We start from the raw sequence: 60,948 nt of genomic DNA, 5'->3' as shown, positions 1-60,948 counted from the left end.
TGCAGGTGCCGGTGCGTTTTCTGGTGCCGATGCCGATGACATTGATTCCTTAGGAGACAGCAAGCCAAAACCCCTGAACATAACAGCAAAAACCAGTGATGACAAAACCAAGAAAGCAATACCAAATGAGTATTTAATTACTAAATTAAATAGGATTATCAATTGGTAAAATAATTTTTTACCTGAGCTTGTCCTTCGCCTAGTCAGTCCACGACCAGCTGGTCTCCTTCACACTCTCCTCGGCATTTCCTGCCGAATTTGACAAGGTCTGGGCGGCATCTTTAAACGCTGAAGAAACCTTGTTTATCTGTTCCGGGGAAAAGATGTCTTCTCCCACCACGGACTGGATAGATAGAACCAGGGCCAATGAGAATACAAGAAGCAAAGCAATCTTTACCATCTTTTCGTTCTTTTTATAAGTTCAAGCTTGAAAAAAAAAAAAAAAACCTAATGAAATTTTTTAAAAAACAAAGCAAATGTGAATGTGAGTGCTTAAGGATTTTAATCTGGGTGAAATATATAGTGTTTGGGAGGAAACATTTGCGGCGAATCCAGGGCCTGGTGACTGCTGGGGCACCCAAATGGCCAAACACGAGTAAGGAGATAGCTTTTCTCAACATTTTCAACGGTCGCGTCTTCCGCGGTTAATTAGTGATTTTCATTTTCTTTTCTTTGTTTAGTACATGATGGTCTCCGAGAGTCCGAGCCATTGTAACTCTGCATCTACACCCCATACAGGCTGCCTTATTCGTGCAAAGAAAATTCGATAATTTATTTGGACCAAATAACATTATATGTTAGCGAATTATTTGTTTTTGACTTGTAAAATATATTAAAACCAAATTAGTTGTCATTAACTATACTTTACTTGAAAAAAATAAAAATTATTTTATATTTAAAAAAGTAGATGGAATTGTTCTTACAATTTTAATTATGATATAGTTTTGGTGATATTTTAGGATATATTAGTTTCACACTTCTAATATATATACTTATTTCGCTCATATTTATTTGTCTTGATTTTTACCGAGTTTAAGAAAAAAATTTTAATTTAATATATTTAATATTAAAATTATTTTTTTAATAATTTTTAATGTTAAAAAGTTAAAAAATTCATAAAAAATAATTTTAAAATTTTAAAAAGTCAGAATTTTAAATGTTAAAAAAATAATAAAACATATTTTTGGGACATCCAAAAAAAAAAAGATAAACAAAAAAATGAAACAGAGAAAGTAACACATTTGAAATCCAAAAACCCAAATCTTTCAAAGGAAAGTGGTTCCAAACTCTTGATTGACTTTTATTATTTATAAATATGAAAAATTAGGTGAGCTTTAGAAATTAGGTTAGCTCTTATTTTGTCAAGTATGAGTTGAAATGTTTACATAAAATTAGAAAACGACATGTCTTTCAAAATCTTATGATGACATTGTTGATAATTAAGTTTTGTCTTTTTAAATTGGTGACACTTTTTAAAAATATTAAGTTTTGTTGACCATAAGCCCTAATATAGTTAACATCGTAAAAATATTATCTCATTCCAATATGTTACACTTTTTTTTTTAAAAATTATTACTTCTAAATGTCATTTTATATGTTTTATTAAAATGATAAATTTAAATGGTTCATCAAAGATAAAAATCATTTAATCATGCTAGAGTAAATGGGGATGTAGCTCAGATGGTAGAGCGCTCGCTTAGCATGCGAGAGGTACGGGGATCGATACCCCGCATCTCCATATTTTTAATCGACGACGCATTTTCCATTTTCGAATTCTTTATATTTCCCGCCTTTCCATCTGCCTTAAAACCACGCCGATTCGCTTCTCTATTTCGTTTCTTTGATTTTTAGTCTCTTTCATTCCCTCACAAAACCAATAGCTCCTTATTTCCCTTTTTCCCAGATCCCTCATTCTGTTAATTATAATCGAGATTTTCAGTTAATTTCTTGATTGGCTCCATCTCCTCAGATTCAGAGTGCAAATTTGGAAGGCTGGAATTCAAAAAAGGTCAGGTGTTAAGCTTCTTTTCCATTGCCGTTATTTGATTTGATAATGATAATGACAAAATTTTGTGTTTTATGTTTTAAATCCCATGCGATTACGAAACAAGAATCGAAATCTAATTTATGCTTGATGAACAACCGTTCCCCTGTTCTTAATGGTGAAAAAGAAAAGGAAAACTGATTGGTTCCTTCAATGTTTGTGATAAAGAAGCATGATTATTTCTTTATTTTTATTTTGTTTTTTTTAAATGGATCCTGTGCTGATCTCTTCAGTCTTAGCTACGTAATCTTTATCCAAAAATTTAAATATTATTTTCTACTTTTTTTTTTAATTTTTATTTTCCTCTTAATCGGGTGATTCGTTTATTGTATTTCTCTGGAAAAAATTAACAAAGAAGGTGAAGAGATCATTGATTTTAACAGACAAAACACAGAATATTTAGGTAATATTTAATGCATAAAATGATAATTATAATAAGATGAAAATTATTTTATATTATATTTGATTTGTCTATAAAAAAAAGGATAGTATTGCAAAAAAAGTTAATTATATTGTTGATATAAAATTATTCAATCTTTTCAAAATGAAAATGATTATATTTAATTCATGATATTGAATTTTTATGTTTTATTATATTTTTAAAAATTATATTAATAATTTAAATTTAATCAATAAATAAATTATATTATTTTAATTTTTACATATATCAAATAAAAGATAATATGATATTTTTTAATCTAATTTTTTTCGCAATATCATATTATTTTAATGTATTATAATCTTGTATATCAAATACATATTTAAATAGTAATATTTTTATTTGAAACTAGAAAATCCAGTACAATACTTACAAGCTTAGTAATTATAGAGTTCAATTTTTTGTTATATTAACAAAAGAACTCGATGTAGCATGCACACTTAAAAAGAGCCAAATTAAGATAGGGAGAATCACGATTCACATTCTCGACTTTTTTTTTTTTTTTAGGTTTTTACAGATCCTCTGGCAATGCAGCCGAAACTTGTTCTTCATTGGAGCTTCAGGTTCTTCAGAAAACCTGGGAAGGATTTGAAAGTACAAAGAGCATTAGAGTAATTAAAAATTGGATTATTATAAGAGGAAGAACATGTGCAAATGCCCATCTATGTTCGCTGAAGCATTGAACATTAGTTTCATGATCCAAGAAAAACCAGTGTCATAAGAGTCAAGTCTAGCGATTACTAATGATGGGTTATGGAGGAATTTGGAATTGAAAAAAAAGAGTTACGTCAGACATGATATGAGTGGCATCGATTTCATTATTTATTTTATGATATTGGGTTCAATGCTCTCGAATTAAATATAGGACCATGTGCATGTGTGCTAAAGAAAAGAGGATTAGATTTCATGTGGGCTTTTTGTTAGTAAGTTGAAATAGGGTATGGATAGAGTACTATAGAAAATAATATAAAGTAATAAAAAAATTTTTGTGGGGAGATAGGTATCGGTGTTTGGTTTGAACTCTAGCTAACAGAAAAGGAAAGGTGAGTGCATGACATGTTAGAGGAAACATGGATGATTACAACCGTTTTAAAACATGGATGATCACATTTTTTTTAATATGATTTTGAACAACATACCATGAATCCTAGCTAGGTACGAACACTGGATAACATTGTTTAAATGATTTCCAATGTAACCAAAAAAGGGAGAGGGTTACATAATTATTTGGGAAGGAAGGCAAAAGAAATCCCTTATATAGTTTCTATTATATGATGCATTTTGGAGCTTGAGGGTACGTCCATGTTTCATGTTAGGAGTGTCCTATAGAAACTAAGGTTTTTTTGACTGCTCATCAACATGGTGAATCATAACCTTTTGGAAGAGTTGAATACATGGAAGTTTTCTCAAGTTTTTCAGATTTCTATTGGCTTCGTGAAGACCTAGGTTCCATGCCCTGCCTCGTCCTTGTCATCAGTTGATGGCATTTGGCATTTAACAAGAAATCCTAAGAAAGAAGGCTCTTTGAAGATTGTGGTTTTGCTAGTTTATTGATAGAGAATAGTATGTTGAGCCAGAAAATAGAGTTGCATGAGTAATAGTTTTCAAGTGGAAATGACTCAAAGATGTAGAAATGAGAATTAAGTTTGCAAATGGGAGATAGCTACTAATACTCTACCTTTGCTCACCTTTGCTCACCAGCAATTCATCTTCTGTTACTCCCAGTGCTTTTGTAATTGGGTATAGGGATTTGACCAGATTCAATATGCATGAGATCCGTCACGAGGATCTCATAGTGCTGTCTTACTTCCTCGGCTGATTTGCCTCCCACAGCAGCGGCCACTTTGTGCCAGCGGTCTGGAGTGTCCTTGTCATATACAGCAAGTGCCTTTTCAAATAGCTTGTTTTGCTTTGGAGTCCAGTAGGATTTAGAATCACGTGAAGAAGTCGTAGAGCTTGATTCCATTACTACTTTGGGGCCGGATGAATGAAAACAAAGAGGAATATGATAAAGCTTGGATGAGTTGGATGTGAAGATGAACAAAAGTTGGAGAAGAGGAATGTTTGTCTTTGGATATGAGATTGCCAACAAAAGAGAAAGAAGCTAGGAAGGAAAAAGAGATTGCTGCCTCAGTCAAAGGAGAAGACTGAAGTCAAGGGCTGGTATGGGTAAGAAATTGCAATTCTCACTACTTATAAGGAGCAACGGCGGTGGAGTTGTGCAAGTTGGCCAATATATATATATATATTGGCTACAACAAGATGCGATTCGCTTGCCGAAGCAAGGCTTTGATGGACAAGAATCAGTGTCAGAAAACTAACTCTTTACAAAAGTCTTATTCTTGTCTTTTAAAATCTCATCAACACCAAGTTGATTTCTTTGAGAATTTATCAGATGGTGGGGATTAGATCCCAAAAAAAGTCTATCCATTAGCATAGATGCTCCAACAATCTGACCCTTAACCCTTCTTTCGAGACCCGCAAAATATACAGTAAGATATTCTGCCATTTTTTGAGTGGGAAGACAGGATTGTGATTTCTTCCCTCTCTTATTTGCCAACTTGGTAAAATATACTCCATTTACAAGGTACTCTTATTTATGTTTTATTCTTCTTTTCTCAAAATATTATCGAGAAAAATATTGCTAATAGCGGCGATCTGATGGTAAATGTCACCTGATACTAGCTGAGAATGGTAAGGATGAAAGGGGCTGTGATTCAATTTGACGGTCTGATCAGAAGCTCCTGTAGCAGGATCGTGAACTTCATAGATGGCAAAGGATGATTCGCTTCTCTCATTTTCGATTGTGTCTCGTATCTTTTAAACACTTGATTAACGTCTCTCCAATTGCTAAAGACAGCTGGGACCTCATGATTTTTGGACTTTGGGCAGTGTGGCTGGTCAAGTTGATTCTTGAATTTAGTGCATCATTGATGCGGGAACTTGGAATATGGAGATTTGGCTTCTGAACAACATTCCATAGCTTTTTCCCGCCCGGCAGTTTGCTGAATAGTCTTTGTCTTCCTACTGCTAAATTTCAACAGGTCTACCTCTTTTACAGGATCCTGTGTCAGTTTTTGAGTAGGAGTGGCAGCTTACTTCCTGCCATGTTGCTCTGCCTTCACTACCTTTCTCTCTTTCTTTTCAACGGAGTTCTATAATTAATTTAATTAGTCTAGCGTTGTTGTTTTCATTAAAAAAAAAATTAGAATTGAAAAATTGTATTTAAAAAGCATCATAAAAAATGTGATTAAAAATTATAAATGTTTGAAATAAGTATGAAAAAAAGAAGATTTGTATACAAAAATAAAATATTAAAAATATGGAGATAACTAGGATGTTATAATGCGATTTAAATTTGAAAAATTAAAATTTTAAATTAAAAAGTCACATTTTTTATTTTTTAATATTGCGGTTGAATTAAAAATATAAAAGAATTTATAATCATAATCAATCATTGAATAATCAAGAACTTAAAATTTAACTAAACAAATTTCACTTGAAATTGAATTAAATTCATGCACAATAAAATTTGAATTTAAAACCTTAAAATTTTTTAATCTTCTTTTTCATCATTAAGCTAAAGTTTCATTTGATGAATCAAAACTAATTTTTTAATAATAATAGACTGTTAAAATTGTATAGAGTTTTTAAGTTGGCTAATATCTTAAACGAGTTACAAGATAGTTCTTTGTTTCGTCGAAGAAAGACTTTTCTCGGTAATAAAAGACTTGCACGACTTACTACGACAATTCTTTGTTTCGTCAACTCTTGCCATATGAGTAAACGGTTCTTTGGGAAAATGTGGTCAGATATAGCCAGAACAATCAAATCAACTCATTGAAAGATCAATGAGTGATTCAATTTTGCTTATTTCCATTCGTTTTTTCTAGTTTTGGTGAATCAAGCAAGATGTGGAAGATTTAATTAAAACGTTATAATGGTTTCCATTACAGAATATAATGATAGCATTATTAATATCTGTTTAGGAAAACATAGAAATGAGTATTACTGGGGATCTCATCTAAAAGAACAATTTAATGGCTAACATAACTATTTTGAACCTTTTATCTTAAAATTTATTTTTTGGGGGTAAATATTTTCATTTTACATTGTTGGATGTCGGAAGGGGGGGGGGGGGATATTTAGAAAAGTTGCTTGGTTCTTAACTTTATATTGGCCATATGCAGTCAGAGGAGGGGCATGACATAACGGCGTAAATGCGCTAGAAATCCACAACAAGATACTCCATATCTTTTGATATTTACAATCCTTATCATCTCAAATTCTCAGGTCTCCTCAGGCGAAAGTTATGCCAGTGGGTTCCTTTCCAGTTTCCTTGTGGAAAACGTCGCCTTGTGGTCCTTTCTTATGATTGGAGCTGTTAAATTTGTGTGGGTTCATAAGATCAAATGGATTTGCCTTTGCCCCAAAGCATATTCCAAAGTCTAACTATTGGCTTTTCTGGTAGCTTTTTCGGATATTGAATGCCACAGCAAAGATCAAAACCTTTTAAGCCCCTGGAGGAGTCTACTCCACTGATATACCATCCACTCGTTTTGGTATTAAAGACGTGAGGACCACTCTTAGAGGGAATCTTTGAGTAAAGCAAGGAAAAGTATTTTTGAAAACTTATTTTTCATGTCGTTGGAAGAAAGTGGAAAAAGTGTGTCAGCTCATGGTATGTTATCATGAGCAGGCTTGATGTTCGTGCCGCAACCAATGGAGTTGAATTGTAAAATCTTGTAGCTTGAAGTGTACAGGCTTTTTGTCGTGTTGATATAGATTAAATTATTTGGCTACCAAATAAAGTTCTTCATCGAATGGCTTGGCCTTGGTTTTTATTCTGATAGAGAAGATATGGGCATAGGTCAGAGATTTGTGAGTAGTTGAACTTTTAGTGTTGTTCCTCAATGATGAATACGAGAAAGATTCTGAAGTGCCTTTCTTCTTTCTATGTTTTTCTGGTGTAACGGTAGATTTAGGAATTTTTTTTTTAGTGTCCACTTATATAATATGTCATAAACACTTCACCTTCAAACATGGATCTGCAGCTGCCTCCTTGGCCACCAAATCCTCCGTTTTGAAACAAAGAGGTTAAAATCCTTGCTTGGGAGCTTATAGTGGCAGTAGTCACCAAGGAACTACAAAGTATTTCTGTTGGCATTGATCCTCTAATGTTAAATTTTTCTATAACTTTGCTCATTGGCTCCTTCCATTGATGTCCGAGTAAACCAGCATTATAGATGGATTCAATTACAATACTCGAAAGGACTACGCCTGTGATATTTCTAGTGAGCAAACAGCAATTTCGGATTGTCTATTGGCAATCAGCACGTTATGCAACTGCTTATCGTGCGGTTTAAGACCAAATAATAATAAAATATCAATTGAAAATTACATGAATTGCAATTCTTCAAATTTCCTTTGTTTCAAAGTAGCAATAACGTGGATTGGTTAAGAATATATTAATTTGTTTTCATTCCAAGTCCACTATAGGGTCGTCGAGATGTTCTATAGTCTTTTTGTTTATTGGTTATTGTTTCAAATATCGTGTTTTGCATATCAGTCTACCACCTAGCCTAGTTGCATAAGTCGATTTGACACCCAGCTTGTTTCGTGGCCGTTTTCCTTGGCGGCTGGCGCACGCCTAAGAAACTAAACTAATACGAGTACTTGTCCAAAGGTTGTACATGCTGCTCTTACTACTGTTGACCGTGGACTTTGTTTTTCAGGAAAGTCAGGTTTACTTCTTCTGCAAATTTACTTTACCATGTAATAAGGTTTCAATTGGATCATAGATTCAGGGTGCTAATATCATAAATGGCAGAAGAAATTGGTTTTTTGTTCCAAAACAGGTAATATAAACAAAGCTTCCAAAGGGAAAGAAGATGGTGATATAGAGTTGGTGGAATCAACCTGCATTTATTTTTAACCTTCTTTCTTTACCATTTTGGAAGAAGTTAGCCCGCTGATGCGGGCATTTGGAGGGCTTTTAAACAGCCAAAAGGTACGTGCATAGCCCCCTCTCTCTCTTTCTTTGTGGTCCTTAAGCCTTGAAGCTTTCTTGTGGAAATGTGTTTGAGTGTGACCAATGAATACTTAAATTTAACTCTGGTTTTTCCTCCGGAAGACAGAGACAATTTTCCTCATAAATCCTCTCCTCGCTAATATATTATTGTATGTAAACGGTTCAACCGAAACGGCCATGTGGTATTGTTAGATTATTTTTTCATTGTGATTACTTTCCTTTAATAGGATCTTTTAACCTTATAGCTCTTCTCTTGGGCAACTAAAAATTAAGTTGGTATTTCAACTGTGTTATATAACAAGCGGAACTTCTTGAAGTTAGGAAGCTGACTATGCAACTTATGCGCTGTTCGTTCTGATATTTCTATATTGGGTCTTCTATAGTGATCGTGCTGAGTTTTTGCCAGAAGAGTAACTGGGTAAGTTTTCTTTTTAATTATATTTAAACTATAACGTTCAACTTGCAAAAAGTGCCGACCTACTGAAATATATAGAATTCAAACTGATATGAACATCCATATCATAGATACTGTTTGCTTGATTTTCAAGTTCCAGACATCTTGCTTTTGCAATGAATTTTAGCCCCTGCTTGTGGCTTTATTTTAGTTTCACCTAAGAGTCACAATCTTTACTTGGTTGCACATAGAGATCTGTTGAAATCATTACAATTATTGCTGCCCGAATTTTGTTGCTCTGATAATTAGACTTGTTTTGCTGATTTGTCACTGTCTTTTTATGAGGGAGCAAAAAATTACCTTAGTTTGCTTTCACGATTACAACTTTTGACTTCATAGGAATTTTTGTAATGTTTCTCGGAGGAGCCTTTTGTAGTCAGTATTTCAACTAGAAGGAACTTAAACAAGAAAGATTTATACACTTAAGGAACCATTCTGCATATGTAATGCTCCTATAGCTTGATTGATTCTTTTTATCTGTTTATTTGATTTGCTGCATAACCATCCTCTGGTCTTGATTCTTTCGACTTATATTTTACTTGATAGACTCTACAATGTTGGTGAAATAATTGGTGGAAATATTCATGTAACTGTAATTCAAATTTCTACTGATGTATTCTGCAAATATAACCATTTGAGGACTCAAATTGATTTGGTCAATGTGCAGAGTGAAGATACTTTTATAATATGGAACTTGGTGCTGCTGTGAGTGTTGAACTTCCATATTACAACACCATTAAGGTAAATGTCAACTGGTTTATCCATCTTTTGGACCATATTTCTTTGACATACTTTTCCAAGAAGAATCGGGGGTTTAATATAGTCTGAGTGATTTCATTGAAAATTCTAGAGCACATCTTAGTTGAATCTAAGAGCGAAACGTAGGTTACTTTGTAAGAAAAGGCATTGGGTTATTCATATCCAATTTGTTTGACCTTTATGAAAAACATCTAGTCTTCTTCACTTTAGCATAATTGAATCGCACTGAGATTTTCTTAACACCCTTCACAGCATTATTGGAACTCTATCTTGTTGTTTTATTGAATTTCTAGCTGAACGGAAGGTTTCATTTTGGCTTTAAGAAATTTTGGGCTGCCTTCAGAATTAGGTATACATAAATTTGACTTCTGTTTTTGTCAAAAAAAAAAAAAAACTTTGGTGGACATTGTTTCAATCCAGTGGTTACATTTTTTTTCCTTACGAGTCATCAATTTCAAAGTCTAGCCTTTTTTTTTTCCTATAATGGGTGGGAGGGAAACTATTGCTAGTTTAGTTGAATTTGTTTGCTTGACAATTGTTAGCGGATGCAGGTGCATCGCTTAATGTGCTTGGAGCTCAAGAAACTCGTTGATAGCATTTTGCACATGTTCTCAGCTCTCGAGTCTGCTCGGCCACGATGCACATCAGGAATGCAGGCTTTATGCTCATTACAATCAGCAATGGATAAAGCAAAGTTATTAATCCAGTACTGTTCTGAATCCAGCAAACTCTACTTGGTACTTTCTTTTTAACTTTTATTGTTCTGTTTATAAAAGAACTAAAAAAATCTGCTAAATCTAGAAACTGGTATCACCAGTCCAAGGCTGTTGTTTTATTATGAAATCAATACCCATGTTGCATTCATGCAGCATATCATCTTTGTTTTCTAATCACAAAATGTAATGTTAAGAGCACCATTGCATTCTTGATATATTCATCCGCCTCTTGAATCGTTTCATTCCCCATGGTCAGCATGAAATTAGTTTTGACATTTTGAATTCACATGCCAATGCCATCTTCGATACTGTCAAATTTATGCAGTAAGCCATTCACATAATTTTCAGGTTTCTGTTGACATTATTTGGGTAATAATTGTATTCATGAAATATTTAGGCAATTACAGCAAAAGAGATACTCTTAAGGTGTGAAAAAATTCGGAGAACTTTGGAGATTTGCATGAATCAAGTTCAAGATATGGTTCCACTCTTTTTGGCTTCAAAGGTTTGTAGTACTCCATAACTTTTTCTCGTTTTGAAATTTCCTGGCAGGAGAATTTTAGAGTGCTTGATTTACTACTATTATTCCATGTATTATTTGGTGCTATTGTTACTATAGTGGTAGAAAGATGTATAGTTTTGTTGGTTGAGTTTTTAAACATTATGTACTATCTTCAGTCTTTTTTACCTTTTCCTTTAAAATCTTTCCTTAATTGTAATTAAGGAGAAATTACTATTTACAGATACATGGAATTATAGATGAACTTAGGAGTGCAAGGTTTCCTCTAGAACCTTCTGAATATGAGGTTGGCGCAGTTATACGTGCACTGCTTGAACAAGACATATCTGCATTAGGCTCCAAAATGCAATCAGAAATTGAGGCTCTTCAACTTGCAGCTTTGAGGTTGAACATTACATCTCCTTTTGCTCTTTTGATAGAGCAAAGATCTATCAAGAAACTTCTTGGAAAAGTTAATGATACAAACCCAACTAAGAGAAAAATCTTGCATTATCTCTTACATCTTCTGAAAAAACATGGAAAGTTAATTTGGCAACTCCAATCTAAAAGCATCATTCCTATGGAGGAAGAGAACTTTTTTTCATCCATGGAGCTGGAGCAAGGAATAAAAAAAGAAGATGATACGTCAACTGATGACTTATTCATCCTTAAACTTCCTGAGCAATTCAAATGCCCTATCTCTATGAGACTGCTGTATGATCCTGTAATTATTGCTTCTGGAAAAACATTTGAACGAGTTTGGATAGAGAAGTGGTTTAATGAGGGCAATCAGATGTGCCCTGTGACTAATACAAGGTTGGAGCAATTGTCTGTCACTCCAAATTTAACAATGAAAAGCCTCATTTCAAAGTGGTTTTTGAGGCATGGAATCAACATTCCTGAAGTTGCACAACCAATTCCTTCACTGCTTTCCTTACAGAAACCTTCTTCCAGCTCCATTGTTAGCTTTGGCAGTTCTGTGCTTGGTTTGCAACTTAAAATAGGGAGTGTCTCACTTGGCTCAATGAGTACTGAATCTAGTTTAGTTTCATCAGATGGGAAATCTAATGATGAGATTACGAGTGGGCTGCCTCAGATTGTTGCAGATTCTCATGGTCAAATATATCATCACTCTTCTATGACTTCAAGTAGTCATGACATCAATACAGCCTTTCTTTCTGAACTTGATAAACATTCCTGGGAATCTCAATGCAAGGCTGTTGAAAATGTTAAAGGCCTTCTGGAAGACAATGATAAGGCTCAGCATTTGACTTTTTCAAGTAGTTATGTTATTCCTGTGATTAATTTTTTGAAGGATGCAAATGAAATATGTGATATAAAAATGCAAAAAGATGGAGCAGAGGTGCTTCTAGCGATTTTGAGCAGTAGCAGGTAATGTTTCTTTCTGGTATCCTTTTTGCTTCGTTAGCTACTTAGGTGTTGTCAGTAAAAACATTATTGAGTTAAGAGGCAAATAATAGGATCTGAGTGGGTAACAACATAAGAATCAATGCTTGGATTTTTCTTTAAAAAGGTTTACCTATCATTAGAACACATATATGGCGTTCAAGCTTATAAAGTATTCGAGTAGCTTATGTTGCTGCCGAAAAATTAAGGAAACCCACTTGCATAATACAATTATTTTTTGGCAATTAAATGCAGATGATGGAAATAGGTACATAGTTTAAGGAGCAAACAAGCATATTGGTTTCTGTCCATGCTTTCTGTAGATAACTTTATGAGGATACCCTTCTGTAATAATTGATGGCATTGACCATATTGCATGAAGTAAAGACACTACTAGTTTACTAGTTTGAGAATGAGGAAATTCTTTTTAATGAAAAGTTTAATGGCTGGAGCTTAGAAAAATTAAAGCCCCTCCAGGAAGATTGGCATAGCCAGTGCCACGTAAATCTGTTGAGAGTTGATTGAATGTCTATATTATTGAAGTTTTGGTCCTTGCACTCACTGTCTTAGTTATCTATTCCATCACTTGTCCTCTGCTTCTGCCCTTCTCTATTATATGCTGGAACTTTGAACCATAAATCTTTCACTACTTCTGATATATTGTTCTTGACATCGACTTATCATACAAAGTTGCTGTTGTCCTAGGATAGTAGAAGCGCTCACTTATTCGCTGATGATAAAGGTATCTTTTGTTGCCTGCAGAGTCGAATTCCCTCCCTTTCATCAAGATGTTATCAATTTGTTGGCATCATTGTTGGATTCTGAACCAGCTGGAGAGTCCCTTGCAATACTGGTAGTTTTATCCTGGCAACAGTACTATAAGTCCAGAATTGTGGCATCTGGCGTTTTGCCTTCCATCCTGAAAGTCCTTGACTCCACAGTTACAGAATTTTACGTGCTGGCTATGAAGATCTTACGTAATTTGTCCAATGGAACTGATGTTGGTTATCATATTGCATATTTGGGTTATATCCCCAAGCTGGTTGCTTTTCTTGAGGATTCAAATGTTGCGGGCTTTTGCATTGAGATTATAAATAACATATGCAATATTGAGGAGGTTAGAATTGAAGTTGCAGAAGCCAATTTTTGTACTTCAATAGCCACAATTTTGGAAGCCGGTAATAAGGAGGAGCAAGAACTTGCTGTTGATTTGCTCCTGTCTCTATGCTCTGACAATCCAGGGTACTGTCAAATGATAAAGACAGAAAGCATAATCCAATCTTTGTTCAGCATATCTATCAATGGCAGTTCTAAAGGATCCGAGAATGCGTTAGTACTGCTCGGCCTCATGGGATCCATGATGAAAAGTGATGCCTCGCAATGTTCAATCCCTTGCACCGTTTTCAGCCAAGAAAACTCGCGTATCTCCAGCAGTGACTTCAGGGTTAAAAAATCATCTTCCAAGGGATTTGGATGTCTGAGAAAGAAATTCTCAAGGTTTTTACTTGCTCAATGTTGATTTTCCTTTTGATTTTTTTTTTTTCCTGCTTGAATGCCTTTCTCCTTTAAGAAACTCATTAATCCATGATGTATATATTATATTGTGGGAATCAGGGGGATTAGCTCAATTTTGATCATGTAGTCACAGTGCTGTAGGTTCTCATATTTCCAGGGTCTGTTTAGTAAATAGAATGCTACCTCTTTTTCTAGACAGTTTTTGGGCAGAGGTATTTTTGCAATCCAGGGGTTAGCAGCTATACAAATATGTGCATTTGCATACCCTCCTTGCCGTTCACCATTCATCTCTTCCTTTTTCACTTTTTATTTATTTAAGAAAAGATGAGAAAAAAACGAAGGCATTTCCCAGTTCCCAGGTGTAAACATTAGCAAAATGAAGTTTCTAACTATGAACCAATCGGATTTTATTTTCCTCTGTAAAAGAATGATTTGACACTGTAAGCGATTTTGATTCCCGTTTGAGTTCTGTCAGCCAAAGTTTTGTAGAATTCTAGTAGTAGTCTCCTTTGATGAACGCGTTCAGTCTCTTCAATTCTCGATTTTGTTGATCCACCATTGCTCGGACAACGTCTACAATAGAAACCATGCCGACTATTCTCTCATCTATGACAGGAACATGCCGTATGTTATTGTCTGTCGTCATTGCTTCTCTTAAATCAAATGTAAAGTGAGTTGATTCCATCTTTCTTGTATTCAGATTACATAAATCACCATACATACCACTTACCTGTTGTGAGTTGCACTGAAGAATGCTTGTATCAGATTTCACTGTCATTAACTTGGTGACAAATGAAAACTAATGACAATTTAAATGGGATGGAGTTATGTTAAAAAAAAAAAAAAATTTGTAACCAGTTGCTGTGATTTAATTGCTAAATTCTTAATTTCAGTGATTAGGACTTAAATTCTGACAGCCTCAATTACCCAAAGAAAAGTTTGCAAACAGAGAAATTAGCTTGTCCATCATGATTTCCCCAACTCTTGTATTTAGGTGATCTTCCTTGCCCTCTAATCTTCCTCAAGTAGTCCTATCCATTCCACCATTAGGAAAATTATCAGGTCTCAAAGTTAGAAGAGTTGTGAAGACAAGCCTAGATAACGATGAACATTGTGATTTGACTCTAGACTCTCAGTCCGTAGCTTGCCTTCCAAGATTAAATAGATGCTAAAACTTAAAAGAGTACATGCATGTAGCCCTCATTACTTGAAGCATGCGGAGTACAAAGGCGGTTGCCGATGAAAATGGCAAGCCTAAATTGCTTCCAAAGAGAATATGTACAACCAAATTGTGGTGAACACTAGCATGATCATGCCTGTAGAGGGAACAAGAGAATCATTATTCACATACAGGTTTTGTGTCAAAGCTGCTTAAGCAGATTGCAAAGGCTTGGAAGGCAGAGAGTGGGTAACGATAATCCAAGGTGAAAATGTCCTCACCAATCTTTCCAAATTGTAGAATCACTTTTTCTTGTTCCACTGCTCTAACATTTTGGCTTGGCTCCACAGCAGCCACCAACTGGAAATTCTTCACAGAAGCCACTGTAACACGTCCTTTAAAATTTAGGCACCAACACTGCAACTGTTCATGCCATCTAGGAGCTTTATTTTTCAAAACTAAGGGTGCACTTTGCACTGATTTCAAAGGCTTACCATAGCCAGTTGAGTTGAATCCAACTCGTGCGCTTTTTCCTTCTGCATCTAATAAGGAAGAAGAATCCTTATCATGGCAATTGAACGCCACTGGAGTAGGAGCAATTCCTCCTTCTTCAATCGCAGAGATGGGGATTGAGTGCATTGTACACTGCATTCTCCTTGGACCTCTGGTACGTAGAACATTGAGCTCATAAGATATGTTGGCAGTGTTATAGTTGCTCGTAGGCACCCTTGGAGGCACCTGCTTGAAACGAGTTTTCCAACAAGATTGAAAACTGGATCGGACAGTAGAGTCATCTGGAGGTTGACAGTCGAAAATGTTGAACTTGGTTCCCAGGAAATTAGACCTGTTAAACTTCACTCTTAAATTGCACGAAACAACAGACCAATCCTTAAGAAAATAACAATTTCACACATCGAAAAGCTTGCCTGAGTTTTCCAACATAATTGTAACTTGATCTAGAGAAATCATCCCCAACTAAAGATATCACAAAATAACTACTGGTAGCCCTTCTGACCTTTTTTGCTGCCAGTAACAATTTACTCAAATCACCGGACGGAGCTGTAATTTTTTCGTAAATATTAATAAAAATTAGTTATATATAGATTTTACTAAGCAGAAACATACAGTTTTTAGAATCAAAACACCCAAATGGCCAAATCAAATACCCAAGAAAAAATGATAAAGCAAAGGAAAATTTACCAGGACTGAGACCCATATACAATCGATATGTTGAAATTGCCCTTTCCCTCCTAACAAAGCATTGAATCGGAGTATCCCTTGGGCCAGGCTAAACCAAAAACAAAAAGCAAAACCCACAAACTATAAGTAACAAAAAAATTGATTTTTTGATAATAAAGGGCAAAAAAAAAAAAAAATCTCACCTGCTTTAAAGAGATGGGGAAAGTTAAAAAGCCACATTGTTCAGGCGTCTTAACAATCTCTTTAGTGATTTCCCTCCATGACCTGCACACTGAAGCACAAGCAACCACATCTTTCTTTCCAGGCCAACATGTTTCCCTCGCTTCCACTCTTTGAATTATATCTAAAAGTAATTCCCGAGGTAAATTTGCCCATTGCCCTTGCTTTGAAGAACCAGCTGATGATGATGGTGATGATGAAGAAGCTTCTGGAGCAATATAGGCTCGTCCAAGCCCAAGCTTATGTCTCTTCCTCTCTGAACTTTTCTTTGATATATTCCCAATCTCCCGAACAAAGGTTTTCAATGGCATTTTTCTTAATTTTGACTTTACACAGCTAAAAAGATCATAATCAGGCAAATAGAAAGAAAGAAGAAAGATGTAAAATTTAAAAGAGTTTGTTTTTCATTTTTGGTTTTGAAATTTACCTGAAAGATTGAATATTTTTCCGCTGCCAAATTGAAAAGAGAGACCTTTGACACAAACTTAAAAAAAAAAAAAATTTTAACAGGAAGATTTGGAAAATTGTTGAAAATTTCCAGAAAGGAGAGACAAATTCATCGGAAAACAAGAAACGAGAGGCAAATTGGAGAATGTACACAATCTCTAATTAGAGAGAGAGAGAGAGAGAGAGAGAGAGAGAATCTAATGGTATTAGACGTTAAGACCGGCGATTTGATTGTTCCTTTTCTTTTCTCTCTCTATCTCCGCATCTCTCCGTCGCTGCCACCGCCTCAAGCTGCCGTTCGACAGGAGTACCACACAATGAAGGCTCTTCTCTTTTTTTTCTTTCCTTTGATTCTAATACAAACGATTTGCATTTTTTGAAAACCGTTTTTTTTTTCATTTTTTTTTTCTCTGCTTTTGTTGTTTTTAAATTTTGTCCGTTAATTTTAATTGGCAGGTTTTTTGTGTGTGTTCACACAGTTAGCAGGAAAATTGCACTCGGGACACGTGGCAGTCAAAGGAGAAATTGGTCCCTTCGATTTGATTTTGCTTGATTAAGAAGATTAGCTTTATTAAAATAAATAAATAAATTACATCGTTCATCCCTTACCTATATTTGTGTTTTTAAAATAATCAATAAATTTTTTAAATTAATTACTAAATTTTAAGTAAGTATTTTTTATTATCTAATCATTAGTTTTTTAGCAAAAAAATTTATTATATTTAAACGATTGATTGATAAAAAAATATTTATTTAAATTTAATAATTAAATAAAAAAATTTAATAATTAAATGATCATTTTAAAACACAAAACATAATTGAGTAATTAATGATATATTTTATACAAAAATATTAATATTAATAATTTTTTTCCATAAATTTTCTCATTCATTGTGAAAATTTTAAATTTTATAACTAAATTTAATAAAATAATCATACTCTTAAGATATATTAAAAATAAAATATGCCATAATATTTTATTTTATTTTTAATTAAAAATTGCACTGGCAAGCATGAAAACACTTTTTGTTATAAGTTTCTTTGATTTTTTAGATCCACTTTTTCATTTTATGTTCCAAGCTCCAAATAATGAACTTTTTAGATTTAAAAACAGTAATGACTGATTGAGAATGTTTTTAATATTTTTTTCATACACACATTAAATTTAATAGTAATATATAATTTCCAATAGCAAAAATTGTCTAATGTATAATGTTTTGCTTTTTTTTTTTTTTTTGGCAATCCATTTATAACTTAGTGTTATTATTAAAGAAAAAAAAAACTAATTAGATGTTATAATCACGAGGTTGTTTGGTATCGAAGAATCCCTCGTGATTCCTTGAAATAATATTTCCTCAACAATTGTAAAATATATATATATATATATATATAATACAACTTAGTTAATTTCAAGTTGTTTTTAAATTTAAAAATTTTCAAAAAATTACATACAATATGTAACAATTAATGAATTATATAAATTTGAAGGTTCGTATATTCGTATTATATTTTATATAAAAATTAAATATTATAATTTATATTAATATGATAATATTAAATATATTTTTTTAAATTTTATTAAATTTATATATAATAATTATTAAAATTTTAAATTATTATTTTTAAATTTTTAATTATATCATATTATTATATTATAATTTAAAACTATAACTAAATAATTTTTAACGCGAGAACAATCTTTACGATCCTGAATTATAGCTAGTGAAAAGTTTTGAGAGTTACCACCACTCAATTTATTCCCCGCACGAGTGGCTTGCAGCTGGCTTAGCTATGTCCTTCAGATTCGTGGAAAATGCGGGAGGCTCTTTGACAACCGAGTCGACCGGTGTCAGATCAAGGATAAGATAAGTTGAAACTTTGAGATGTAAGGTCACACTTTCACGTGCCACATCCACATAGCTTAATCATTACTCACTTGTCTGTCTGGCTCAATAATCAAACATTGAATATCATCTAAGAAAGTGGAGAGCTAATGGGAGCTTTTCTTAACAATGATAGCTTATCTTTAATCTGCCATTAGTGGTAGAGATAAAAAGCATCTAATTTCAGTCCTTTGTTTGTCTTTGATGAAACCTTAACTCGCGGTTAACGTTTGATCGAAGTTTAACATAATCTGTCCATGATAATTCAGTGAGAAAGTGGCATGTCAGTGGCAGTGTTCTTGACTCCAAAAGGAAGCATGCTTGAATTATAGCAAGGATGTGGTCTTTTTCTGTTTCATTTACTTATAATATTTTCAATTGATTAAATACATTTTATATGCATTATTCTTCAATTTTCTTTATTAACACTTGATGTTAGCTGTGGGTTTTAAAAACAAGACCACTCAAACATTAGGGTCCACTCACCAACCGGCGAACCTAGAGATGCACTGGAGCCGACCTTGACTGCTGCTATTGATTTTAAATTGTAGTTAATTAGAAGCATTTTCATGGGATTTTGTTACTTTATTGGATTTCTTGCTTATTAGAATGAATGCAGTTTGAAAAGTTTCTACAGTCTATTAGGGTTTACATTGTGGTGGCTGCAGTGCTACAACTACTAGATTCTGCATAATTTGATGGAATTTGAAACTGAAAATGGTCGTCTCCATGCTGATCAAGGTCTCCAGGTCAGATACAAACCCCTTATTAAAAGAACTATGGCAATGAAACAAGTCCCAGCTAGCTCAACAGCTACAATGAGCTCCATAACTCAATTGGGTCAAGCAAATTGAAGTGCCTAGTTAGGTGCCTGTCTGTAATTGCAGTATCATTCAAGAAGAAAAAAATTATGAACTTTCAACTTTTTATCATATTAAAACAAATATATGCAGCCAAGCTTTAGAACGAGGTCAAGTAGAAGCAAAGCAAAATGATACTTGGGGAAGTGAAATGTGGAGCCCTTTTTTTTTTTTTTTTCTTGCTTTCTTTCATGCATGCACTGTGGCCTTGCATAACTTGGTTGAAAATCATGTTGTTTCAGTTGGAAGTTTGCCAACTGGTACAATGCCCACAAGGACAAATGTGGATTCCACCTGGATAAGATTTTGGTGTTGCAAAACTGTAGGCTCACATCGGAAAAAAAAGTTATTGTTCTTGATTTGATGAAGAATTTGGACGTGCCACAAATTAATTCAGACGACATGCCAGCTCTGCAAATTTCCGTCCCTACTTGCCCAATGTCTTGGATTATGCCAAGAAAGGGTATTAAAAGAAGTTAAAAATGAAGGAGCCATCAAGAGCTCGTGAAGGTCACTAATTATTAACAGTCATGAGACCATGCATACACCAATGATGAGTAAGGCAAGTGAGCCTTTTGGTAATGAAAAATAAAGGAAAAAGTAAACCGACTGTTGTTCTTTCCTGAGGATTTTCTTTGTCATGTCATTCTTTTTATTCCTCTAGATTCTCATCAATGATTGATTTTTGTTGCTCCAATATCATCCACTGATCAGGCACTAAATGTAGATGCTTCAAAGTTCCTTGTGCAAACAAAATCGAAAAGTTCCTTCCACAAAGGATCTGGTTTATGCCAAAAAAAACAGTGTATGAGATTGGGCCTGAGCAAGATCAAGATCTAAATTTCTTCATTAAAGCTTAGACTCTGGACTCTTTTTCACCCCATTACTTACAATGTGCCTCACTTCGTAAAAATTATATTAACAGAGCCCAAGCCTGCAAAGATCTCAACGGACATTTTGACAGACACACTCACCCATTATGAGCGTAGGTTTAGCCCAAAATGCTTCAATCACTATCTGTCAGAATTTAAAATACATACATGAAGACTCCTCTGGCAGAAGTTTTGGGGTTTGATGACGTCATGTAGATATCTATGGCATACTCAAAGAACCTGACATATGGGACGATAGACTGTAAGCACAGACCCAAGTAAATTCATTTATGACAGGACAAAGACAAAAAAGAAAAGAAAAATATGGCTAGATTACTGACTAGTGTCGTTTATCTTCTGACTCCCATGTATATCGGCTTAGAAACTGGGCTGTTAATGGATTTGAACCCTTCAAATGGGGATAAGAATGTCTCCCAGACAAATAAGATCAAAACGCGTGCGTCAGCCCACAACTTGAATTCCCTTCTCTTGCCGCATCTTTAATGTCTAGTCGGTGGGCTGCAAACTAGAGAGTATTTAGTTACAAGAGTTAGTGGAGCCTATCACAATCAAAATACTAATCATTTTGTCACCACGTCAATAAATTGGCCTCTGTGTCTTCATTTTCACAGGAAAAAGCATGGTTTTGAGGATAAGAACGAGTAAAAATGACGACTCTCCGACAGAAAATAAAGGAAAAGATAAGATCCCACCCACAGCTATATATAGGCTTTTTCTCAAGATATTTGCTGTGAGAGATGGTTCTTTGTTTTGGTTCTAGCAGGTGAAAGATCATCAGCAAATGGGTTCTCTAATGGCAGGATGGGATTCTCCTGTATCAGATCCTGCAGCAGGTGATTTCAGTAAACTCTTATAAGGTTTATCTTGCATGGCTTAGTTAGTGCTTCCATGGTGTTTTCTATTTACTACTTAATCCTTTTGTTTAATTTTGGCATTTGAAAATCTTTCAGTAATACGGAAAAGAAATCGATCACTTACCAAGGAAGAGATTGAAGCGTACTGGAGATCAAAGAAGAAAACGGAGGAAGAGCATCTTAAGGCTATTTGCAGTCCATCAGATAGCTGCAGCAAGCTGGTGCAAATTGTTATCAAAGATTTTACAATTAATTGCAGCTTAGTCCTATTTTTCACTCATGTTTTGAATATTAGTTTTGAATATTACACATGGATTATATGGTAGGAAACTCCATTTGCGGAGTATGGAAGGCAGTATATGAGATCAAGCTCCATGCCTTTGCCCAATACAAAGCAGGGTTTCCTGGAAATGAACGAAGAAACAAGCCTGGAGAACATCACAAAGAAAAATGGCTGGTGAGTAGCTAAATCTTAATTACTCGACTCATTAGCACCAAAAAGTTTAAGTTGACAAATTTTATCAACATACAAATTTCCGTGGATTATTCTTGAATGAACCTCCTGTTGCTGACCGCCCTACCAACAGTTACAAACCGCAGTTCCACATTGCCAACCTTGGTGCTTCGAAGCTTAACACAGATACTGGAATCAGTACTTAAATCTTTTGCTCCTAATGCTACTTCTACAAAGTAGCAAGAACGTTACGTACTCTGATGTGTGCTGGCTGAAGTCTGTACCAAGTAGTACTAAATTACTGATAGTAGTGGGGGATGAATCTGTTGTCAGCATTTGTCACTGGGGTTCTTTTGGCAACTTAAGATTTCCTAAGCTCTGTACTGTATAGAGATTTGTATGACAAGATTTTTCTATAGTGATGACTTCTTTCTAAAACAAGAATAATTGTGCTAAATATTGCATGATTTCACTGTTTTCACTGCAAATTATGTGCAGTTGTCTGTGCATCAGAGATCAGTAGATAAAAATTAAATTCAAAGAGGTTTAACAAAAAATGTCAAGGGCAATCATTATCAGCCTTGTGTAAATGATGGGTCTATTTCTTAGCTAAATAAATTCACTTTTCCCAACTAACTGTTAACTTTTCTTATACAAAATTTCGAATAAAATTCATGGTCGTGTGGTAATCAAAGCCGAAATATCATTTTCTGGTGATATGGAACTTTGGGTTGAGCCCAGTCCATTCATATAAGAGGCACTTTGACCCAATTAGTTCTTACGTTGCCTAGGCTTAATATTAGGAAATGTAACTCTTTGTCAAAACTGCTCTGCTCTTAATATATATTAAAATCTTTTAGTGATGTGATTAAAAAACAAAGATATGATGTATATGATGAGTCTCAAAGCTTTAAAAACATAGACTAATTCCAAACTCACTAATTTATACACCTAATCCTGAAACTTCCATAATGTTTATTTTATCTTTTTTTCTCCAAATCACTGTTTAATTTTGAAGTAATTGACTAATTGTTAGTCGGACGTTTTTTTATTGGCTGTCGGTTGAAATGGGTAAACGCCGACTCTTTTTTTTTTTTTTCTTTATTAAGCCTATATACCAATTTTCCAAGCACATTAAGTGAAATACCAATGTTAGCCTGTACCGAAACTGGCTAATTCAACAATGCGTGCGTAATTGAGACGATCAGCCAAATACTTTCAATAACAAAGACCGCTTAATTTTCTATATTTTCCCAAACCAAGAATTTTCACATGACAGAGACAGACCGACAATTTTCTACCGTTGATGAAAGCAATTTGTACTGCACGATTAGTCAAAAAGCTGAAAATCATATCATAGTTATCCAAAATAGGCACTTCATTTCCCACCAATCAGGATGATCCTCAGGAGTACTTCACATACCACATCTCATCCATAAATAGTGCTTCCATTTGGTTCACACTCCATCACAAGAACATAATCCAAAACCTCTTTACCAACTAGTACGTCTCATTGGGCTCTCATTTCTGTGGCTGAAGAATTATTCAATGGCTGGAAAGAGCAAGGTTTTGATCATTGGAGGCACTGGATACATCGGAAAGTTCATTGTCGAAGCCAGTGCAAAAGAGGGTCATCCCACTTTTGCTTTAGTTAGAGAGAGTACGGTTTCTGATCCTGTTAAGGGAAAGGTTATTGAGAACTTCAGGAACTTAGGGGTCCAATTGTTGTGCGTAAGTATATTTGAGTTCTTGTGAACGTGAACGTATATTCACGTCGTGATCTTGTTTTTTTAGTTTGGTGTTTTGTCGGCATGCAGGGGGATCTTTACGATCATGAGAGTTTGGTTAAGGCAATAAAGCAAGTTGATGTGGTGATATCCACCGTTGGTGGCATGCAGTTAGCAGATCAAGTTAAGATCATTGCTGCCATTAAAGAAGCTGGGAATGTGAAGGTTAGTGTTTCCCACTCAAGTTGAGGGTTTGATATCAGACATTCGTTTGGTGGTCTTTGATCTTTAGCATATGTGACATCACCATAAATGAAATTAGCTGAAACCATGGTTGTTTAATTTGTTTGATTAGAGATTTTTTCCATCGGAATTTGGAAATGACCCCGACCGGGCTCATGCCGTTGAGCCAGGGAAAACAGTATTCACAATCAAGGCTCAAATCCGCCGTACTATCGAGGCTGAAGGAATCCCTTACACTTACGTGTCCTCTAACTGCTTTGCGGGGTATTTTATTCCTAACTTGGCACAGCAAGGAGCCACTGCTCCCCCAAGAGACAAGGTTGTTATCCTAGGCGATGGAAATACTAAAGGTAAATAGTGTTCCTTAGCTCATCAATATTAGCTTCTTTTCCATTTTTATTTAGGGAAGCCAAGTCCTAAACCATACTAGACTGATAGATGCATCACATCCACTGGCTAAGGTGGTATGTTTCTCTATTTACAAGCTTTGAATTCAATTGCTAGGAAAAACTATTCCAAGGAATGATGGAAAATGGATCCTTTTAGTGATCTAGAAAGAGGAAAAATGAAACTTAAATCATTTTTGTTATGTAAACCAAACAGAACATCTCTTCTTGGAAAAAAAAAATGAAAATGAAAAATTCAGAGGGCTTGATCAAAGGTTAAGGGCTTAGTTGTAGAAATTAAACAAGCATGTAATAATCACTATTTGCATCCTGTTCTGTTTGCAGCTGTTTTCAACGATGAAGGTGATATTGGCACCTACACCATCAAAGCTGTTGATGACCCCAGAACATTGAACAAAAGCCTGTACATCAGGCCTCCTAAAAACACCTATACGTTTAACGAGGTTGTTGCCCTGTGGGAGAAACTGATTGGCAAAACCCTTGAGAAAACATATGTTCCAGAGGACCAACTTCTCAAACAGATCCAAGGTTGTTGAAATCCCTGCTCTTTTTTCATTCACAAATTCTGCTAATTAAACTTTCTATTGGATTATTCATCAGGGATGTTGATATTAGAATATTTTTTCTTAGCTGCAATTCATATCAATTTGTCCTTCTGTTATTATTGTTACTGTTATTTCATTTTCAAACGTGATGGCTAATTGGCGTGTTTGGTTTTCATCAATTCTTGCAGAGTCTCCCATTCCAATCAATGTGATATTGGCAATCAGTCATTCAATCTTTGTGAAAGGTGATCACACCAACTTTGAGATTAAGCCGTCATTTGGAGTCGAGGCTTCCGAGCTATACCCTGACGTGAAATATACCACTGTGGAAGAACAACTCCGCCGTTTTGTTTGAGAAAAAAATTGAATCATAGCTCTTTGTTAAAACTACTACTAGTAATAATGAAGGCTGTACCATCGCCCCCCAATTTTTTTTTAACGTCATTGTAGCAGAATACTTCATTTCACCAAAAATAATACTTGATCCCCTTTTTTCTAGTAAAATTATTTTTTGATTCCTCCTTTTTCCTATCTCTAGCTTCGCCTCTGGTAATAATTGGGAAATTATCATCAAGACTTTGCTTGGTTAAAATTCATAACTACTTTTCTACTTTGTAACTTAATCATTAGATTAAAAATTTTTCATCCTCATTTTTTTTCTATCATTGCTACCTACTAAAGCCCAAGGGATTTGTGGAGAGAGCTAGAGGAGAGTGTGTGTTCTCAAGTTTCTTGTCATCATTCGACAGAATGTGAACGATGCTGTTCTTCTTGCTTATATATAATTAACAGCAGCTTCATCTCTACTTGATTATATAATTTTCATATTAACATTGAATTTGAATAGAAAGTCATTCAGTCCCCGGACTAAAAAATACATGAATAAGCAGCGATAAAAATTCAAATCCTGATGTACCTTTTAAACTATAAAAAGGTTCTTGAGCATCCACAGAGTGAATTACCCTTTTATTTTGGTCTAATCAACCAAAACATGAATTACCATAATATGATACTACCTTTTCGTTTGGCACACAATCCACGAATTAACTACTGGGTGTGAATATTTCATTTTGGCAATGTAAGATGAGCACTGGTTACTTTAAATCGATGGCTTTGTTTTAAAGACTAACCATTCATTGCCCCGCAACATATTTGTGTTGGACTTTCAAGGATCGTATATTGGAGGCTTATGTAAAATACAAATCCTTTTGTATTTTTATAGTAATTGTTAGTCGGACTCTTGTTTATTGTCGTCCGTTGAATTGGGCAAACACTCATTCCTTTTTCATTTTTTCTTTATCAAGGGTAGGCCATATGCCAATTCTCAAATTGGCAATGGATTTTATCAGTATCTTGGCCACGTTCAAGAGTTTCTAGAATGTTAAATTACGTTTTTTTTTTTTTAATTATTTTTTCCCTTTGTTTCTCTTGAAGATGCGTAATTTGTAAGGCATATCAAGTAAAAAATAAATGTCAGCCTACACGTAACCCGGTTAATTCAATAATGCATGCGTAATTGAGACTTTCCAGCAAAAACAAGTTTAAATAACAAAGACGGCTTAAACTTCTATTCCCAATTGGCAAAAAAAAAAAAAAAATCTATTCCCTAACCAATATTTTTCAAATGACAGAGACAGACTGACAATTTTCTACCGTTAATGAAAACAATTTGCGCTGCATGATTAGTCAAAAAACTGAAAATGATACCATAGTTATCCCAAATAAGTACTTTGTTTCCCACCAATCAGGATGATCCTTGGGATTACTTCACATACCTCATCTCGTCCATAAATAGTGCTTTCATTTGGCTGTCGAACTACACTACAAGAACATTATCCAAAACCTGTTTACCATCTAGTCTTCTCATTTGGCTCTCATTTCTGTAGCTGAAGAATTATTCAATGGCTGGAAAGAGCAAGGTTTTGATCGTTGGAGCCACTGGATAGATTGGAAAGTTCATTGTCGAAGCTAGTGCAAAAGAGGGTCATCCTACTTTTGCTTTAGTTAGAGAGAGTACGGTTTCTGATCCTGTTAAGGGAAAGGTTATTGAGAACTTCAAGAACTTAGGGGTCCAATTGTTGTGCGTAAGTATATTTGAGTTCTTGTGAACGTGAACTTACATTCATGTCGTGATCTTATTGTTTTAGTTTGGTGTTTTGTGGGCATGCAGGGGGATCTTTACGATCATGAGAGTTTGGTTAAGGCAATAAAGCAAGTTGATGTGGTGATATCCACCGTAGGTCTCATGCAGTTAGCAGATCAAGTTAAGATCATTGCTGCCATTAAAGAAGCTGGGAATGTGAAGGTAATTGTTTCCCACTCAAGTTGATGTCGTGATATCAGGCATTTGTTTTGTGGTCTTTGATCTGTAGCTTATGTGACATCACTATAAATGAAATGAGCTGAAACTATTGTTTGATTAGAGATTTTTCCCATCGGAATTTGGAAGTGACCCCGACCGGGTTCATGCAGTTGAGCCAGTGAAAATATCATTCACAATCAAGGCTCAAATCCGCCTTACTATTGAGGCTGAAGGAATCCCTTATACTTACGTGAACTCTAACTGCTTGGCGGGCTATGTTCTTCCTAACTTGGCACAGCCAGGAGCCACTGCTCCCCCAAGAGACAAGGTCGTCATCCTAGGCGATGGAAATCCTAAAGGTATAAATAATGTTTGAGTTCTAAAATATCAGCTTCTTTTCCATTTTCAAATATTTTAGTTTAGAGAAGCTCTAAACCATACATAGACTGATAGATGCATCACATCCACTGGCTAAGTGGGTATGTTTCTCTATTTACAAGCTTTGAACTTCCATTGCTAGGAATAACTCTTCCATGGAATGACGGAAAATGGATCCTTTTAGTGAACTAGAAAAATGAAAAGGGACAAATGAAACTAAACTTAATCATTTTTGTCATGTAAATCAAACAGAACATCTCTTCTGAGGAAAAAAAGGAAACTAAAAATCCTGAGGACTTGATAAAAGGTTAAGGGCTTAGTTGTAAAAATTAAACAAAGCATGTAATAATCACTATTTGCGTACTGTTCTGTTTGCAGCTGTTTTCAACTATGAAGGTGATGTTGGCACCTATACAATCAAAGCTGTTGATGACCCCAGAACATTGAACAAGATCCTACACATCAAGCCTCCTAAAAACACCTACTCCTTTAACGAGGTTGTTGCCTTGTGGGAGAAATTGATTGGCAAAACCCTTGAGAAAACATACGTTCTGGAGGACCAACTTCTCAAACAGATCCAAGGTTGTTGAAATCCCTGCTGTTTATTTATTCAAAACAACTGCTAATTAAACTTCCTGTTGGATTATTCATCAAATAGAGGGATGTTGATATTAAGATATTCTTTCTGAGTTGCAATTCATATCAATTTGTTCTTCTGTTATTGTTGATATTGTTATTTCATTTTCAAACTTGATGGCTAATTGGTGTTGTTTGGCTTCCATCAATTCTTGCAGAGGCTCCAATTCCAATCAATCTGATATTGGCATTCGGTCATTCAATGTTTGTGAAAGGTGATCAGACCAACTTTGAGATTGAACCGTCATTTGGAGTCGAGGCTTCCGAGCTATACCCTGACGTGCAATACACCACTGTGGAAGAATTCCTCAGCCGTTTTGTTTGAGAAAAAAATTGAATCATAACTCTGTTTTAAAACTAATACTAGTAATAATTGGCAATCTATCACCAGGACTTTACTAGGTAAGAAAGACGGAAAACGGTAAGGATGAAAATTTTTTTAATTTAATGGTTAAGTTAAAAGTAAAAAAATAGATTATGAATTTTAATCATTAATTAAAAAATTATTCATCCTCACCTTTTTGCATCATTCCTACCTAATAAAGCGCAAAAGATTTGTGCAGAGGGCTAGAGGAGATACCGTGTTCATAAGTTTCTTGTTATCATTCGATGCCGTTCTTCTTGCTTATATATAATTTAACGGCAGCTTTGTCTCTACTTGCTTATATAATTTTCATATTAGCATTGAATTTGAATAGAAAGTCATTGAGTCCGAAGACTAAAAAAAAGATATGAATAAGCAGCAATAAAAATTCAAACCCTGATAGCCTTTTTAACTATAAAAAATTTATTAAACATGTATAATGTTAGTTATCTTAACCAAATGATAAACATAATATCATAACAATAACATATCGTAATAAACTCACAGCAATAGATAATAATCAATAATTAATAAATAAATATAAAATATTTTTCAAAATCATGATCAATAATTAATAAATGAATATATAATATTATTCAAAATCATTTATAAACGAACAAAAATCAAACATATTTATAAATAGTTCATTAAAAATTTTGTTCGTTCGCACCAATAAATGTTAGCATATACCCAATCGGGCTAATTCAACAACGCAAGCGCAGCAAAAAGAAGTTTCAATAACAAAGACGGCTTAAGCTTCTATTCCCAATTGGCACAAAAAAAAAAAAAATCTATTCCCTAACCAAGATTTTTCAAATGAAAGAGACAGGGCCTAATTTTCTATCGTTGATGAAAATAATTTATTGGTGCATAATTGGTCAAAAAACTGAAAAGCATACCGTAGTCGTCCCAAATAATCACTTTGGTTCCCAGCGACCAAGATGATCCTTGGCAGTACTTTACATCCCTCATCACATCCATAAATAGTGCTTCCATTTGGCTGTCAGAATCCATTACAAGAACATAATCCAAAAACTTTGTACCAACTTGTACTTCTCATTTGGCTCTCATTTCTGTATTCTTCAATGGCTGGAAAGAGCAAGGTTTTGATCATTGGAGGCACTGGATACATCGGAAAGTTCATTGTCGAAGCTAGTGCAAAAGAGGGTCATCCACTTATGCTTTAGTTAGAAAGAGTACGGTTTCAGATCCTCTTAAGGGAAAGGTTATTGAGAACTTCAAGAACTTAGGGGTCCAATTGTTGTACGTAAGTATATTTGAGTTCTTGTGAACGTGAACTTACATTCATGTCGTGATATTTTTTTTTAGTTTGATGTTTTGTGGTCATGTAGGGGGATCTTTACGATCATGAGAGTTTGGTTAAGGCAATAAAGCAAGTTGATGTGGTGATATCCACCGTATGTCAAATGCAGATAGCAGATCAAGTTAGGATCATTGCTGCCATTAAAGAAGCTGGGAATGTGAAGGTTAGTGTTTCCTAGTTAATTTACTCAATATGTAGAATAGAATTAACTTACCTGCAACTCTGCAAACAAATTAATAAGATTATTCTAATGGTTTTTAATTTGTTTGGTTAGAGATTTTTCCCTTCGGAATTTGGAAATGACAACGACCGGGTTCACGCCGTTGAGCTAGGGAAAACAGCATTCGCAATCAAGGCTTAAATCCACCGTACTATTGAGGCTGAAGGAAACCCTTACACTTACGTGCCCTCTAACTGCTTTGCGGGCTATTTTCTTCCTACTTTGGCCTAGCCAGGAGCCACGGCTCCCCCAAGAGACAAGGTCGTTATCCTTGGTGATGGAAATCCTAAAGGTAAATAGTGATTATTAGCTCATGAATATCAGCTTCTTTTCCATTTTTAGGTATTTTTGCATATGGAAGCCCTAAACCAATCCATACATAGAATACTGATAGATGCATTAAATCCACTGGCTAAGGTGGTATATATGTTTCTCTATTTTCAAGCTTTGAACTTCATTGCTGGGAATAACTCTTCCATGGAATGATGGAAAATGGATCCTTTTAGTGAGCTAAGAAAAAGAAAAATGAAACTTAATCATTTTTGTCATGTAAATCAAACAGAACATCTCTTCTGGGAAAAAAAAAAAGGAAAATAAAAAATCCCAAGGACTTGATGAAAGGTTAAGGGCTTAGTTATAGAAATTAAACAAAGCTTGTAATAAGCACTGTTTGCATCCTGTTCTGTTTGCAGCCGTTTTCAACGAAGAAGGTGATATTGGCACCTATACCATCAAAGCTGTTGATGACCCCAGAACATTGAACAAAAGCCTGTACATCAGGCCTCCTAAAAACACCTATTGGTTTAACGAGGCAGTTGCCCTGTGGGAGAAATTGATTGGCAAAACCCTTGAGAAAACATATGTTCCCGAGGACCAACTTCTCGAACAGATCCAAAGTTGTTGAAATCCCCTGCTCTTTTTTCTTTATTTTTTATTCAAAACTACCGCTAGAGGGATGTTGACATTAGGATATTCTCTCAACTGCATACCAATTTGTTCTTTAGTTATTATTATTTCATTTTCAAACGTGAAGGCTAATTAGTATTGTTTGGTTTTCATCAATTCCTGCAGAGGCCCCATTTCCAACCAATGTGGTACTAACAATCACTCACTCAATATTTGTGAAGGGTGCTCACACCAACTTTGAGATTGAACCGTCATTTGGAGTCGAGGCTTCCGAGCTATACCCTGACGTAAAATATAACACTGTGGAAGAATACCTCAGCCGTTTTGTTTAAGAAAAAAAATTGAATCATAGCTCTTTGCTAAAACTAATACTAGTAATAATTGAGAAACTATATCACCAAGGGATTTGTGTGTGTTCATAAATTTCTTGTTATCATTCAACAGAATGTGAACCATTTTACTATAGCGATTGTTTTGTTTGAAAGGCTAATTCATTGTCCCGCAAAATATTTGTGTCAATTGGGCTTTCAGGGATCGTAAATAGGAGACTTGTGTAAACTGAAAGAGAAGGTCTGATTCCTCACAGTCACAGCCAAACCAACTACGTTGCAGAGTTCTCTTGATTAATTTCGCAACGGTAGTATAATTTTGCGGCTATCTCAATTCATCCCCTAGCACCTTGTGCTCCAATATGAAGGTTCCTGATGATTAAAAAGATCGATGGCGCTGATGGTCTCTGATTAACAAAATATATCTTGAAAACTTCATTCGAATTGGTAGTTAGAACTTCCAAATCATCTGTCAGCTTCCTCAACTAACATAAAATCCCTCGTTAAACTAAAGTATTTTTTCCTTCACCTGCTCTACCCAGTTTCTTCATAATCAATTTATCTACCTCTATTAATCAACTTTCACAAGAAAGAAACATTTAAAAAAAAAAAACAATAAATATGTAAATTTTTGTGCAGTTGGTTTCTGTGTACATGTTTTCTTTCAGTAAATGACTTGACAAACGTTAACCTGATAAACTTGAGTTCTTGTATCAAAGGATTTGCTTAAAGTATAAAAAAAAAGGTGGGATTGCAAACCTACACTTTCTCGGAAGGTTTATCATTGAATTTAGCTGATCCTGATCAACAGTCCCATTCCTTTTTGAAATACTTTATTGACACAGCTTTCAAATTCCTGAAGCCAGCTCCAATTCTGGTTCTCATTTGTGGGTGCTGCTTCCAATTGAGTAGAAGATATGGTTTCATTGCTTTCTTGTTTCACTCCATATCCAATCATTTTCCTATCCTTTATCCCCTCACTTTTCTGACCTGCAAAATATAAAACAAACAAAGTCAACAAAACATTTGAACAAAATATTAAAATAAGAAAGGAGAAATGCCGATTCTTCAACCAGAAAACAGTATCAGACGTGAAAACCAGGGAGGGAATAAAGAAAAGAGTGAAAGAAGCATTCAGCTCTTACCATTCAATTCGAAGTTGGGTTTGGAGGACTCTGACCAGAGAACAAGGGTAGGAGTGATAATCGTAAGAGCAGCCCAGAAGAAGAATATCACGACAAAGGTTCTCCCACTCATTTTTCTAGGGAATAATGATTCAGTTTTGATCAGTCGGGGGAGAGCTTTAATGTAGAGACAGGCACAAAACCTTTAACAAATTAGCTGGCCAAGTGGCCCTATTTAAGGAACAATGTTATTCTAAAACTTAATACTAATATTCAAATTGTAATATTATTTTCCTAAACTATTCAAAGTCAATTACAAACAACAAACTTATGGAGATTACTGTGGTTCAGTTGTTGGAGAGTTGTTACTCAAGACGTGTGTGCATGATTAGGCATCCATCTGGCATATGGATATCATCCCCTAAGTCAATTTTCTCAAGGCTGCCCCTGCACTCAGTTTACAACTACCATTGAGAACCTGATAATTGACAACTTAAATAATTTAAAGCATCAAATATTGAGTTCTCAAGCTTAACACATTGGCCTCGGCCAACCCTTCTTTACAGCATGGATCAAGCCAATATCAGGTCAACAAACAACTATGCAAGCAAAATTACGCGAAAAACGGGCCAACACCTCAAACAGTAAATACATGGGAAGAAGCTTGGAGAAAGAAAAATTAACTGATTTTGACATGGAACATTATTGACCATGCAGATTCCATCATCATAAAAAAAAAAAATCAGAATTTCCAACATATGTACGTGATTGACGACTCTTCCTCCTAACATCTAAAAGCAAGAAAGATGGAAGGCAGCAAATTTGTGTTTCTTCTCCAACCGGAAAAGGATGTCGACAAGCTTCAGTCCATCGTTAAACCCATGCCACTGGCAGCGGTCTTCTTCCTAGTATACCTTTGTTGAAACCCAAACGGAACAAGTTAATATTATATTCCAATGATAGAAGTTTTACTACAAATTTCAAAGGAGGGAGTGTGAGGAAACAACAGAATCAAATACGGTGATTAAAACAAATTTCAAGCTCTGACCTGTTTCACTGTGCTGATGGGAACGTATTTATACTTGATCATGTGCATTATCTGACGCTTCATCTTGAGGACAAACAGAACAATCCAATAGCAGAGTGATATGGGCCAAAATACAGGAACATCAAATATAGAAAAGAAAGTCATCGAGAAGGCCGTGCAGACCTGAAATCACAAAAACAAAGAAAAGCGTGCATTCCAATGATAGAAGTTTTACCACAAATTTCAAAGGAGGAAGTGTGAAGAAACAACAGAATCAAATATGGTGATTTAAACAAATTCCAAGCTCTGACCTGCTTCACTATGCTGATGGGAACGTATTTATACTTGATCATCTGCATTATCTGACGCTTCATCTTGAGGACAAACAGAACAATCCAACAGCAGAGTAATATGGGCCAAATCAGGAACATCAAATACAGAAAAGAACGTCTTCGAGAAGGCCATGCGGACCTGAAATCACAAAAACAAAGAAAAGCAAGTCCCTTTTGAGCCAGCATAATTCCCGAGAACTGTACTAAGAGAAAGTTCCATGACAAACGTAAAACAGAACAGATGGGGTGCTCTGAAACAGTGCTTATAGCAAAATCAAAGATAATTCATTCATGAAAATAAAGTAATTCTATGTATATATGACGCTCCATCCAGTACCTCGAGTTCAGGATAAACTTTAGGCGACAAAAAACCAATTAACAGATTCAAGATATAAATTCCAAGGCCATAGGATACGATATAAAAGCCTTGCACAAAGTAAACGCGTAGAACGTAAACGGCTGCAATGGCAAGAGTTACAACCCATCTTTCTGTGACATGTGGCGTGGACCGATCCAATTAGTAATGAAATATCCGAGAGAAATCGCTCTTCCACTTCGGTATTGGGGCCGAACCCATGGCGCCTCGTCCCCTAATCCTTCCATTTGAAATTAATTATATTCTTACTAATACCCCTTAAAAATGAAAAGAGTTTTTTCCTCAACTAAGGCTCTCATTAATATTATTTACTAAATTAGAGTAGTTTTAAACTTAATTCCATAAAAAAAGGTATTTTGAACATATGGACTCCATATCAGACAAAAAATAAAAATGTTTAATTAATTATAGTTTTACCAACAATTCAATTGAAGAGATGGGATTCGAAGCTTATCTCTGTTCATAAAGCTCTAAGAATCAAAGTAAGGTGAGATTAAAAATTTATCTTTATTTAGAATGAAAATCAAGAAAGATGGAGCATTGAAATCCAATTGCTTATAATGATTTCATATTTTCATTGTCATCAAAAAAGATGAGGAGAATCATTCAAACAATCTTGCCGAGCACTTTTGTATGTGCACATTTTGGCAATATTTATGCCATTTATCAATCTTTAAACTTTTGTGATTGAAAGCATCATCAAGTTTGTCGAAATGGAAGGCAGAGACACAGTTTGCGACACTTTCTTCCATCCTTTTCCCAAAGAGAAAAGAGGTTCAAAATGGAAGAGGATTGGACCCATGTCTAAGTTTAACTCATGCTTTTTGGCTGACCAAGATTTCAACATAAATCTAGCATCCCCCGCCATAGCTGTCCAATCCCTTACTCTTAATAAAAAAACATCCCGAAGAAGGAAAGAACATCCTGTCATCAGCTCCCCTGGAATCTTGGCATCAATTAAAGAGATGTTGGTTTCTAAGCTTTAAAGAGATGTGGGTTTTTATGGTTCAAGCAAGCATTCTGTGCATTGTGCGCATTGTGCAATTCAGATCATTTCGGTTAACAGGTTTTGAGATCTATTTTACCATAGAATATTTACCAAATTGAACAGACATGAATTTCTGAGTCAAGACATGCACTTTTGATTTTTTTTTTTTTTTCACTTTACTTTCTCAATATTTTGTTTATTGAAACTACTAATTTATTCCTAACCGATGTCATTTTTGCTGGGAGAAGAAAAAAGTGAAAAAGATATGAAGATGGTCAAAGACTGGACTTCCATGTAGTTAGAGAAGGGGAGGATCGGCGAAAAAGAGTGACATGGAATTATTTTGCTCACGTGGAATTTAGTTGTACAACACTATAGGCTTTTGGAAATAAAGTTTAAAAGCACCCCATTTAAGGAAATAAGATTACAAAATACCTTTGTTTAGGAAAAAACTCTAAAATTGAAAGGCCATAAGGATCAAAATTTAGAAAATTATATCAAATGCTAACAACAAATACAAGCATTTCAAAAAAAGGGAGAGGGAATTAAGGGTTACCTTTGATTGATGATGGAATTAAGGTTTAATTACGAGAGATCTAATGATGGTAAGAAGATTTTTATGGATCTGCTGATTTTCACGAAAATAAGAAACAAGAAAAGGACAAAATTGCAGGCAGTTTACCGTTACACGGTTTGTGCCAAGGGTATGCATCAAAACGCACCGTCGTGACGACGTTTTGGTTAAAACGTTCCCGTTTTGGCTTTTACTTTACCCATGTGCTTGATTTTTCTTTGTTCTTCTTTTTTGAGTATGTTTATTTGTTTGCTTTAAAAAAAAAAAATACAGTATTTAGATTAAAAAATTAGGGCCCTTTCAGTTTAGAATATGTTTTCCATTCCCATTTTTAACTAAATTTTAAAATTTGGAAACTTAAAATCTCATATGGAGTTCGTTTTCGATATATTAATAGTAAATTTTTAATTTTATAACAAAAAATAATTTTATAAAATCTCATTTGTTTTATTTTTTTAATTTTTTTAATATATACGTCATCTTATCAATCCCATTAATGAATTTTAAAAATTTTAAAGATATTTTTTTAAAATAAAGATTGTAATTTCTAAAAAATATATAAAAAAATTTGTTGCCATTAATTCATTTAAGGTAAATAATGTAAAGAGATGGAAAATTGAAGATATTTCAAAAAAAAAAAACACTAAATAAAAATCTTTTTATTAATAATACTAGTGCGGATACTCCGCTTAGCTTGGTTTGTTACAATATTATTTAGTATTTTTATTAAATTAGATTTTGATAGAATTAAAATTAATAAAGTTAAAAAATAAGAACTTAAAATTTTTTAAAGAAATATAAACAGTTAATATAAACTATTCATTCAGAATCAAACCAATGAGAACCAAAAAATAAATTCATTTCAGTTGCCTGCATTCACAATGGTGGGACCAGAAAAGTAATTGAACTCCTCAAAAATTGGTTTCTGCATTGTTGAAGCAGAATCAAGTGTGTGCATCTTTTGAGTCATCAATGAATTGGACATAGAGATGCTTCTAAAGAAAAGTAATTATGTCCAAGTCATTGTAAAGAACAACAATTGTAGCAACCATGATGAGCACACACAAAGCCCTTCACGAGCACATGAGAATATAGGCTTAACCTTGGAACAACTTGCCCTTTTGCTAAAACCCCCAGCTGTTATTCTAGTGTTTGCTAATTCACTACTACCTTCAAGATGCGGCAGTCCAACAATTTTTGGGTTCTCAATGTTAAGTCCTCAATGTTATGGATAATTACAGTTCTGATATCATTTGTTGAATAAAAAAAATTTTAATCTAATCACACTAATAGAAGCAAAATCAAATAATAAATTAAACACACAAAAAATAATAATTTAACGTAATTCAATTTAATTGATCTACATCCACGGATAAAAAATAAGATCTACTAATTGTAGAGAATTACAAATATACATCAAAACATATCAACTATTCAATAATCAATATCCATAGACCCTCTTAATCTGTCTTATTGAATATTCTCAACCTAAATAAATACATATCTACGTGTATTTTTTTAATACAACCGAACACATACTCATATATACCTACACATTATACCTATTTAGACCTTCTTAATCTCATTTAGTCTACTTATAAACAAATATATATACCTATAAGACATAAATCTTTAGTAATCTTATGAGGTATCTATCCCATAAAATCCTACAACTCTCTTACATATTTTTTTCATATATAATCATATAAACCTACATATAAAGAATCCATTTTCTTTTAGAATTCTTATTCTACAAGTCAAACTTGCCTATTAAGAATAAATTTTCTTTTAGAATTTTTTTTCTGTAAATTAAACTTGCCTATTAAGAATCTATTTCCTCTTATAATTATTCTTCTGCAAGTTAAACTTGCCTATTAAAAATCTTCTTTCTCTTAGAATTCTTCTTTTACAAGTCTTCTTGTTCATCAAGCAATATCTAATCAATCCTAAATAAATCTTTTACGAAATTTGAGTTATTATTCCTAATAATCTTCACTTTGACTCAAATTTCATTAATCATCAATATTCAAGTTAAATATGCTTGACTCCACCTGTAATGAAAGTCTTATACTCATCTTCTCTTATGTGTCTTTAGCCTTCAGCAAACTGATTCTCAAAACACGAGCTCGAACTTCTTCCTTGAATCGAGCTTCTCTAAGTTTGTCTCTTCTCATGTTTTAAACCATGTTCTTCTCACATCTTTAACCTTCAGCTCTTATCACGTCTTGAACCTACGGCTCTGATACCACTTGTTAGAGATTACCACAGTTTTAATACCACTTATTAAAAAATCAACACGCACACATAGTACCCATACATAAAATAACAAGCTCAAATTAAAATTAAAAATACACAAATATATTTATTTCAGCCTAACTCAAAATGAGTTATTTCAAATCAAATCTATTAATAAATAAATCTTTATAATTGTTAGACTCTTAAAATGAGAAAAATTTTCAAAAACTTTTTAATTAAAACTTAATCCAAAATTTAATTACATTCTTTTAATAATTTATTCACTTAACTATTATCTTGATGTTTAATTATATAAGATTACAAAACAAAAATCAAAATATCTTATTTATAAAAAGAAAACATCTTATACTTTTACTAAAATTTCCATATAAAATATAAAATAAATTCAAAATTTTATAATTATCAATTTAAAATTATGGAATTCAAAATAAATTTCAATACTCAAAAGCTTCAACTGCATTTTCAACAAACAACATTGCTTATAAAATTATTAGAATAAACGATCTTTGCAAACGCATTGCAGCAGCTTCATCAACACCAAAATAATTAAAGAAATCCTCTAATATTAGTCTTGGAGATTTCGACTCCACCAATCTTCTTAGAATATCAAAAGGCTGATTGAAAACCACTTTTATAATGCCCATGGTACTAAAAAAACAATTATCCTCCTTAGCAATATATGCTGGGTTGAAAGGTCAGATCTAGCCCATAGCTTTCCCCAGGCCTTTTCAGAAGATTCTGCTAGGTTGTCCAACTGCAAATTTCAAGCTAGAAATATAACGATAACACTATGGCGGTTGTTTCTGATAAAGGAAGAACATTTGCCCCAAAAGAGCATTCGGCCTTTAATAGTCAAGGAAGAAGTAGATTCTTTTAAGGCTCAGGAACTTCTAGCACTTGCTCCTAGACCACCTGACTGAAATGACTTTGAGGTTGCGTTCTTACATACAATGAGCAGAGAACACATGGTGGTGACGAATAAAAAATGACAACAATTCTAGCAAAATAGTATGTCGTTTCCACTTTTAGTAAGTTGTCAAATGTAAACCATCTATAACATTTATAAAATAGCAACAGAAAAATACTAAGGCATTTGATTCGAAGAAATTTATGTTTTTTTTCTTAATTTTATTAATTAATATTTAATTTTAGCGTTTAATTCAAAATAAAAATTATTTTCATTTATAAAAAGAAACAATCATGTATCAATTGAGATGTTAACAATTGTTCTAAAAGATTAAAAACTCAAAACAATCACAACATGACTCTTCAAACCACAATTCAATTAAAAAATCTAACACGTGTCAATAAAAAATTATTAAAAAGAACAGGTGTCGAGCAAAGGATCCTTGGATCCTTTTAATCTAAAGTATTGATAATTTAACATAAAAGAAAAAGCAACAGCCCAATTGTCATGAGCCCAATTTCATACTCAGAACCAGTAGCGAAAACGAAAAGTTGGGCTGATGGAGGCCCAGACGATTTAAACTACCACTACTCCATCGTTTCTCCATTTCAAGCTTTGTTTCCCAATCACACACCGACCTGGGAACTCCCGACTCACTGCAAACTCACCGATCAAAACTTTTCCAAAAGAAAAGCTGAAAGATGGGAAGTCTAGGGAAAGCCATATACGCCGTCGGATTTTGGATTCGCGAGACTGGCCAAGCCCTCGATCGCCTCGGGTGTCGCCTCCAAGGCAACTACTTATTTCAAGAGCAACGTGAGTTTTATCCATTTCTTCGCTTCTTTTCTTTTCCCTCTTCAACCTATATTCTTGAGCTTTTCCCTCTGCTAATGCTAAATCAAATAAGGATTGAATGTGTAGTGATTTTCAGCAGATTCCATACCAAATAATTTGTATTTTTTTTCATTTCATAGCTATCACCTATCATTTTCTTTTATATTGTTCTTGAACTATTAGCTTACTACGTATAAAACATGAAGTCTAGTTATGGAGGATAAAATTAGGGTTTTTCCTTTGGCTAATTTCACTGGTTAATTGGTTGTTTACTTTTCTAATTTATGTGGAAATGCGGCTGCAATTTTCTTTTATTTGTTATCATTGCGTCTCGTGTTCGAATATTGGATTTTGTTTATGTTGCTTTAGCTTGCTTTCCGATATTGAGCTATGCATCTATCGAATTCTTGTTTTCTTAGTTTCTAGGCATCGGGCTCTGATGAACATATTTGATAAAGAACCTGTGGTTGACAAGGATGCATTTGTGGCCCCTAGCGCCTCTGTCATTGGTGATGTTCGGGTGGGAAGAGGATCATCTATTTGGTATGGATGTGTTTTAAGGGGTAAGATCCTCGCTTATACACACAATTTGGTGTTTCAGTTTGATTACTAAATTGTATGGGTCTAAACTAAATTGTGTTTTATTTTCTCTTGATGATGTAAGATATTGTCTTCCTGATATGCATTATTAATTCCTTAACTTTTTAGCTTTTCCTAAACAATGTATTGATTCACACAAGCAGGATGCTTCTAATTTGCACCTTATCCTTCACCTGATTCTTTTCATACCCAACTCCATTTGTTTCTCAAAACGTAAGAACACCCAAACTACATAAGATAGAAAACTTATTCTGCTGCAGAACAGGCCCACTGTTACTAGTATTTAATTCTTCTTAACTATAAAGTGAAACAGTTTATCTATATTATGAAGATAGGATATTTGGATTCTACTTTAAAGGTTTTTCATATGATTATTATTCTTGCCTCGTACATGAAGAAATGTCCTGTAGGTTTAATGCCTGCAGCCCTGTACCATATGTATGACTGAGGCCTCATTATTCCATTAAGAAATTTGAAAATTGATTTGCATGCATGCCTCGGCCTCATACCGCATAGCAAAGCCCTATTTTGTACAATGCAGGGTTAGGGCATCTCTCCTAAACAATTCATAGAAAAATTCCCCTTTTTTGTGATACTGTTTAATGCATAGGAGTATATTTTGATATTCAGTACCATATTTGAGGAGGAAGGTTTCTCAGATCAGCATCCTACCCCCGGTATCTTTCAACCACTGTGTACAGCAAGCTATAATTTTCTGTCCAATCTGAATTTGTTCAACTAGATTAAATTGTAGTTGTGTAGGTTTGGGCTATTTGACATTATATTTTGCTAGATTTGCTGATAATCATCCAAGTTTTTCCCTGAACAGGGGATGTCAACAGCATTAGTGTTGGATCTGGAACTAATATACAAGACAACTCCCTTGTGCATGTGGCAAAGTCTAATCTAAGTGGAAAAGTGCTACCAACCATAATTGGGGACAATGTTACTGTTGGTGAGTAAAATGGCGTCCGCCATAAATTTCATGTGAAATAAAAAGATCCTTTAGTCATAGTCTATTATTGAAACTTTTGAAACGAACAGGTCATAGTGCTGTTTTACATGGCTGTACTGTTGAGGATGAGGCATTTGTCGGCATGGGAGCAACACTTCTTGATGGTGTAGTTGTGGAGAAACATGGTATGGTTGCTGCTGGAGCCCTTGTCAGACAAAATACAAGGATCCCTACTGGGGAGGTAGTGTAAACTCTATTTCTTGGACTTTTTTCTTATGGCCATATTCTGGAACATCTTTGATGAACTTATTAATTTTTCTGTTTGTCAAAGACACTTTCATTTCCTATGCTATCATGTATGAATAAGAAAAATAAACTGGACACATGTATTAGAAGTTTGAAAACATAAAAAGAAATTGAAAATATATACTTAAATTCAGACAACATAAAGATAAAATAGGTGTGATGTTTCTTGTTGGTGACTAATATAATATATGATTTCTACTGCTTTCATTAATATTTTGAGCCATAAGGTGCTGAAAAAAGTACTTAAAATTTTTACTTAAGATGATGCCTATGTTCAATTAGTATTGGTTTTTAACAGGTGTGGGGAGGCAATCCTGCAAAGTTCCTGAGGAAGCTAACTGATGAAGAGAGATCATTTATTTCTCAATCAGCCACCAATTATACCAACCTTGCACAGGTACATGCAGCTGAGAATGCAAAGCCCTTCGACGAAATTGAATTTGAGAAAGTTCTCCGCAAGAAGTTTGCTCGTAGGGATGAAGAGTATGACTCAATGCTGGGCGTGGTACGTGAAACTCCCCCACAACTAATTCTTCCAGATAATGTCCTACCAGATAAAGAACGGAATTCTTCTCAAAAATAAAACTTTTTCACAAGTTTTTTCTTGTTTGCTTCATTCAAGCCTTGAGATTTGGAATCAAGGAATATTTGTTGTTTAGTGAAATTATATAGCAGAGGGATGATTTTCTTTCCCAATAATTCGGAACATGATTTTCTTTCCCTTTTAGCTTTAAGCTCTACTCTTTGTAGGTTACTCTGAGACTCGTTTCATAACCGGAGGAATCTATTTTAATGTCTAATGCTCCTTGTACCTAAGATGCTTAATTTTCTTGATGATTGTGATTTTGTACTCATACAAGTCATTCTTGACCCTGTACGATATAGCAAATACCATAGCTGGTTGGAAGTTGGTGTAGCAATTTCCATTACATGATCAGGAGGAAATGAAGAAGCCAGGGAGTTGGAAATTCTGGTTTCAGTAAGACATGGCGAAGATTTGAATCTATTTAAAGTCTAGTTTCAATTGGGCGACCAAGGAATTGAATACGTTTTAAGTTCAGCTCGCAAAAGTACCTACCATATGTCGTTTCATGTTTATGGGTATCTTTGTGCCCTTGATGCAAAATTTGAGTCAGTCACAAATCCTCATCTTCGCCCACTCCACCTTGGCGTTCCAAGAGACTTGCATCAAATTTCATTATTCGAAGTAGTGTAGTATCTTGAGTATAAATGTAAATGTAGTTTTAAGTTTCAGCTCAGGCTAGCATTCCATGTTTGCACCAAGGGAAAATGTAATTTGCATAAACAATCAGGAAATATCCAACACAATAATGTCTACCAGTGCCCAACTCAAATCAGCAAACACATGCTAGAAAACCTCATCTAAAGACAAGGGTGGCACGCAGGTTCTCACATTCTCAAATATCCATTGGTGCCACTCCTTCGTCAGCAGCAGCACCCTGCTCAGATGCAGCCTCCTGACCTGCGGCAGCATCAGGGTCGGTGGCAGGAACTTCTTGCTCTCCCGCAATCTCAAAGGCATCGATCATTTGTTGTACAGTTCCCTGATCCAAAATATGGAATGGCTCCCCAACCCCTACCACAGCAACTGTACATATTGAGCTTTTTAGAGCTTCTCCTTGAAGGGTCTCCCTTATTGCCATAAGAGCATCTTTGACCAAATCATCCCGAGGGGAGTCCACAAAGTTCTCAAACCTGCGTTCCAAGTATGTCTTTGCAGCTTGTGAGCGGGATCCAATGGCAAAAGCCTGGTACTCAAAGTAATTTCCACTTGGGCAGTTGTAGTAGAGATGAGCCCCAGATTCATCCAAGCCAGCCACCAACAGGCCAACACCATAAGGTCGTTTCCAAGAGCGTTGGGTGCAGACCTGCCACCAAACATAAGCATTTTCCCTATTTACTTACAGTTTCCACATTACTTGATCTATCAAGGTTTCCTACACTAGCCTTAAATGTGATCTAATTTTCATTGAGAACAGTATTCTTGTCAAGTCAATAACCATTTTTCTCTTCAATTTTGCAGTTTTATTATTTTAAAGCAATAGCCGCAGCCTTCATACTAGTCAAGACTACAATAGAGACAATTAGGGTTTAAAAGCATAAACAGTTTCCCATTTCTCCAAAAAACCCAAAAATTAACATCACCCATCAGTTCAACTACACTAAAGAAAAAGCTCAATTCTTCTTTTTTTTTTTTTAGAAAAAGTTTAAAGATTGGAGATTTTAAGAACTGAAAAAGACCTGGGCTTTATCGGCGAGTTGGACGACGAGTCGGCCCACAGGAAGAGGCGACTCGTACGTGAAGCTGTAGTTGATGCACTCATTTCGCATATACCTAGAGAGGACGCGGCCGTCTGCGGTAAGACCGGAGATGGCGACGCCAATGTGGTCGTCAACTTTGAAGATCTTCTTCTGGTGAGAAGACAACTCGGAGTTAGCCTTGTTGACGCAACCCAAGACCACATGGGTCTTGGATCTAAGCCCGATCGCCGCCGAACCCTGCTTCACGGCCTCCATCGCGTATTCAACTTGGAACAACCGCCCCGCTGGGCTCCATGTAGTCACGTCTGTATCGTACTGGTTCCTGAACATTTTCCTCTACGTCACCGTTCCGATTGCGAGCTTTCCTCCACTGAAAAACTTGCTTTTCCTCTCTCTCTGACTCTCTCTGGACTGTATTTGAAGACGGCTTTTCCTCTTTTCTTCTTCTTCAAGACAGAGAGAAGGGATCACCCAAGAAGAAAGGATGTCCCTTTAATGGTGCGGTTCTGCCCCGATAAATCTGACTTGGGTCACTCAACTAGTAAATGGGCATTTAGATAATGGCCTGTCAGGCTTGATCTTTGGATCCACGATAAGTAAATGGCCCGATGAAGCTGTAATATTGGGGAGGGATGTGGGGCGATGGCCTGAAATCATGGGCCATATTAAATTCTAATATTTGATAATTTAAACCAGAATTAAAAGTGTAAATGCCCTTACACCCATGAAACAAGCTAGAAACTCGTCTCACAAAAGATTGAGTTTGTATCTAAGCTGAAAACGGAATTTCTGAAGTAACATGCCAGAATTGGTTTTCATTTAAACATTGAAGCACTAGCCTTAAAGAATGCAAAATTGGCATGCAATCATAACCCAAGTAGATTAAGCATTATAGCATTCTGTGCATGCATGCGATTTTCTGCTTGTGGCAAGACAATGGAGTTTGGAGCCTCAATAACACCGTCAGTCAGTTCTACTCCTCTTTCAGCAGGCAAACAATGCATGAAATAAGCTTTGGGGCCTGCTATCTTCATAAGAGCTTCATTCACCTGCATTCGGTATGCAAATCAATCAGAACATACATATGATTGAGAATTGACCAACGAGACAAGAAATTTAGTGAGAAGCAAAATAATTCCATGGAGATTGGAAATGACATGTAACACAGCACATCAGATTTCAATGCTGAAGGTTGCTCCACTCTAGATTTAAACTATCAATAGATAAAAAAAAATGATTGACTATGAGAAGCAGCATGTTAACACTATGAAAACTGTATGTATAATACATAAATCTAATTAAATTCACACAAAGAGATCAATTATAATTCAGGCAGAGAAATTCTCGTTATAAATTTTTGAATAAAACATTATGGCTGGAAGAGGAAAGAGAAAAAAATCAAGGATCTGAGTTGTCCAATTAGAGATGGCATAGTTAAACCCAATATTTGCATCAATCAGGACTAGCAGCATGAACTAAATGAGTTTCCCTATCACTCAATGTTAATATCAATATATTGAAAGAAGTATGCTTGCATCATACCTGAAATCCTTGAAACACTTGGCGACGATAAGCAGCCTCTGCCTTTTGCCCCATGCTAGCCCACACATCTGAATATACAACATCAGCATCTTTGACTGCTTCCTTTGGATCATTTGTAATCTCAATCTTGCTGATCCCAGCTTGTTGTACCTTCTCAACAGTCTCTTTGTCAGCGACGCAGACAAAGTGGAAGGGCACAACTGCAGCCAGCAACAGCCAAGAGTGCACAATATTGCTTCCATCCCCGACATAGACAACCTGAAATTTGCATTCACATAAAACCAAGTTAACCATACAACCAGATATTAGATCCACAATATAGAAACTAGCAAACAAGGTGAAATAACAAGAAAAGACACCTTTGTTCCTTCCAACTGGCCAATGTCTTCAATAATTGTGAGCGCATCTGCTATTATTTGACAAGGGTGGTTGTAATCTTGTCAAGCCATTAACGACAGGTACAGTAGCAAATTTAGCCAAATCAAGAATGTCCTGCAAGAGAACAGATAAACAAGTTGCATCTTTAAGCACAAATTTTACAAAAATTAAATAATTCACGGTAAAAGATGCTTCAAATATGAAATATGAACTTTAAAGCAATCCTCTGCTCTCAAATATGGCATTCAAATAACACAACCCTTAGATATAATTACTTGAAAAAAAACTCACCATCACACCTGATGAGCAAAGACACGCGCCATAATGATGTCATTATAGCGAGATAAAACACGAGCAACATCACGAGTTTCCTCGCTCTTACCCATCTGGGTATCATTCGGTCCCAAACATAGAGCATGACCTCCGAACAAGTAAAAACCAGTCTCAAATTAAACCCGTGTCCTCATCGATGGCTTTGCAAAAATCATTGCCATAGTCTTCCCCTTAAATGGAACAAAGGGCCTATCTCCTGATTTTAGCAATGCCTTGACCTCTGCAGCCCTGACTAATATCTTCATTATTGTGGCTTTATCAAAGTCACTAATATGCAAAAAATCCCTCAATTTTCCTTTTGCTGCACAACAACAAACAAAAATGAAGAAAAGTACAATAAACTATGCAAATTCTAAGCAATTTGCGTATTCATTGCTATTATTTATCTAATGAACATTGTTATTATTAGGCAATAATTGAAGCAACATGCAAACCCCAATTCCAAGCGCAATCACCAAATTAACTTCACAATCGAATTGTGAGAAACTGCTCATCCAATATCGAAACAAATATAAATTAGTCAAAAGACTGAAAGAGAAAACAAAAAGAGAACCTGTCCCATTGACGGAAAAAGAAGGTAGTGACGTGGCGAAGGAGGCCTGGCAAGAGATATAGTTTCGGCGGATAGACGGAGGAGAAGCGAAGGAAATGCGAGAAAATCGGAGAGCTCCGCCAGAGAAGGAAGAGGAGGAGGAGGGGGTGGAAGAGAGAGGGAATTTGTGTGATCGGAATGTGCAGTGGCCGGCTATTGGCGCCATGGTTTTTGGTGGGAAGGAGAAACCGTTAAAATGTTAAAACGCAGTTGTAGAGGCAGGGTTGGCGCAAAGCCCAAAGAGCTGCTCAATTTAAACAGCTCATTGAAAAAAAAAATTGGCGATAATGGGCCGGCCCTTAATGGTCCTACACCTCAAATGGGTTTTGCCTGGACAAGTCCTGGCCCCACCATATGTATAAATGTAAATATTATATATTATTTATTATTAAACGAACCGAAAATAATTTTTAACTAAAAAAATACTATTATCTAAAAATATGAAAATATGTTATTCTTCTAATTAAAAAATTACTCTCCTTGGAATGAATTAAAATTTAAAAATCTTAAATTACATTAATCTAATTGAATCGAAAGTTAAGTCTTAATATTTTAATTAAAATTTATTATTATTATTTGTTAATAATGATTAACTTCATAGGGAGTAGAGAGTTTAAAATGAAGATTTAGCGGTGTTTGTTTTGGTACGAAGACGATGGTGACAGCAGTGAGTTTCATTGAATGATGGCTTCGGTCCAAAATCCTAACATTTAATACGACAGTGAGAGCGGTGACAATGATGGCTTTGGCCTCGCTTTCAGGCCTTACATTTAATTTTGAGGGGCTAAATAATATTATTTTTTATAAAATTTTATCATACTTATTAATATCAATATATATATGTATAAAAAATATATTAATAAAAAATGAGTATATAAAATTATAAAAGAAATATATTATTATAACAAACGTTTTAAAAATAACATAATTTTTAAATTAATAGTTGAATTACCAATTGTACAATCTTTCAATGATATATGAAATCTTTTTTAGTTTTTTTATAGTTTAAATTTGAAAAAAAAGAAAAACAAATCAATATCTTTTTATTGAAATAAATTATGGACTGATCGTTTAAAAATTATAAAAACAAGAAAATAAATATCTTTTTAAAATGAAGAAAAATTTGAGATTAAAAATCATTGGTGTTTTTTTAACTTTTAAAGTGATATTAATATCATTTTTTTGTTTAAAAATATTGCAAAATAATATAAGATAAGATCTAGATTAATTAAATGTAAAATATGATAAAGACGAGAAAATTGTTATTAGGTACAAAAAAAAAGAAAAATAGATCAACAGTCATGTGCTTGAAGAAAAACATACTTAATATTTGATTGGAGACTTAATATTGTTGAAAAAGCTGGAAAGCTTGAATCACATGATTGTGATTTAAAATAAAAATTTTTCATTTTAAAAATTTTAGAAAAATAATTAGTGGAAATAATAAAAAATAATAATAATGTGATTTTAACCCTTTTGAGTTGTAACGCACAAAATTAAATTGTGAAATCATAAAAAAATAAAAAAATATTAATATTTTTAGTTCGAAGGAATCAATTTAAATTTATTTAACCAAATATACATATATATATATATATATATATATATATATCAAAGGATTTCCAACTTTTTTGGCATACACTACGTCCAACGTTGGACAACCACTTCGTGATCGACTAGATTTTGCATAAGTGGGTCCCCAAACCCTTTATTTTAGTTAACCAAAACCAAAGCCATGAGCATGACATCAATGGTGGATATTTATTGTTTTTTCAGTAGGATCTCAAGAGTACTTTGTTACTCTTCAGATCTCAAAAAATTTTTTTCATTAGTGGTCAGAATAAGGATATACTCACATTCACTTTAGTGCTATCAGAATTGCTCTAACCTTTCATGATAGAAATATAATTCTTGTCTGTACCAGAATGGTCTTATTGGACATCAGATTTAAAGATTAGTGGAAACGGTATCAAGTTTGAAAGTTATTTCAGACCTTGAAAAAACCTTCCCAACCTCTTCACCCTTACCCTTCAACCACATGTTTTTCAAGATTTCAAACACAAGTTCATTCACTTTTCGTGTGTAGAAACTCACTCAGACTTTCTCTAGAAATGTGATCACCCACTTTGGCAAAACCCTGAATTTTTCATTTCCCTTCCCTTCAAAAAAGATGAAAATGCCAATCCTACAAAAGCTAGTCATTCAGGCATGAACCCAGATCATTTCAAGCAAGCAATTCAAGAATGTTCCCTTCTCCAGGCTCAAGGATTAATTGAACCAACCTCCTCTCCATGGGCGTGTAAAGCGTTTTATGTCAACAAACGTTCATAACAAGTTCGTGGAAAACTCAGATTGGTAATCAACTACAAGCCTCTTAACATTTTTCTTGCAGATGATAAGTTCCCTCTTCCAGATAAAAAAACTTTGTTCGCAAATCTAGCAAATGCAAAAGTCTTCTCAAAGTTTGATCTCAAAGCAGGATTTTGGCAACTAAGTATACATCCACAGGACAGATACAAAACGGTGTTTTGCATTCCTCAACACCACTTCCAGTGGACTGTAATGCCTTTTGGTTTAAAAGTTGCTCCTTCACTATTCCAAAAAGTCATGACCAAGATATTTGCTCCAATTCTTGATAATGCCTTGATTTATATCGATGATATCTTACTGTTCTCTTTTGATGACACATCTCATGCACAGTTATTGGATAAGTTTCAGCACATTGTTCAACAGTATGAGATAATATTTTCAGAGAAAAAGATGCTCATTGGTGCTACAGAAATTAATTTTTTAGGCATGCATCTCAAAGATGGTCAGTACATTGCTCAACCTCATATTGCTCAGTCACTTGCAGATTTTTCTGATGCAAATCTCTCAAAGAAGTAGATCCAGCAATTTCTCGGTATAGTCAATTACATGAACGAATTTCTCCCAAATATTGTCGAGCTCACATATCCACTCAGATAAATGCTCAAAAAAGAATCACTCACGTGGTTTCAGATTCAGACAAAAGCAGTACAAGCCTTGAAGATAAAAGCAAAGTCACTTCCCACTTTAAAGATTCCTTCAGATGTCAAAAGAATATTGCAGCCAGATGCTAGTGAACAGTTCTGGTCAGCAATCCTTTTAGAAGAAAAAGATGAAACCAGACATATCTGTGGTTACAAAAACGGAAAATTCAAAGATTCGAAACTCCATTATCACTCTACACTAAAAGAGATTTTAGCTGTAAAGTATGGTATCCAAAGATTTGAATTTCACCTAATTGGTTTCACTTTCTCGTGGAATTAGATATGTCAGCCTTTGATCAGATGCTCAATTTCAAAAAGAAAAAAATATCAAATGCACAGTTACTCAGGCTATCACAGTGGTTTTCACAGTACTCCTTCACCACCTCACATATAAAAGGAAAAGACAACCTCATCTCAGATATGCTCACAAGACCTCCTTCGAAACCTCCTTCAAACACCTTTCAGGTTATTCCAGTCTTTTACATGATGTCTTTCTTACCTTTACCTTTACCTTTTTTTGATCCTGTTTCTCAAACGGTCACCAATCTTTTTCTCTTCCCTTATTTTTATACCCTGAAATACAAACCTTTTGTTCTAGATCCAGATTTTCAACCAATTTTTCCAGTTCATAACCTACCTTCTGAAATCCAACAGATTATTACCAAAAAGATACTTAAAAAGCGTGCTCATGATCTTATCTACAAAATACAGGCTATCCTTATCAGAAAATGAGATGATCATGATCTCAGACCTATTGGTTTTCATCCTCAGTTCCCTTTTCTACACTTGTTCTAGATCTCTCATACCTCAGGTTTATTTAAAGAAGCCTTAGTTCTTTTATAGTACTTATGCCAACTCTACACCATTGCCATTGAGTTTAACTCCTTTGAACTCAACTTTGCCACAATCACTTTTACTAATAATGATTTCTTTTATGAAGCTCATGTTCATTTAGGAACCTTTTTGAAGTGGTTTAAATCCCTCTATACTTGGTTTTCTCTCACCCAACACTTTTCCTCCCATTACCATGTTATCTTCTTCTTCCACCGACTTTGTGACCTTTCTGAAGATTATGTTTTCTTTCAACCCCGTTCAAACATGTATGTGTGTAATCCATACTCTCTGTACAACTCTATCTTTCTCTATGCTCATGAATACAAGCTCCTGTTAAAAAGACTCTGTAAAATCAACAACCTCTCAGTCCCTGTAGAACTTCTTCCTTTCAAGAAAGAACCATGGTGGTGGTACCCTCCAGAATACATCCAAGAATTACATATTCACCTGGCACATTGGATTCCTAAACCACCTTATGACACTTGGTGGAGTGATTTATCACACAGACTTGTTAATTTTGATCTTCACTGTCCTTCAGAATTAGCAGAACTTCCAACAAATCCTTACTGGCAGAATGATGAAGATCTTTCCAGACTTCGAGCAAGATTTGAACATAGAGTTTACAATCACTTGTTTCAATGTTGTGATTCTCATCCAGATGATTTTGAACAAGAACTCTTTAGATGGGTAGATGATTCTCTAGTCCTTCAGTACTTTGAAGATTTCTTAGAATGATGACCCTGATGGTGCTACAAGACAGAAGATTCCCAATTTCAGTCCAAATATTATATAATTACGCGTGCTAATTTTAGTTTTCTCCAAAAGACTCCACAGAAGTTGATAATGATGCCTTCATATCAAGACAACTTTATGTCAAGTCTTCATCAACTTTATGTCTTAGTCAAGTCATAATAAGTTATTGTACTTTAGTATGAGTCATAGTGCTTAGTCACTGTACCTTAAGTGATGAGTCACTATATCATAATAATGAACCTTTGTACCATAGTTATGATTATTGTACCTTAATTATGACTCACCGTCCTTTAATCTTATCCTAAGCCACTTGTAAAGTTACTTTGTCCTAGTCTTATCCTATTAGGCTACTAGTTCTTTACTTTTTCATGTATAAATAGCATGATACTTCTTTAGGAAGTAATCATACTAAGAATAGAAGAAAAAATACATCCCTTGTAACAAAACCTTCCTTTATAAAATATGTTTGGCTAAAAACCTCTCTTCTCTTTTAGTAATTCCATCTTCCTTTTTCCATAGTTACATCTTTTAGCTTTATACTTCTCTTCAATCTATTCAAAGTTTGCAGTGATACAAGTTGAGTATGCTCTGCAGTTGCCATATTATTATGGATCCTCTGCAACAAAAACTTTTGTTAATCTGTTAAACAGATCATTGATCCCTTTCTCTCAGCTAAAGAAAAGTCATACCGCCTTAAGATCATACTAATAGTAAGTTACTATAGTGAAAGACATATCTCCATAAAAGTCAGACCCCCAATTCGACGTTAAGCCGAGAAGGCGCCAGAGTCTTGAACATCGGCTAGAATATCTTGATTATATGTCTGATCTATGGAAAGCTTATTGTTGGTATTATCTTGTCAAGTTTGATCGATCTACACGCTGTTGTTATAGTACCAAATAGTATTGTCAGGACTCTACCATCTGGAGAGCCCAAAATTAAAATCGTGTCAGTTGCCAGAGCCTTGCCGTATTACTTGCCGCTGTGTATAAATTGTACCATTGACGTCTGTCGTCAATTAGTGGTGGGACCATTGACAGCCGTCTCCGCAGAAACAGGAGTGGTACTCTTAATAGGAGCAGGAATTAAGCCTTTTTCTCGGCATGTGTCTACAGCTCCTGTAAACATGTCCTCCAAACTGTACTTAAACTGGAAACCCAAGTCCAACAACTTCTTGGAACTGAAGACTACGTTTTTCAAGTTTTCATCGGCATCTTTGAACCTGGGCACCAATATTTACATAATCAGCCAAGCAACCAAATATTGTAAACAATCCAAGGAAGTATGAGAATTTTCATGCCAAGTTTTTATACTGTTAGAAGTGGCTTACTTCGCAGGAACATTGTACTCTGGGTACTTTTCTCTGAGTAATTTGGCTAGTTCAGTAATGGTAGCAGCATGGGAGGAGCAAATGTATCGGCCCTCTGCTTTAGGATTTTCGAACAAGAATATATGAGCCATGCACAGATCATCCAAGTGAACAAACTGGCACTGCCTAATGATCGAGTAATGAGCTTCATTCCCTGCATTATGTTCTCAGAAATAATTATGTTAAACTCTACGGAAGAATTATTGTGTTATATCCTTAAAGAAGAAAAGGCATTGGCACAAGTACCGGTGATCAGTGAAAGGCCAGTTATCAGGCTGGGCGGCATTGATGGCATAAGAAATGGACCAATAACAAGAGTAGGAATTATAGTGATGAAATCCATGTTATTCTCCTTAGCAAACTCCCAGGCAGCTTGCTCTGCCAATGTCTTGGAGACAAAATACATCTAGAAACCACAAAGAAAAGGTCTAAAGTTTTTTCCTTCTTTCTTTGAACGATTAAAGAAAAAAAATGAAAAATGAGCAACTAGGCCTGTTGCTAACCCATCCAGTCATTTTCTTGGCGTAGACAAATTCCAAATTACTCCAGTTACTTTCATCATAAACGGGCTTCAGGTGTTCTTCACCATTGACAGTTCCAGCGGATGATGTGAACACCAACTTCCGAACTGTCTTTGCTTTGAGGCATGCTTTCATGATGTCCAAGACTCCATTTATTGTTGGCATTATCACTTCATTCTGCAAAGAACAGAAGTATTTGCAATTTGGAAAACATAGCAGCTATTTGCAGAATAACCTTTGACGTATTGCATTGATGATTATTGATTAGCAAGGACAAAAATATTTATCATTACCTGACAAAAAGAATCCTGAAAATGAAATGATTTAAGTGTAAAGTATTTCCTATATTTAGCACCATATAGTTTAGGAAAACAAGTTTTGTTGGTCAACACATTTGTAAAGGAAGGATATCTAGATTTAATTAGTAATATATTTTTGACTAATTGCAACTAATAAAAGACCAAACCTCAGGGTCCTTGGACTCAAAATCCATGGGAGTGGCAACATGGAACACTCCGGAACAGCCTTCAATTGCTGCATCAAAGCTTCCTTCTTCAGATAAATCAGCCTTCCACAAAGTCAAGTGGGAATCGGCTTTAGGCAGCTCAAGAAAGTGCTTCACCTTCTTCACATTATCTGTTTAACAGAAAAAGAAAAATACTTCAGTCAGCAGACCAAAGATACAAATTAAAGTCAACAAGGATTATTTGGTAAACATCATGGTGAGAAGGGAAACGAACCAGGGTCACGGACGGTGGCTCTAACCGTATAACCATTCTCCAGGAGCCTCATGACGAGCCATGATCCAATAAACCCAGACGCTCCCGTGACACAAACGGTTTGAGATCCTGATCCCATGGCTTTCTTAAGATTGATAAATTTAACAAACTTAAATTGGTTTTTAGCTTAGCTATTCACCACTAATAGGAAGATAATAATTGGTAAAGTTTGGCGTTGGTAGCTTTTATAAGATTGGATATGCCTTGGCAAAACCGACAAAGATGGAAACAGAAAAAAGCCTTCATCCATTATACTTCGAGCCATTGATGTTTAGTTCCATCTACCAATGCATGAACAGTGCAGTTAAACTCACGTGTCAACTGACCCAGTCGCATGTGTTTGATGTTAGGAAAAGGAGGTCCATTCTCACGTAATTGTGTTTTGATCGATCAAAGATCACGGGTCTTAATTTTATTTTTTTTACACAAAACCTTATTTACTTAATAAAAAAACAATTGCATCACAATCTGAAAAGAAAAAAAAGAAAAAAAAAGAAGTCAAGAAAATATATATAAAAAAAAAAGATTGATTGAATGAAAGTCGATCGGTAGTTTAATTAAACTGAAATTTTGTTAGTAAATTTATGATTCAAAGTTTTACATTTTGAATAATGAAGATCGGATTTGAAGTTCTCTAGAAATAAATTTATGATATATTTATTGAGTTATCTATTTAATGAAATTTCTCTAATTGTCTCTTTAGTTGTTGATTAACTCTAGAATAATTTTATATATCAATTATTTGATAGTAGAGATTTTTTTTTAGTGACCTGTGATTTTTTCCTTTATATTAGAGAATTTTTCATATAAATCTTGATATACTTTATTTTTTTTGCGTTGTTGATTATTAATTATTGTCTATTACTATAGGTTTATTACGATATATTATTTCTGTGTTATTATGTTTATTGCATTAGGCCTAATAAGCGGTATAATTATTGAGATATGATTCGTATATGAGTAAAGAATCTCACGTTATTAAAAAATTTGAATGAGATATCCTATATATGCATGAAGGACCAAAAAACCTAACAGCTTAAGTTTTTGGGCTCAAATGGTATTCAACATGTATTTATAGGCTTTTTGGTGTGCTCCCATAGGCTCTAAGTGTGATTTATCTCCCTAACAAGTGGTATCAAAGTCGAGATTATGGGTTTGAATCCCAGTAGTATTGCTGGGGAAGAGATTGTTAGCAGATCGAAGGTTGACCATGTATATCAATTTCATATGCTCGAATGTCGGTATTTAAAATGTTAGACTTGAATGTAGCGAGTATATGATAATATGCAAACTTGGAACACCCAAGTGGGCAATATGTTGAGTTAACCTGGAGTGTAAGCTTGAGGGAGCACTGAGACAACTTAGATGTCAAGGTTAAGTGCTGTGACTTAGCCCAAAGCGCACTAAAGATGTGAGGTTGCCTTACCCAAAAGAGGTGTTGATATGACTTACTCACACGAGAGAACCAAGGTGAGAGGTGAAATTTGATCAAAACTCACAAGTGAAGTGATGATAGGATTTACTCACACAGGAGAGTCGAGGTGGGAGGTGAAACTTAATCAAAACTCACAAGTGAATAAGAAGAGATTATGGAGATATTATTTACATGTAAATAAAGAATCTCACATTATTAAAAAATCTGAATAAGATGTCTTATATATGCATGAAGAATCCAAGAATATAATGGCTTAAGTTTTGGGGTTCAAGTAATGTCCAATATATATTTATGAGTTCTCTGATATGCTCTAATGGGCTCTAAGTGTAATTTATCTCCCTCACACTTGATTGGTTGATAGCAACCTAATTGGTAGCCATTATCACATAATTAATCCTTTTTTTTCAATCAAATTATATCTATCTGATTTTGTTTCAAATTATACACGGGTTACTCCCGTTGGTAAGAAAATGAGTTTATTTTTTATAAAACTTGTACAAAAGTTACCAAGTTGGCCTCAACAATAGTTTTCGACCAACTTAAATGGGCATTTTAAATCATGTTGAGTCAATGATTTCAACAATAAGAAGCTTTAATTGCACAGGCAATACTCATCCAAAACATCCATTTTCCTGGTAAAAATTCCAATTCAAAATTGTGTTAGTGGAGTGGTAGCTACCAATAATCAGGTCCCTGACTTTTTGATGCAATGTTAGGGCCTTTCTCCTTTCTCATCATTGCTTTCAGCAGCACCTTTGACTGTTTGGTAACTGCCGCCACTCGTCTCAGAACCACAATATTTTGTGGAATATGAACATGAGATAGGTTATAATTGGAAGGGTAGAAACCCTTTCTCATAACATTTAATTTGATTAATGTTTTTCAACAAATGAAACCCATTAAATTTGATAGTTCAGAAAGTGGGTCCTCGATTTCTAAGAAGTTTGCATACATAAGACAAATCACAAAGTTGCCCTTTTTATATGGTCGACCCCAAATTATTATACCAGGAAAGCTAATGCCTCATCTAAATCTTTATTTTTAACGACTCGAAATGGAAGACATGGCACCCATTGTTGATAGTTTTTCTTTTAGTTGATGTTGGTCTTCTTCTCATTAGAAAGAGGAAGCAGTCCCTTTTCTCGGCATGTTTTGACAGCTCCTGTAAACATGTCTGCCAAGCTGTATTTAAACTCAAATCCCAAGTCCATGAGCTTTTTTGAAGAGAATTCCACACTCTTCAAGTTCTCATTCAAATCTTTGAACCTGACCACAATTGTCACATCAGGTCATGAATCAAAATTCTGGTAATTCTTGTAGAAACTTAAAATCATGCGCAATGAAATAATCCCAATCTTTACAAATTATGTTTACCAGGTCTTTGCTGAGTAAGAACTTACTTGGTAGGAACATTATATTCAGGGTACTTTTCTCTGAGCATTTTTGCAATATCAAGAATGGTAGCATGGTGAGAGGCGCAAATGTAGCGACCTTCTGCTTTAGGACTCTCGAACAGAAAGATATGAGCTCTGCACAAGTCGTCCAAATGAACAAATTGGCCTTGTTTTATGATCGAGTAATGAGCTTCATTCCCTGCATTAAGACAACTCCATCAGAAAATTATGGTAAAAATTTATGTGCATAATTAACTCGAGCAATGACCAACACGTTACAGAAGCTTGTACCAGTGATTGGAGATAGTGCATTTATGAGGCTTGGCGGCATCTATTGCGTAATAAATGGACCAACCACTAAAGGTGGAATTATGCTGACAAAATCGATGTTATTTTCTTTAGCAAACTTCCAGGCAGCTTGCTCTGCCATAGTGTTGGATACAAAATACATCTATACTACCAGGAAAAAAGATAAAAATTAGTGAATTTTTTTCTTTTTTTTTTTGCCTTGATTGTGTCTTCGATCGTTATGATTTGGAAAGTTAGAAGCATCTATGCTAAACCAACCAGTCATTTTTTTGGCCTGGATAAATTCAAGATCGCTCCGACAGCTTTCATCGTACAAGGAATTTTGGTGTTCTGCAACAGCAATAGTTCCTGCAGATGATGTGAACACCAACCTTCTAACAGTTTTGGCTTTGGCACATGCTTTCATGATGCTTAAAACTCCATTGATTGTTGGTTTTATGACTTCATTCTACAAAGCATAAAACAATTTATTCTATGTTTTATCGTTATGTAAAATATAGAATGATGAGAAAGAAGAACTTAATGTTGATTTCTTATCATCATTTATTAGACATTAGGGTATATTCTTACTTTTTTAGATAAAAAATAGAATATAATTACGCATCAGCATTTTTTTTTACATTTGTTAACATGAATTTTGCCATTATACTTTTATTTTCGGACGAAAGTTAATGAAAGAATAATATTTCATAAACTAATATTTCATAAACTATTCTCTTAATATATTTAAAATAATTAATTTTGAATAAAACATAAAATATGAACAGGATAATTCACATGTAATATAAATATACATATGACGTACCATATTAGAAGTTATTATATATTTTTTATAAAATCTTATATTGAAATAAATATTTTTCAAATTTATCCTTTACCCCTAAAAGAACGGAAACTATATATATAGATATATATATATATATATATATATATAGTTTCCATTCCCTCTCTTTGTTTAAACTTACTCATATGTGACCAAAAAGCAAAAATCAAAATTAAAATTGATTTTAAGTCCGCTTTCATTCTTGACTTTAAGCTACAATTTTATGTTTTTATTTCTATCATTTCTGTTTAGTGCTTACCATAAATGGAAAATGTTTAGCTTTTCATCTTTGGTTAGAACTTAGAACTTAGAACTTAGAACCCTAGAACCCACATTTTTGAACATGTTCATATAATTCAAGCTACTAAATGCTAAAGAATTTTTTTTTTTATATTAACACCTCAGGATCCTTTGACTAAAATTTCATAGGTGTGACGACATGAAACACACCCTTACAGCCTTCAATTGCATTATCAAAGCTTCCCTCTTCACTTCAATTTGCCTTCTATAGAGTCAGCTGTGTCTTAGCTTTTGGTAGCTCTAATAAATGCTTTACCTTGTTCAAGTTACCTGTTTCATTAATAAACAAAAATAATAATATCAATTAAAATACTACTAAATTATACTATTACAGGATTTTATTTTTTTATTTTTTAAAGAATAAAAAATGCTTAAATCATGAGTCAACGATCATGGATGATGATGACAAGAAAGTGACAAAAAAAAAAGGGCCCAACCAGGGTCGCGCAGAGTGGAACGTAGAACATAACCACGTTCTAACAGCAGCATGATAAACCATGATCCGATGAACCAGACGCGCCTGCCACGCATACGTTCTCGCCTTCTGATCCCATTTCTTTTGTCTTTCTATTCGGTTTCAGTCAAAGAGAAGGACAAAACATAGTACGTAATAACTTAATACCACAATATTCCTATCTGAACTTTAGGTTTTGGCCATGATTTTAATATACGACGCTGTGGTTTCTTTCTATCTAACACATGGATCTCGTCACGTGGTAGGCTGTCCGTTTTGCACGTTAGTAGTTGGTTCAACCATTGCCTGCTCCTATCCAATTTCACTAGACTTCTGTGTGGAGTTTTTAGTGTAAAAACGTACAAGAACTGGGAACAAAAATGTTCTTCCCAAAACGTTAATGCGGTGCTTCTTCGACATCAGTTTCAATCCAACACGGGGTAGGTTGTGCACATTCTTTCTTTGGAATTTGATATGTGCCTTGAGGAATTGGGAGAAGAATGTTAATAGTTAAGGTATGAAGAGAGCAAAATATTTTTTATTTTTATTCTTGATTTTTTATATTATATTTATTTTTATATTTATATTAAATACATATTTTAAATTTATTTTTATTTTTATTTTTCAATATTTAATGGATATAAATAATTTATATATATTTTTTAAAAAAATAAAAAAAATTTAATTTTTATTTTGTATATTTAACTAATTTTTTTATTAATATATATTTTTTCAATAAAAATATATTTGATTTTAATTAATTTAAAATAATAATTTATATTATTTAATAAAAATATATTTACTAAATATATATATATATATATAAGGTATGATACAAGATAAGTGTTACATTATTTGTTTTTATTTTTATACTTAATAAAAATTTAAAATTATATTTATTCAAATTCTCATAAGCAAAATATAATATTCATCTTTATTTTCATTAGGATAAAAAATCAGATTTTACAATAAATATGAATAAAATTGAAATAGTAAAGTGGGATAAGCCGTAGCACAGCTTCCAGACTACCATCACTAAAAATGACCTGATGGTTACCAATTTGTAGGATTATTGTTAAATTAATACTATTCTAATTTCTACAATTTTTAGTTGTGTCAAAAGTAATTATTCAGTAATATGGGTCTCATCAAGATCAAATATTTAGGTCTCATCAAGGCACCTCAACTGTCGACATCATTACTCAAAGAGTCTCGGAGCAAGGGATATCAGAAGGGTACAATGGTGGGCTGGGAAGGGTGCCAGTAACAGAGCAGGAAATTGAGAAAGAAAATTTGTCATGGTGTTAGAACAGTAAAGTTTGCATACTAACTTGATGAACCAACTTATTTTGTTCTGTAAGCCACATTCTTTTGCAGTACTAAATGAATTCATGAAGACATAAATAAAGAAAATGGCATTTGAATCGATTTGAAAATTGCGTAGCAACTTTCCTATTTTTTACATATACAAAGCATTACTCCTATATTTTCAATGCAAAACAGCAGAAGGCAGCAGGTCAGGGCTCTCAGCTTTCCCTCACGGGCCCAATCGAACAGAGCAGCCTATGGAAGAAATCAAAATTTTGTATAACGGTTCCATCTTTTATCGTTGCATTCTTCATTATGACTGTGATCCCAGACCTAATGTAAAAACCATCTTCTGGTCTCTCAGCTTCTTGAACAGCCTGAGTGGTCAAAGCGGATTAAAATTATCAAGTGAAAAAGCATTCTACATGTCTCCAAGTAAATTATAAAGAAAAGAAAATTCTAGATATACCAGACATCCATAGCAAGGAAAGCAATACTTACATCACTATTTGATAAAATCACATCTTTTCCTATCTTGGCATTCTTGTCAATTATGCAATTCCTTCCAAAACACAAGAGCAAGATGGAGATGATCGATTAGAACATTTTAGAGAGAAAAAAAAATAGATGCTGTTGGTGACAGGCGGTTTTTCAATCTAAATCTTACTTGATCTTTGTATTTTGTCCAACACCAATGGGAACCTTTCCTTCTGCTAGCAGAGATGCCATTTTCGACTCAGTTTGGTAGTAGTCTGCCCCCATCATCATGGTATCCTGCAAAGGAACCATAACGAAGATAAATTGTAAAACTTTTAGATAAAATTAAAAATAAACACCTCTGAAAGAAGTTTGTTATAAAATAAAGACTAACAGTTGCCACTTGTATTTTTGATTCAGAGCGAGTAATTATTATCGTCTTATTGCTTCTGCCCGCTGGTTGACTAGTTAATCATGTGATTTGCTCGGATATGTTCACCACTTCTTATGCATCTTGGAACTTTTGAGATGCATAAGAGGTTGCACCAAAAAAATCTTAA

At 34.5% G+C, this 60,948-nt stretch overlaps 10 protein-coding genes, 1 non-coding gene and 4 pseudogenes across 21 annotated transcripts in view; 7 read left to right on the top strand and 8 right to left on the bottom strand.

The window, feature by feature from the left end:
• The first annotated feature begins 1,665 nt into the window (after positions 1-1,665).
• On the top strand, positions 1,666-1,738 carry TRNAA-AGC (transfer RNA alanine (anticodon AGC)). The gene has a single exon. It is a non-coding gene; the product is annotated as a tRNA-Ala (tRNA).
• A 2,318-nt stretch (positions 1,739-4,056) lies between these two features.
• On the bottom strand, positions 4,057-4,577 carry LOC111314810 (protein RADIALIS-like 3 pseudogene; annotated as a pseudogene).
• Positions 4,578-8,280: 3,703 nt separating this feature from the next.
• LOC111314809 (U-box domain-containing protein 5-like) lies at positions 8,281-14,128 on the top strand. Of its 2 annotated transcripts, none has more exons than XM_089749213.1 (7): positions 8,281-8,493; positions 8,832-8,932; positions 9,636-9,709; positions 10,279-10,464; positions 10,841-10,948; positions 11,187-12,334; positions 13,112-14,128. In XM_089749213.1, the coding sequence occupies exons 3-7, from the start codon at positions 9,656-9,658 to the stop codon at positions 13,866-13,868; spliced, it is 2,253 nt and encodes a 750-aa protein (XP_089605339.1). In that variant the 5' UTR covers positions 8,281-8,493; positions 8,832-8,932; positions 9,636-9,655; the 3' UTR covers positions 13,869-14,128. The 2 variants fall into 2 exon arrangements, with proteins under 2 accessions (XP_089605339.1, XP_022772160.1); XM_022916425.2 differs by having other exon boundaries at positions 8,290-8,493; positions 8,817-8,932.
• A 229-nt stretch (positions 14,129-14,357) lies between these two features.
• LOC111315075 (CBS domain-containing protein CBSX3, mitochondrial-like) lies at positions 14,358-15,057 on the bottom strand. Its single transcript, XM_022916691.1, has 3 exons — positions 15,052-15,057; positions 14,812-14,895; positions 14,358-14,663 (listed from the first exon to the last, which is right to left on the bottom strand). The coding sequence occupies exons 1-3, from the start codon at positions 15,055-15,057 to the stop codon at positions 14,358-14,360; spliced, it is 396 nt and encodes a 131-aa protein (XP_022772426.1).
• LOC111314808 (tubby-like F-box protein 5) lies at positions 14,761-17,238 on the bottom strand. 5 transcript variants are annotated; one of them, XM_089749217.1, is made up of 7 exons: positions 16,870-17,238; positions 16,406-16,768; positions 16,224-16,311; positions 15,950-16,082; positions 15,518-15,867; positions 15,305-15,406; positions 15,027-15,180 (listed from the first exon to the last, which is right to left on the bottom strand). In XM_089749217.1, exons 2-7 carry the CDS (start codon positions 16,751-16,753, stop codon positions 15,119-15,121), a joined length of 1,083 nt encoding a protein of 360 aa, XP_089605343.1. In that variant the 5' UTR covers positions 16,754-16,768; positions 16,870-17,238; the 3' UTR covers positions 15,027-15,118. The 5 variants fall into 5 exon arrangements, with proteins under 5 accessions (XP_089605341.1, XP_089605343.1, XP_089605342.1 ...); XM_089749215.1 differs by having other exon boundaries at positions 14,761-15,180; positions 15,305-15,867; positions 16,870-17,217; XM_089749216.1 differs by having other exon boundaries at positions 15,027-15,406; positions 16,870-17,010.
• Positions 17,239-21,139: 3,901 nt separating this feature from the next.
• On the top strand, positions 21,140-22,280 carry LOC111314807 (uncharacterized). Its single transcript, XM_089749104.1, has 4 exons — positions 21,140-21,358; positions 21,476-21,600; positions 21,706-21,836; positions 21,967-22,280. The coding sequence occupies exons 1-4, from the start codon at positions 21,307-21,309 to the stop codon at positions 22,037-22,039; spliced, it is 381 nt and encodes a 126-aa protein (XP_089605230.1). The 5' UTR covers positions 21,140-21,306; the 3' UTR covers positions 22,040-22,280.
• A 964-nt stretch (positions 22,281-23,244) lies between these two features.
• LOC111314806 (phenylcoumaran benzylic ether reductase Betv6-like) lies at positions 23,245-25,259 on the top strand. Its single transcript, XM_022916418.2, has 5 exons — positions 23,245-23,564; positions 23,651-23,785; positions 23,916-24,153; positions 24,535-24,738; positions 24,944-25,259. Exons 1-5 carry the CDS (start codon positions 23,382-23,384, stop codon positions 25,108-25,110), a joined length of 927 nt encoding a protein of 308 aa, XP_022772153.1. The 5' UTR covers positions 23,245-23,381; the 3' UTR covers positions 25,111-25,259.
• Positions 25,260-26,567: 1,308 nt separating this feature from the next.
• On the top strand, positions 26,568-28,728 carry LOC111314805 (eugenol synthase 1-like). Its single transcript, XM_089749103.1, has 5 exons — positions 26,568-26,839; positions 26,926-27,060; positions 27,179-27,416; positions 27,814-28,017; positions 28,230-28,728. Exons 2-5 carry the CDS (start codon positions 27,001-27,003, stop codon positions 28,394-28,396), a joined length of 669 nt encoding a protein of 222 aa, XP_089605229.1. The 5' UTR covers positions 26,568-26,839; positions 26,926-27,000; the 3' UTR covers positions 28,397-28,728.
• A 135-nt stretch (positions 28,729-28,863) lies between these two features.
• LOC111315343 (eugenol synthase 1-like) lies at positions 28,864-31,348 on the top strand (annotated as a pseudogene). The gene is made up of 5 exons (XR_016330604.1): positions 28,864-29,702; positions 29,788-29,922; positions 30,034-30,271; positions 30,672-30,875; positions 31,051-31,348. The product of XR_016330604.1 is annotated as a eugenol synthase 1-like (transcript).
• Positions 31,349-31,499: 151 nt separating this feature from the next.
• Positions 31,500-34,259, bottom strand: LOC149513012 (uncharacterized). Of its 3 annotated transcripts, XM_089749107.1 has the most exons (4): positions 33,677-34,248; positions 33,387-33,548; positions 32,360-33,252; positions 31,500-32,204 (listed from the first exon to the last, which is right to left on the bottom strand). In XM_089749107.1, exons 3-4 carry the CDS (start codon positions 32,469-32,471, stop codon positions 32,005-32,007), a joined length of 312 nt encoding a protein of 103 aa, XP_089605233.1. In that variant the 5' UTR covers positions 32,472-33,252; positions 33,387-33,548; positions 33,677-34,248; the 3' UTR covers positions 31,500-32,004. The 3 variants fall into 3 exon arrangements, with proteins under 3 accessions (XP_089605233.1, XP_089605232.1, XP_089605231.1); XM_089749106.1 differs by lacking the exon at positions 31,500-32,204 and having other exon boundaries at positions 32,467-33,252; positions 33,677-34,259; XM_089749105.1 differs by lacking the exon at positions 31,500-32,204 and having other exon boundaries at positions 32,467-33,548; positions 33,677-34,259.
• Positions 34,260-39,398: 5,139 nt separating this feature from the next.
• LOC111315340 (gamma carbonic anhydrase 1, mitochondrial-like) lies at positions 39,399-42,309 on the top strand. Its single transcript, XM_022916983.2, has 5 exons — positions 39,399-39,614; positions 40,052-40,195; positions 41,062-41,187; positions 41,277-41,428; positions 41,792-42,309. Exons 1-5 carry the CDS (start codon positions 39,500-39,502, stop codon positions 42,074-42,076), a joined length of 822 nt encoding a protein of 273 aa, XP_022772718.2. The 5' UTR covers positions 39,399-39,499; the 3' UTR covers positions 42,077-42,309.
• A 458-nt stretch (positions 42,310-42,767) lies between these two features.
• On the bottom strand, positions 42,768-44,284 carry LOC111315341 (proteasome subunit alpha type-1-B-like). Its single transcript, XM_022916984.2, has 2 exons — positions 43,756-44,284; positions 42,768-43,382 (listed from the first exon to the last, which is right to left on the bottom strand). Exons 1-2 carry the CDS (start codon positions 44,104-44,106, stop codon positions 42,912-42,914), a joined length of 822 nt encoding a protein of 273 aa, XP_022772719.1. The 5' UTR covers positions 44,107-44,284; the 3' UTR covers positions 42,768-42,911.
• Positions 44,285-44,442: 158 nt separating this feature from the next.
• Positions 44,443-46,828, bottom strand: LOC111315342 (ornithine transcarbamylase, chloroplastic-like; annotated as a pseudogene). Its single transcript, XR_016330603.1, has 5 exons — positions 46,583-46,828; positions 45,996-46,330; positions 45,678-45,810; positions 45,319-45,576; positions 44,443-44,825 (listed from the first exon to the last, which is right to left on the bottom strand). The product of XR_016330603.1 is annotated as an ornithine transcarbamylase, chloroplastic-like (transcript).
• A 4,834-nt stretch (positions 46,829-51,662) lies between these two features.
• LOC111315339 (bifunctional dihydroflavonol 4-reductase/flavanone 4-reductase-like) lies at positions 51,663-53,998 on the bottom strand. The gene is made up of 6 exons (XM_022916982.2): positions 53,850-53,998; positions 53,576-53,745; positions 53,092-53,286; positions 52,835-52,994; positions 52,550-52,742; positions 51,663-52,441 (listed from the first exon to the last, which is right to left on the bottom strand). The coding sequence occupies exons 1-6, from the start codon at positions 53,965-53,967 to the stop codon at positions 52,234-52,236; spliced, it is 1,044 nt and encodes a 347-aa protein (XP_022772717.2). The 5' UTR covers positions 53,968-53,998; the 3' UTR covers positions 51,663-52,233.
• A 2,721-nt stretch (positions 53,999-56,719) lies between these two features.
• LOC111315337 (dihydroflavonol 4-reductase-like) overlaps positions 56,720-60,948 on the bottom strand; it is a 5,416-nt pseudogene continuing 1,187 nt past the window's right edge. The window contains exons 3-5 of the transcript XR_016330602.1: positions 57,276-57,474; positions 57,009-57,173; positions 56,720-56,916 (exon numbers count right to left, since the gene is read on the bottom strand). The product of XR_016330602.1 is annotated as a dihydroflavonol 4-reductase-like (transcript). The remainder of the gene's footprint in view (positions 56,917-57,008; positions 57,174-57,275; positions 57,475-60,948) is intronic.

This window comes from Durio zibethinus, chromosome 20 (genome assembly GCF_047325235.1).
Source record: "Durio zibethinus cultivar Kanyao isolate XHJ-2024 chromosome 20, ASM4732523v1, whole genome shotgun sequence".
NCBI lineage: Eukaryota > Viridiplantae > Streptophyta > Magnoliopsida > Malvales > Malvaceae > Durio > Durio zibethinus.
The sequence above is the reverse complement of the archived record's forward strand: the minus strand, read 5'-3'. Positions and strand labels throughout refer to the sequence as shown.

Coding starts and splice junctions, on each gene's coding strand:
- LOC111314809 (XM_089749213.1), top strand. CDS start 9,656: ATGGAACTTGGTGCTGCTGTGAGTGTTGAACTTCCATATTACAACACC. Junction 9,710..10,278: donor CATATTACAACACCATTAAG/GTAAATGTCAAC, acceptor TAGCGGATGCAG/GTGCATCGCTTAATGTGCTT. Junction 10,949..11,186: donor CACTCTTTTTGGCTTCAAAG/GTTTGTAGTACT, acceptor TACTATTTACAG/ATACATGGAATTATAGATGA.
- LOC111315075 (XM_022916691.1), bottom strand. Junction 14,664..14,811: donor ATGGACAAGCTAATTTCTCT/GTTTGCAAACTT, acceptor AATTGTCATTAG/TTTTCATTTGTCACCAAGTT.
- LOC111314808 (XM_022916421.2), bottom strand. CDS start 16,753: ATGCCATTGAAAACCTTTGTTCGGGAGATTGGGAATATATCAAAGAAA. Junction 16,083..16,223: donor GTATATGGGTCTCAGTCCTG/GTAAATTTTCCT, acceptor AAAAAATTACAG/CTCCGTCCGGTGATTTGAGT. Junction 15,868..15,949: donor AATTATGTTGGAAAACTCAG/GCAAGCTTTTCG, acceptor GAAGTTTAACAG/GTCTAATTTCCTGGGAACCA.
- LOC111314807 (XM_089749104.1), top strand. CDS start 21,307: ATGGGTTCTCTAATGGCAGGATGGGATTCTCCTGTATCAGATCCTGCA. Junction 21,601..21,705: donor CAGATAGCTGCAGCAAGCTG/GTGCAAATTGTT, acceptor ATTATATGGTAG/GAAACTCCATTTGCGGAGTA. Junction 21,837..21,966: donor ATCACAAAGAAAAATGGCTG/GTGAGTAGCTAA, acceptor CCCTACCAACAG/TTACAAACCGCAGTTCCACA.
- LOC111314806 (XM_022916418.2), top strand. CDS start 23,382: ATGGCTGGAAAGAGCAAGGTTTTGATCATTGGAGGCACTGGATACATC. Junction 23,786..23,915: donor AAGAAGCTGGGAATGTGAAG/GTTAGTGTTTCC, acceptor TTGTTTGATTAG/AGATTTTTTCCATCGGAATT. Junction 24,154..24,534: donor AGGCGATGGAAATACTAAAG/GTAAATAGTGTT, acceptor TTCTGTTTGCAG/CTGTTTTCAACGATGAAGGT.
- LOC111314805 (XM_089749103.1), top strand. CDS start 27,001: ATGCAGTTAGCAGATCAAGTTAAGATCATTGCTGCCATTAAAGAAGCT. Junction 27,061..27,178: donor AAGAAGCTGGGAATGTGAAG/GTAATTGTTTCC, acceptor TTGTTTGATTAG/AGATTTTTCCCATCGGAATT. Junction 28,018..28,229: donor ACTTCTCAAACAGATCCAAG/GTTGTTGAAATC, acceptor CAATTCTTGCAG/AGGCTCCAATTCCAATCAAT.
- LOC149513012 (XM_089749105.1), bottom strand. CDS start 33,883: ATGCTGGCTCAAAAGGGACTTGCTTTTCTTTGTTTTTGTGATTTCAGG. Junction 33,549..33,676: donor CCATCAGCATAGTGAAGCAG/GTCAGAGCTTGG, acceptor TTGTGATTTCAG/GTCTGCACGGCCTTCTCGAT.
- LOC111315340 (XM_022916983.2), top strand. CDS start 39,500: ATGGGAAGTCTAGGGAAAGCCATATACGCCGTCGGATTTTGGATTCGC. Junction 40,196..41,061: donor GTATGGATGTGTTTTAAGGG/GTAAGATCCTCG, acceptor TTCCCTGAACAG/GGGATGTCAACAGCATTAGT. Junction 41,188..41,276: donor TGGGGACAATGTTACTGTTG/GTGAGTAAAATG, acceptor TGAAACGAACAG/GTCATAGTGCTGTTTTACAT.
- LOC111315341 (XM_022916984.2), bottom strand. CDS start 44,106: ATGTTCAGGAACCAGTACGATACAGACGTGACTACATGGAGCCCAGCG. Junction 43,383..43,755: donor AACTCGCCGATAAAGCCCAG/GTCTTTTTCAGT, acceptor GTTTGGTGGCAG/GTCTGCACCCAACGCTCTTG.
- LOC111315339 (XM_022916982.2), bottom strand. CDS start 53,967: ATGGGATCAGGATCTCAAACCGTTTGTGTCACGGGAGCGTCTGGGTTT. Junction 53,287..53,575: donor TTGAGTCCAAGGACCCTGAG/GTTTGGTCTTTT, acceptor TGTTCTTTGCAG/AATGAAGTGATAATGCCAAC. Junction 52,442..52,549: donor GAGTACAATGTTCCTGCGAA/GTAAGCCACTTC, acceptor ATTGGTGCCCAG/GTTCAAAGATGCCGATGAAA.